Genomic DNA, 72,089 nt, shown 5'->3' with positions numbered 1-72,089 from the left:
ACTATTTAGATTGATTGATTTGATTAAAAACCTTAAGTTCTACTCTGATGGCCTTTTTCTGGAAGTTTTTGAAACTTGGGTTCACATTTTAAGCTAAGAGATTAGTTGATAATTATTGACTGTAATTACAGATAGTTTGTTGAAAATTTACCAGTTTTCAGGCTTTACCATATTTGTTTCTGCCAACAATCTTCAAGCTGTTTACTGTACATCTTGAGATGCCTCCCCTCAGGAGAAGAGGATATGAGACTATACTTTACACATCTAGGGATTTTATCAGAACTAAAGAAATATATTCAAGGGTCCTAATTCATTGATCAGGTGGCCATCTTCACGAATAAACTATTACATTTTTCTGTACTTACAGATTACTGGATAGCCCATACTCTCATTTTATTTGATTCCCAAGAAATAATCTTGGAAAAGTTTGACATTCTGGTATCCTACAGATGGTCTGCAGAAGTGCCTTCTTAAGTGAAATAGTAAGAGAATCATGGATATCATCTTGGATGCAGTGAGAGAGGTAAGTGTGCAGATTAATAATAATAGTACATTTTATAAAGAATCAATTATTTACATAATTTTCATTTACAACCCACCAGAAAGGAACAAATTTTGGGGGTGAGATTGCCCTCACATTTTAAGTAGGAATTTGGGTCCCCTGTATTCCAGTGCCCTGTAAATATAGAAAATATGCCCAATCATTAACAAAGGTAGATAAATGGTCAATAAATCAGATTGTTCTCATATATTTATTTTAACATCGATAAGTCGACTAGATGAATAACCCTTCCTATTGAATCATAGAGTTTAAGTAGCTTGCCACAAGCAACAAAATAAAAAGCAGAATCTGAATTCAAATTTATATCTGGTCAGTGTCAAAGGTCACGTTTTTTTCATTATGCCATACATTACACATCAAGAGCTGTATAACATGCTTCAGACCCTCCTTAGGCCCAGAAGTTAAATACCATAGATTATATTGGAGTACATAGTGAACTCTCAGTAATAATAATAATAAACAATCATATTGCATGTTATCAAAATTATCTTGTTGAGGGATGATTCTCCATTCCCCACAATATAAAAGCGTGTTAATAACCTGTACACTTTCTCCTGAAATAAGAGCTTTGGAATCAGGAAAACCTGAATTCTCTCACTTATCAACTATAGGACTTTGGATGGATCACTTCACTATTTTTTTTGTTTTTTTCCTTAAGATGTTAAGTTCTACTCTGTAACATAGTTTATTTATTTATTTTTTTGTTTGTTTGTTTGTTTAAGTTCTACTCTGTACATATTTATTTGAGAGAGAGAAAGAGAGCACTAACAGGAGGAGGAGCAGAGGGAGAGGGAGAGAGATAATTTCAAGCAGACTCTCCCCTGAGCATGGAGCCTGAGGCAGGGCTGGATCTCACAACCCTGATAGCCGGACCTGAGCTGAAACCATGAGTTGGCCGCTCAACCAATTGAGCCACCCAGGTACCCCAGGTCACTTCTTAAATCCTTAATTTCCTCATTTGAAATATTGAGATAATAATAACATCACTAGGATCTATGATTATATACTGTATTCCCTATTATTATACAGCAATTTGAAATGACCCACTACAAGTGATTTTAATTCCTGACACACCCTGTTGGATCTGATTGGACTCTTTGTCTCTCAATCTGCTCTTTGTTTTAGGAAAGGACCTTATTTGACAGTAACACAGTTAAATGTGGATGCCATTGAAAAGATGGCTCTGAAACTAACAGTTACTTTCCACGCAAATAAATACCGCTCATTCTTTCATGCCTATGGCTGCCCCTTTTATATTATTCCCAAGTTCAAGACTTGGTTCAAGAAGGTTTTCATTGTTGCCTGCCAGACAGGGCTAATTAGGATTGTATTCCTGCACCCCACAGCCATGCCAGGCAGAGAAGTCAAGCAGCTATGTAAAGAACATTTAGTATCATGGCATTAAGCCATGTGGCATAATGAGTGTTGTGAAGGACCAGACGTAAGTCCTAATTGCAGCTCTACTGAATCAGAATTAAATACAAACCTGAACTCTCTTGGTCCCAGTTTACTTACCTATAAAATCACGGAATCACAGAATTTTGTTACACACAGTCATTGGGTTCCCCAAATTCTAATTTACTAGGAATGACTTTCCAGAAATAAAATATTCAGAAGACTTCAATCACTTATTTGCACCTTCATTTATTCACTAATTTAAGCTCGTTTAGTGCCAGGCACTGTTTCATCTAAACATTGGAGATCCCACAGCTGGGGGGACAGGGTGAAAACAGAGTCTTTGTTTTCAAGAATTTTAAATTCCTTGAAGACAACAAATTATAAACTAAAAAAGTAAATATAGAACACGATGGCAAATTCTAGAAAACTTGAGGAAATATTGTTATCAACAAGGTGATATATAAAAAAATTTCAATTTAATCTATTAAATGAGTGCTGTTATTCAGTCATTCTAACACAAAAAGGAGAGATAAATATTTCTTTCTTGAGCAAATCAACTAGAATGGGCTATAGTCCAGAGGCATAGTTAAAGTCAGTAGCACAGGGACACCTCGATTAAGTGTCTACCTTCAGCTCAGGTCACAATCCCAGGGTCCTGGGATCAAGTCCTACATGGGAGGTTCCTTGCTCAATGGGAAACCTGCTGCTTTGCCTACTGCTCCCGCTGCTTGTGCTCTCTAACAAATAAATAAATTAAATCTTAAAAAAAAAAAAAAGAGAGAAAGTCAGTAGTACAAAAAGGTGGAAAATTTGATGATAGCAAGATTAAAAAAAAAAATTACAGAAAAGAATACAGACATAAACAAATGAGAAAGCTTACCAGGAGAGAAAAAAGGAAAAAATGAGGAATGCCAGGCAGTGAATTTTAAGTCTATGTTAGGAGCTTTTTATCTGGTCATTTCTAACTCATTGCAACAATTGAACAATTTATTTCTCTCAGTTTAAAATGAAACTAAGGCTCAAAGAGGATGTGTCACCTGCTAGGATCTGCACAGGCCCTCAACTTAAAAACCGATGCTCTTTCCCTGGCACTGAGACTCCTATGAAACTTAGGAGAGTGGAAGGGTGAGAACTTATTGTATAAGAGCCTTGACATTCTTGGTGTGACACGGATACTTGACCAACCATACACAGATCACGGGGTATCCTAGCAAACAATACAATTCTTTTTATTGTGAAAGTGTAGAATATCTTGTTGAATATCTTGTATTTCTCTGAAATATCAAGACAAATCCTTGTTTTACATGAAGAGAAAATCCCTCCTCCAGGCTCTATTAGATAAAACAGGTTGCACTGAGAAGTGAAAAGAGAGAAGGGGGGAGGAGCTGAAATAAGGCAAGCATACCCTGTAGGGCTGAATTCATTTTAATTATAAAATAGATGGTTGACTAGAAGATAGGGCAAATATGACGAGCAATTCCTTCATGCTTTTGATTTGCACTGGAAGCCGCTGATTCTGCCTGGTTGCAATTGCAAACATTTCTATTATCTTGACAATTACTTCTATTTAAAGATAATGAGTGGGTTTGACTCTTCTGTCATAATTCCAATTCTGAGCCTGCTTCTCATTTTTCTTTTTAATATTAAAATCTTCATGACTAAAGCTTCCAAGCAACATTTTCCTCCAGGACCCAGACCTTTGCCAATTATTGGAAATCTGCATATTCTCAATCTGAAGAGGCCGTATCAAACTATGCTGGAGGTAAAAAATGATTGTTCATTTCATACTTATTTATAATTTTCTACCCTCATTCTTACCCTCACGAGTGTATTAGCATGCGCACACACTTATGACTAGTTTGTATATGTATAATGAAGTAATTAAATAGGATTCAAAGTTAATTGAGCTGTTTTTTTAATGTTTAGTTTCTTTTAAATTTGGATATAAAATATATTAAATATATTTCTATTATTTAAAGCAGTATTGTACCCTGAAATATTTATGATCTGTATCCTTTATTTCAACCACTTTGATCTACATATTCCATATTCTATATCCATATTCTATGTCCTACATATTTCTCTATAAAGGAACTGATTATGATCATAGTCTTACTCTAGAAAATTTTAATTGTTATTAAAAAGAATGTCTGTGGAAGGCACAATCAATAGTTGGGTAAAAACTACAAACTCTGCAGATGACAAGGCTCCATGTGTATGCTTTTTGAGCATTGCTATTTACTATTTGACTTCTTGAAACCACTGTATCTTGCCTATATGACGCAAATGATGATAACATCTACTTTTTTGGTTATTATGTGCATTAAAAGAGATACTGGCAATATAAATAATACTCTTGTTATTTTTAATTATCAAAGAAAATTGAATGTTTTCTTTATAGTAGGAAATGTTGCATAGTAGCACAGAACTAACTTGGACCTACTATGGTTACAGCATCCCACAAAGAATAGGGCGTGAATATGGTGGTCAGGTAGACAGTGTGTTGGATAGGAAGAGCTTTGTCTTCCTAGAGCCTGGGGTGGGCATTTTCTGAGACCAGACAAAGATATAATAGAGAGAAACTAGGAGTCAATTTCATGATGTTAGAGCCCTGCTACTGGAAATCTCATTTTTAGTATATGTGCTGCCGAAGCGAGCACTGCTACTGGAAATCTCAAACAAAATGGAGTATAAGGACAATCAGTGGATCATAATAATCATGGCTAAAATAGGTATAGCAACCAAGGAGTATCTTTAGTGAACTAATCAAATATTGTCATTTCACAAGAATATAAAACTGAATAATTGGTCAGAATTAAATTTTCAAAGATCAAGATCTAGTTCATTTTTAATTCAGTACCATGTTTTACTGGTTTCTTTTTTTTTTTTTTTTTTAATACACCCAAGCTCTCCCAGAAATATGGCTCCATTTACAGCATCCAAATGGGTCCAAAGAAGGTGGTGGTACTCTCTGGATATGAGACAGTGAAAGATGCCCTGGTCAGTTATGGTGATCAGTTTGGAGAACGATCTCAAGTGCCTATATTTGAAAGACTTTTTAAAGGAAAAGGTAATAAGCTCTAAGCTTAAGATATATCCTTATAGTTAAAATTATTAAATCATTTGCACCATATTATCTTTAATAATTCCTTTCATGATTTAATTTTCCCTTCATCAATATATATCACACAAATAGAATTTACTGAGGAAAAATTTTATGTTTATGGTTTTATTCTCATTGTACATGATAATTCTATTAAACAAATAATTATTAGCCAGAAACTATGTGGAAAGTATAGTCAGCACTACGGAAATACAAAGAGAACAGAGGCCATCAGCTTAAGAGGTCACAGTCTAATGATTGCCACTGATCCATCAAAAAATACAATAGCAGTAGTGTTATAAATAATACCAAACCATATTTTCAGCTGGATAAAGTTGTTGTATCTTGCTTTTGTGTGTCTTTGATGAATGCCTTGAGGAAATCTGGATGTTATACTGTTCTGTCAGTCCACTAATATAATAACTCTTTAAGTTATTACAACAACCCTTTAATGCTCATTTAATAACTCTAAAAATGGGAATGGTTTCATCTTGACATTATTTTTAGTAAACTTATATTGCTATCTAGTAAAGACTACTAAGCCATTTTAATGCCTCAGCAACTTTCTGAAAAAGCATTTCTCACACTATCCTTCTCCAACATCTTGTTCTTTGAGATACTAGTAGATGTTCTATGCAAAAACCAGTGTCAGTGAAGTGAATTTGAGAAACTACACAATAAAGGCCTCTCTCTGGGTCACCTAGGTGTCTCAGTGGGTTAAGCATCTGACTTTGGCTCAGGTCCTAATCCCAGGGTCCAGGGATTGATTCCTTTATCAGGCTCCCTGTTCAGTGAGGAGCCTGCTTCTCCCTCTGCTGCTCCCCCTGTTTCTGCTCTCTCATCTCTGTCAAATAAATAAATAAAATCTTTTAAAAAAATACCAAATAAAATAAGTAAGTAAGTAAGTAAATAAATAAATAAATAAATGAACTTCCATTCCTTATAATGCTAAATTGATGTCCTCCACAATGACATGGCTGGGCTATCACTATGCCCTGAAATATACAGGGACATCTGCAGGCCTTTCATGTTCTACTACTGTTTTTCAAATGTAAATCTTTAAATATTAACATTAGATAGTTTGAAGATTCACATATTTGTTATAAAAGAGTTTTATGCACTACAGGATCCACAGACAGAATGACATTCTTTTAATTTAAGAACTGAACATGAGCAGAATCTAACCTTTGCCAGGGTCCTTTCGAAGGAAGGCTTAACCTCCCATGAAGTGTCAACAGCTGCACAGCAGAGAACTCTCTAGGTGTTTTGGACTTCATGCTGACACTGGCAGGGATGGCGCTGTCCCATTTCCAACACCTAGGTTGCCTTAGTTTATTCTGATTTCTTATTTCAGGAAACTGTTCCTATTTCCAACTCAGAAAGACTTCCCTTGTCTCTGGAACCTCCACAGAAAAATGAGAAAAATGCCAGTGGAGGAAGGGCCAGGGTTAGGGACTGAAACACAAGGAGTAATGCCACCGTCACCACAAACTGACCTTGGAAAAATATGGGCCACTTTGGCAATCCTCTCTCTATTTTTGTGTAAGCTAGCGTATATCCCAACTCTTCTAAGAATTTTTTTATTATTTCCTTTAGTCATGCACAAATTCACATAGCTGTTGTAGTTAATAAATATTTATTATAAACCTATTCTGTGCTATAGCAACACGTGAGCCTAGAAATTAGTATGTAGAGCACCGGTGTGGAAGCTTCGCTACACCTCTTGGTAATAATTTACTCCTAACTTTTTTCTCGGGTGAGTCTTGTGTCTGTAGTCCAAATCTTTCTCTAGCAAAAAAGACTTTGTTTTCTAATGTTCATCAGTCCCTCAACCACACCTAGCATGATGTAAGCTTATAGTAGAGACTCAGAATTTGTCTAACAAATTTGTCAGAGAAATAGAACTAAAACCGAAATCTTCTCCCAACCCAGAAATCCTCCTCTCCACAAACGTAATAGAAAAAGAAGACAATTTTATTGTTGAATAAGCATCAAACCAAGATGGGATGTGTATCACAGACAATCCACTACGAAATAACAAATACAGAAACAAATCTCACTCTGTTATACAATCAAGCAGACTCAACCCATTACAAAAATGTTCTCAGGGAAAACAATAACTAGTCCTCAATAACAAGAGGGCTTGGCAGCACCATTTGTCACCCATAGTTCATCCTAGATACACCCAGTAATCGGGGTGACCATCTGTGTTAATTGTCTGTATACAAAAGAATAATAAAGTCTTCATATCTTTATGATAGGAGGCAGTTTTAAAATTTGGGGTAAGGCACCCACCAAAGTGAGGCTCTACCCTCCCACAGAAACTGGGAGAAAGGGACACTTTCTTCCTCGATGTTTATATACTGAACAGATGGCCCCCAGGCCGCCAAGAAAGCCATTGCTAGGTCACAAAGTTGACAAAAGACCTCTTCATACTTTCAGAAGGACTTATATGTGATATACATCATATGTGTATGTTATGATTATCTATTTATGATTTTAAAAAAGGGAAAAATACAAGTCTTCTAAAGTAAATGCTCTGAGTGAAAGAGAAGCCTCTTATTTCCAACAGGGAGAATAAAGCCTCTCTTAAATTTTTACTTGTCCTTGAAAATTAAATATTAAAAACCTTGCAGACATAATTTTCAAACACTTTACTCGTTATAAGGAATTGTCTTCTCTCATGGTGAAACTTGGAAAACTATGAGAAGGTTCAGCCTGACCACCTTACGGAACTTTGGAATGGGCAAGCGGCTCATAGAAGACAGGATCTTAGAGGAATGCCAGCATCTCATACGCAGCTTCGAGTCTCACAGAGGTGCGTAGAATGAACTAAACCACATCTTATTTTTCATGAAGAAGAAACCAAATGCTATATTTTATTATGTAGAAATAATTTCAGTCTTGTAGTAAAATTCTTAGAATTTACAAATAATTCCCCAAATTGTGCTCTTCTGTAAGATTCCCAAAATATCAGCATTTTATGTTAGCCTTCTCTCTTGCTGTCTTTTTCTAAGCTGTTTGAAAGTGCTTTGGAGACATGCTCTCTCTTTATTCCTAAACAGTTCAATGCATTCCCTTGAAATAAACACATTCTCTCACATTCCCAAAGTATGATTTTCAAAACTCAGGAAATTAGTATTGACTCAGTAATCCCCTAAACTTATTTGTCCAGATTTTGCCATTGCCCCATTAATGTCCTGAGTAGCAAAAGAAAATCCTGACCCATGCATCATGTCCACTTGTCATGTCTCATTTACTTCCTTCCATCTGGAACTGTTCTTCAGTAACAGGTGTATTTCTGATCTCTTTAAATGATATACAGTTAATTCCATATTATTTAAATATTTTATCTATTTAATATTTTAATTTATCTTTTCCTAAATAAATTGAGCTCATTCCTTACTTATCTTCACGGATGCAGGTAGCAACATGAAGAGAAATGGTCAAAGGCAGGCAAACCTGAGATGAATATAGACAAGAAACAGAAAGCTCGGGGACTCATGTGCTAAGTTAGCAGTCTCTGTACACAGAGAGCCCATCAGCAGTTTGGAGAAAGTAATTACAGAAAAATATATTTTCCCTCTGCAGTGTAAAGTCCTAACAAACATTAATTTCTCAAGTCTTTGTGTACACAGTATCTGAAACACCCTTAAAGTTATATACTAAAAAGGAAACATATTCCCTACAGAAATTCCCCCAAGCATTCAGCCTCCACATTAGGGTAGGTGCTGATGTTAAAAATAAATCTTAGCATTCTGGTTGCCAAAAATAAACGTACATCCACTAATGTATGTTTAATGATCTAAATAGTTTTTAATGATGCTGAGGAAAACAGGACCCAGTAACAGAAGAGCCTAAAACAAGAGGCTCTAGGTAAGGTTCTTTCAAGTAGAATCATTTTAATCATCTAGATATCCTATTTTAAATTTATGAACTTGATGGTAACCTTCTAGGTTGATATTTTCTCAGATGTAATGCATTAACACTTGCTACACACACTGAAATGATCCCTCACCTGGAACATTTTAATTTCTTTAACTGAGCCAAATGTAGATTTTCCTCGACATCAATACTTTTAGTTTGCCTTCTGGCAAACTTTTAACCAAATTCTGGATAGTTTTCAAGGTTCATCTAGTCTCACCTTTCCTTAAAAGGCATGGTCACTAATAGTCTTGCTCCTCTATGAAATCTTTAGTGGACAGTCTTGTCCCCATTATTCCAGAACTGGTTGAATACTGTTCATGTGAGTATTCCTAATCTGATTAATGAATTCTCTTGTAGGAAAGCCCTTTGAGGTCAATACAGTAATGAATGCTTCTGTTGCTAATGTTATTGTGTCAGTGCTGTTTGGAAAGCGGTTTGATTACCAAGACCCCCAATTCCTGAGACTCTTAACCTTGATTGGTGAAAATGTGAAGCTCGTTGGAGGTCCTAGGATTGCGGTAACTATATCTTCCAATTCAATCACCTTACTTCTTCTAACGCACACTAGGTTGTTCAAGAGACCATGAAAAAGTGTTTGTCAGAGACTTACCATTTCAAAAATGTACACTTTCTGGAACATTCTGAGTACAGAGAAGTGACAAGTCTGTTTGATTAACACATCTGATAATTCTCCCATCACAAATTATTGCATCAGGGTGCCTGGGGGGCTCAGTCAATTATGCATCTGTCTTTGGCTCAGGTCATGATCCCAAAGTCCTGGGATGGAGTCCTTGCCCAGCGGGGAGACTGCTTCTCTCTCTACCTTTGCCCCCACTCATGATCTTTCTCTCTCTCTCTCAAGTAAATAAACAAACATCTTTAAAAAAAAATACTGCATCAAATATCTTATGATGTATGAGTTGTGAATCATACCAATAAATAGTTCAGTTTGTAACTTCAGTAAATTTTCACAATTTTGGCCATTCATCTTTTACTCATACCACTGGTTATGCATCAACTGTGGGATAAGTCATGAATGAATAAGGAGCACTCAGTAGAATTCACGTAGAAGAGGGAATTTAAACAAAGGAAAACTATCAAGTACTAAAAACAGTACTAAAGAAATTGTTAATATTTATTCTGCATCATATAAGTTCAAAATACTGCTACAATCCAATTTTTTATATTTGTGAGCAGTAAAGTGGCTGTCTTCTAGAATGTAGGGACTAAGTGCCTTGTCAAATAGTTCCCATTTTCTTTCTTTCTTCCTTTCTTACTTTTTTTTTTCCTTTCTTACTTTTTTAAAGATTTTATTTATTTATTTGACAGAGAAAGTGAGAGAGCACAAGCAGGGGGAGTAGCAGAGGGAGAGGGAGAAACAGGCTCCCTGCCCAGTGCTGGGCTCAATCCCAGGATCCTGGGATTATGACCTGAGCTGAAGGCAAATGTTTAATGAACTGAGCCACTCAGGGGCCCCAGTTCCCATTTTCAATAGCACAACCAACAACAGACAATGCTATTTCACTTTGGAATAATTTAGGTTCTGTTACTACAAGTACAGGTGTACTCTAAATATAGGTGTGGGGGAACCCTGGCACAGGGAACTATGTCTATTTTTTTAAGTTAATTAGAGAAAGATAATTATCATATGATTTCACTCATGTGGAATTTAAGAAACAAAACAGAGGAGCATAGGTGAAGGGAGCGAAAAATAAGACGAAACCAGAGAGAGAAACATATCATAATAGATTCTTAATCTTAGGAAAGAGAGGGTTGCTAGAGGAGACAGGGGTTGGGGGTTGGGGTAATGGGGTGATGGGCATTAAGGAGGGTATGTGATGTAATGAGCACTGGGTGTTATGTAAGACTGATGATGGATCACTGACCTCTACCTTTAAGACTTCTAATACATTATATGTTAATTAATTGAATTTAAATAAATTAAAAATAAGTACATAAAAAGCTCAATCCTTAAACAGAATTTTTAAAACAATTTTATTTATTTACTCATTTGAAATGTAGAGAGTGTGAGCAAGTATGCAAGTGGGGGCCATGGGGGGAAGGGGAGAGAATCTCAAGCTGACTCCTTGCTGAGCAGGGAGCCTGACACAGGGCTTGAACCCGTGATCCAGAGATCATAACCTGAGCTAAAACCAAGAGTCTGACGCTTAAATGACTGAGCCACCCAGACACCCAAGTATGTCTAACTTTAGGTGTGGACTTTTATCTTCAGTATTTATTAGGTAACTTGGGTGGTTAGGAACCCCTTATAGAATCTGATTAAATATATAAAGAGCTTATCTCTCACATACATGAATATACCAAGAAACACACCAAATTTAGCCAACAGTGAAGTTCTTCCTGAACTTTCTAAGGGTTAGGGAATATTAGATTATATAGTGCTTCTCTAGGGACCCTAGACACAGTAAGCTAGATCTAAATAACAAAAATGATTATTCCGATCCTACAAAGAAACATCAGTGGTAAAGTGAGTGTGCTATATAGCACTAAAATGGTTTGATCTGGAATCACCTAAGAGTTTGCAGGAAAAACACAGATTTATAGCCTTAACCAAAAAGCCAATATTGTTTTCGTGGCTCGCCTAACCTCTGAGTAGATGTGTTACTACTGGCATAATATGCAAAATACTCTGGGTACATAGAACTTACTATAAACCATACCAATATCCATTGTAAGTTACCTAACTCCACTAAGTAAGGAAATCATGTTGTCCATTCCATGTCAGTTTGCCAGCTGGTTGAGATAAAATTGAAGTCTAAATGGGGTGCTATTCTATAATCCTTCCAGAAATAATGGTGTCATTCCCACTACTGCGTGCATAACATGTGTGTATTTAACTTACTTTGTTATTTTTTTATTCTTTCAGATTTTCAATATGTTTCCAGTTTTGGGGTTCCTCCTAAAAAGTCATAAGACAGTACTCAGGAATAGAGATGAATTATTCGCTTTTATAAGGATGACCTTCCTAGATCATCAGCATGACATTGACAAAAATGATCCAAGAAGTTTCATTGATGCCTTTTTGGTCAGACAGCAGGAGGTAATGGTGATACCATATCATATTGTTTATTATTTAATTTAATTAATAGCATCTGGAGGAAAAATATTTCTTGCAAAGAAGAAAAATCATTGGATTCAATTAAGTTAGTAATGGTAGACTTATACCCTATCAAGAATGCTATTTACTAAATTTTCCATTCTCGAATATTTTCCACTGCTTTTCACATCACTCTCAAAAAAAAAAAAATAAAAATCCAACACAAGATATATAGAAGACCTTGAATGTTAGCTTTTAGAATAAGTATAGCATTCCTTTTATTGCAATCTTGAAAATGTGTTTCAGTTGATGAACCCAAGAAAGATTATATAATGCCATTTTTTTTTAAAGAAACAATGTTGGGCACATTCTAATCACTCAGTCAAAAACTAATTTCCAAAATGGCAAACAGCTTTTCCCATTGTTAGAATTATTTATCATCATTAGCATCCAGGATGTGCTTTATTTGAAAATTCTGTACAACATCCTAATAATAATAAAAAAAAATTCCACTCTTTTAGGAAAGAATGCCAAGCATTTTGCTTTTTCAATTCATGTTAGGTTATTTGCTATGATTGTCAAGTATAAAATTTTTTCATCACTCATGATTCCTTTTCCCCTTTCAGGAGAAAGGTACATCTACTGCCTATTTCAGTGATGAAAATTTGGTGGCTCTCGTTAGTAACCTGTTTGCGGCTGGTACAGAGACCACAGCCTCCACGCTACGCTGGGCACTACTGCTCATGTTGCGATATCCTGAAGTCCAGAGTAAGTCTCTTAAGATTCAGGCCATTGCCTGAAGGAAAGACTCGAAAATCTCTTGGGATGGAAAAAGCAGAATTCTGCCAACCTGGATACCTTTAATTTATACCCTTAGGACAGTGTGCCTTTAGTTTCCTTTGGACATAAGAAAGTAGATTTTGCTCTCCAAGCTTCCTGAGACTGTCAACAGGTGTCAACTCTTTGCAGGTGTCACTCCATGCAGGTCCCCAACGGGGCCTCAGCAATAGAGATCTAGGAGTACAAACAGTGCAGAAAAAAAATGGGTCAGAACTCAGAAAGTATTAATTTTTGGTTTTCACATGGAAGGAAAACTGGGAAGATTGTTCCAATATCTCTCCCCCCACCTCTAATCAGTGCATTTTGTCCAGAAAAGGTCTGTGATGAGATCACCAAAGTTGTGGGGTCAGCCCAGCCTCGAATTGCACATCGAACTCAAATGCCATACACAGATGCTGTCATTCACGAAGTACAGAGATTTGCTAATATCCTGCCCACAGGCTTACCTCATGCAACAACCACAGATGTGATATTTAAAAATTACTATATTCCTAAGGTAAGGGTTTAAAAGGGGAAATGAGGGGAGAGGGAAAGGATGTCAGCTGCTCAAAATCACAGAAGCACTGAAATAAGCCGCTGCAGGCAATCTCAGCCTGCCTTGCTTCCTGTCCTCCCCTGCTTCTCTCTCCCCCCTTCCCTTTTTCCTCCTTTTCTCCCTCCCTACTGTGCAATAAAAGGTAACTGAGTGTGTCAGAGTGTATGTGCACAGAATAGGTGGTAATTACTCTGCACAAGGTATTATAAAAGATTATTATTTCCATGCTGTATCTGAGGAAACTGAGGTTCAGAGAGTTCAAGCGAGGTGGGTGGGTAAGGGGCCCAGATCGCGGGAAAGACTCGCTGCCTCTTCAAGCTGGTTTTCCCCACGCAGGGCCCCCGACAGCATCACCCCCAGCCCCGTGTCCTTCCTCACACAGAAATATGTTCAGGCCCTCTGCTTCTCAATCTTGAGACTTCTTGAGGCATTCTTGTGCTTCCCCCTGGCAAACTGAAGTATGGATAGATCTTTGCTAAAAGTACACCGAAGGCAGAAATTGGCCTAGGATCAGAGCATGCCCATAGCGCTGATTCTGTTCCTTAAAGCTTCGCTGGGTCACTGCTTCTGGGCCCATCTCTGCGTGAATCCACAGGGACCACTGGTTACATGGCCGCACTCCCCACAGCATCACTTGCTACCCTGAGCGTACCCTACAAACAGGGGGCAACATTCATCTTTGGAGATTTTCTTCCTAGCACGCATTAAACACGCTGTTGGATTGAATTAATCAGATAAGTAGCTGATGAAAACAAATATAACCAATATCAAAACGAAGAAAAGGAGACCTCCCCCCCCCCCCAAGGAATCTATAATAATGGCAGGATTTGGGTTCTTGTTCTCTATCTGGCTGCAAACTAGGGAGAGCACTGTTACCAGAGCTTTACAGGTACAGGGGGTCTCACATGCCCACCATGCTACTGGCAGCTAGCTCCCCTGCTTTCACTGAGCTCCAGTGGAAATAATCTAGCACAGTTGTTCTGAAGAGGAAAAATCCACAATGCCCAGGTAAATATAAATAAAAAAGAAAGAAACAGGGTGTCTGGGTCAGGGTGTCAGTCCTTAAGCGTCTGCCTTCCCCTCAGGTCATGATCCCAGGGTACTAGTATAGAGCCCTGAATTGGGCTCCCTGCTCAGCAGGAAGCCTGCTTCTCCTTCTCCCTCTCTCTCTCCCCCGGCTTGTGTTCTCTCTCTTGCTGTCTCTATCAAATAAATAAATAAAATCTTAAAAAAAAAAAAAAAAGAGAGAAAGAGAGAGAGAGGAACAAAGGAAGTTGTAGAAAAAAACACTTTAAAACCGTTGTTTGCTTTTGGTGACTCAACAGCTATAGAGATTCATGCACTGAAACAGCTAAACGCAATGACAGTACTGCAAAGCTTTCTAGAGGAAGTTGTGATTAACACGGTGAAGTAGTGAACACTGTCCTTAATGCAGGGGCAGGCTTTTCTTCCCACTATTCTAGTTTGAGTTTTCAGAGTGCTCTTTCCTGTATCACAGTTACAATTCCTTTCCTTGATCGTCTTGGTTGTCTCAGAGCACATGGTGAGCTGTGGAAGGGGGGTGGGGGAGCAACTGATATTTGAGAATTTGCTTTGACAGGCTTGTTCAGTCTAGTTTGTCCCCTGTCACAATCCCTGGAGGTATAAGAGCAAAACCTCACTGAGCCTGCACCAGGGTCTGTCCTACATACTGCTGCGTCTGAGGCTCACAAGTCACCCCATGAGGGTTATTTAATTCCCTTCATATAAATGTAGAAACTGGGATATATCAAGAGTTAAATCATGTGCCATTATCTCATAGCAAACACAGAACTAAGTAAAGAATGTTTCTGGTTCTGAGTCCATAGATTGTGTTTTTTAGGACGTATCGAATAAAAAAGTGGTTGAGTAAGTTCTACACCAATCCCAAACCCTTCCTCTTCCCTCTTCTTCCAGATTCTTCCAGAACACACCGCTTCTGAAAAATTACCAATGGGACCTTCACACATTTTTCAAGAGTCGCTTGTTAAAGAAGAAATATAATCTCTGTCATTAATAGCACTTCTGTTTCTAGGGCACCGAGGTCATCACTTTGCTGACCTCTGTACTTCGGGACCAAACACAGTGGGAAAAGCCAGACACATTTAATCCCGAGCATTTCCTGACTTCCACTGGAAAGTTTGTCAAGAAAGACGCTTTCATGCCTTTTTCAGCAGGTAAGGTCTCCGCCTTTGAGACAGGTGGCTTGAGAAATCTGGAGAGATTTGGCCTTGTCTGATGACTGTACTTAGGTTTTATATATTTTTTTTTTCATGTGGCACTAAATGTCAGAAATATGGGAGAGTAGAAAGGGCCTTTCCTCCCCAGGCTTTAAATTGGCTGTAAGACATTAGGCATTAGAATGGCATTTTCTTAGGGAGTCCCTGAAGATTCCTTGTAGCTGAGGCTAGGGTAGAGCTTTGAGAATTTGAGGAGAAAGTTAAGCATGGGGACAGTGGATAGCCCACTTCACTCCAACCAGAAAAGCTTTGCTTGCTTGATATATTTCTTGATTGATTGATTGATTTGACTCTATGCCCAGTGTGAAGCCCACTGCAGGGCTTGAACTCAGGACCCCGAGGACCAAGCATTGGTGGCCTGACTGAGCCAACCAGGCACCCCTGAAAAGCTTTGCTTTAATATGTATAAATGCCAGTGTTACTCTTAGAATTTCTTGGGTAGGGGAGAGAGGGAGGGGGTTTAGGATTAGGGAAGAGAGAAGAGCTTTCCACTAGAGTACATTTTGGAATCCAGGGAACTAAATGAATTTACTCTATAATTTTCTGGCTTCTTAAGAACCTGAAATGAATACTCCATTCCTAGAAAAGAATATTAGCAAAGCTACACCATGTGCCTTTCCACCTTGTGCCTTGTGCCTTTCCACTTACAAAAACAATAGGTTAGCATTCACTCCGTATACTTATTCAGGGATAGGTAAACAGCAGTCACCCAAAGGATAGACTTTTCTTACCAACCGATAACTAAGGGATACAGAGAGATACAAAGTACAATGCATTCTTCTAATTTTTACACACAAATACACGACTCAGCTTAACTGAATAAACCTAAATATAGGGTAGATAATTCACACCCTAAGTTGCATTATTTATCATCCATTAGATGACACCACTCAATCATACATGTTGTTCTGGACAGCTAGAAAGAACTGATCCCAAAAGCTAGATTAGGTACTCCTTCCATGGGCTTCCTCAACACCCTATCATAACTTGTGACACTGTATAATACTCACCTGGTTCCTTGTTGGGCTCACCTACTGGGCAGTGAACCCTCCCTGAGCAATAGTCTCAGAGCCAAGCTACATTAAATACCTGTATCTCCTTGACATTGCACATACATCGATGGACTGAATTGTTAGCTTTTATTTAATAAACATTTTCCAACAGAGAGATGTAGTATACATTGCCATTCACCCCTAAAAATCCTGCCTTGGTAGTAGACATTGTGAAAAACTACCCCACACTATCCTTTATGGTGTTCATCTATTTCCTGGAAGTCCCATTTAAACCAAAGTGCTACTTTCCTTGAGATGTAAAATATCTACATTCCAGTATTTTTAAGAATGTTGAATTCTTTTGTGACTCAGTACCCTTGAGAGTTATCTTCCAATATACATAAACCAAAAACAAAGGAAATCTAACTGGACCCTTTTGTTTCAATAAAAGCTTACCTAGAAGACTTTCTTCCTCAATTTTATTGACTCCACTTTTCAGATACCTTGATGTTTCAAAAGTAATATGAACTGGGGCACCTGGGTGTCTCAGTGGGTTAAAGCCTCTGCCTTAGGCTCAAGTCATGATCTCAGGGTCCTGGCATGGAGCCCCGCATCAGGCTCTCTGCTCAGCAGGGAGCCTGCTTCCCCCTCTCTCTGTGCCTACCTGTGATCTCTATCAGTCAAATAAATCAATAAGATCCTTAAAGAAAAAAGACTTAGGTCTATGTAGACTCTGGCCTCAGGTCTTAGGCTCCATAACTCATGTTCTAGGCTCATGTCAGAGACAAATAATTTTAGCCCTGATATACATCATGACCCTTCCACATCCCACCACATCTTTGCTGGCTGACTTCTTCTCACCCTGGGCACAAGAGCCGAGATATAAATCTCTCATACAAACAGGAGGCCTCCCTGACCCTTCAAATTACACTGGGTACCTTCACTATCTATTCTCATGACACACTAGGCTTTACCCTTACATTTTTCACACTGAAGTGTTAATGTTTGTTTAGCTGCTAGTTTCCCTCATGGGGGGCAGTTACGGGGGACATATGTACTTGGGTACATATGTACTTGATTTTGTTTTTCCAAGGCTTTGGCAGAGCCCATGAGGCCCAGAAGAGGCTACACAACTAATCCACACATCCTAAAGTAGAGAAATCACACGTGGACAGCTTTTGTCTCTATCCAGATTTGTTTCAGTTTTTGTGCTCCTATGTCTCATAACCCTCTACTGCGTATTTCTCCAGGACGCCGGATGTGTGCTGGTGAGTCACTGGCCAAGATGGAGCTTTTCCTGTTCTTCACCAGCCTCATGCAGAAGTTCACCTTCCAGCCACCCCCGGGGATCTCGCATCTGGACCTGGACCTAACCCCAGACATTGGCTTCACCACTCGACCAATGCCTCACAAGCTACGTGCCCTGCCCCGGGCCTAGGCTCTGCATTGCAAGCAGCAGCCCCTGGTCTTAATGGGGTCCTTCACACCAACTCCCCTTTCCTACATTTCGCCAGACGTGATATTCTGCCAAGTATTTCAGCTTTATTTAAACAGTCAGCCACATCATTGCCAAGCATTTTCATGTTAGGTCAGACTGGGTTCCTGAACTAATCAACGCAGTAGAGCCTCCTTGCAGTCATTCTCTAAGACAGAATGTGTGACAACTAGAACCTTCACTTCCTTCTCTAAGGTCTTTCTTTCCAACCAAAATTGTCCTTTTCCTCCAAGCCATATGAGACATCTAAGTATCACCAGTTGGTAGTTTTAGTTGGTTCAGGCAGGATGACTAGAGAATGTTTTGTCCCAATATGCCCATGAACATCTTCAAAACTGCAATGAAGAAAATTCAGCTTTTAAGTGAGGATCCCACTAAATATAAGATATAGAAGACATTGGTTTCATTCCATGACTCACCAAAAAAGGGTGGTTAACAACGGAGAATTGCTTATGAGTCCTGCCAGTTTGCTGAGGTCGGCAAATGAGTGCTCCCGTTCCTCACTTAACTGGGATTTGCAGACCCCACTTGCCAGCGCCCACTGCCCTGAAGTCCCAGCAAGGGCATATGCAAGACACATGGGCTGCAGAATAACAAAATCATTGTCAGTTCCCTGAGACGCAAAGCATCTTCAGCCTTTATGAAGTATCTCCCCATCATCAATATAAGTGTTTCTCTTCTGCTTTTATCTGATCCCTGTCAAAGCAAAACTGGCACTAGATAAAGTTAATCCACCAAGCAAGACTTTGAGGCTATTGTCATAGAGGAAAGACACCAGAACTTCGACTGAACTCAAATCCACTGGAACATGGGGCGAGGGGAAGAGTTTTTAAATGTTGTGGTGAGTTAGAAAACATGTTAGTGGGGAGGTTACTCAAAGGCCTGTGACCCCTACACTGAGTTACTCCTTAATTGGCACATTTTTTTCTCTAGGATTAGGCCACTGATGTTTGTTACTTAGCCTCCACCTAAGCTGGGCTCCTCCCCTTCCAAAAGAGACAAGGAGATAGGGTATCTGACTTCTTTGATGACCCCATTGCAAAGGGATGGGTCCAGGTGTCCTTAAGAAAGAACTTCTTGGGTTATAAAACTGCTCAGAGTTTGTTTTTTGTTTTTGTTTGTTTGTTTGTTTAAGATTTACAAGTCAGAGGGGCAGAAAAATAATTTACAAGTGAAGTTTTCTCAACTAAATGCCCTAAGAAAATGTAGTCAGGGCCTGGAGCCAGGAAAAAGCTCCCTAAAATTTAGTCAACCTGAGAGGAATGTAAAGTCCTTCCTGGTCATTCCCAAAGCAGCATTTTCCACAGAACCTTTTTACAATGCTTCAGATGGGAGATACTCAGCTTCCCTGACTTTGTTGATCTAATAGGCAAAACTGTCAGTGACAGAGAAATGGGACCTGCTAATTTTAATTTATTGTTTGATTACATTCAAATGTATGTAGCTGCACCTTCTGAGTTGCCCTCAGTACCTAACTGGTGTTCAGTAACATATCAGTGAATTCGCTATCCAAAGTCAACATGAATTGGTGGACTGCTTTCTCTCATGAGGGAAACAGAAACAGTTGTGATTAGAGAGACCGAAATCTTGAATTTTAATTCCAACCCATTTAGTCCCCCATTTTTGAGACTTCATGACCCCATGTCGGCAGTGGCAAACATGGTGAATCTGGCCCTAAAAGGAAGATAATCTTTAAACCAGTATGAGACAAGAATGTTCGGCAACAATCATAAAGTAAAACAATTAACTAATCCTTTGGTTAGTCTGATATAATAATCATTTATGTAAAAAACTGTCAAGTAACTAATAAGTAAATTTTAATGAAATTGAAGTGTCTGCAACAGAAACAACTACTAAATTATACCACCCAGGTAATGTTTTATTTTCTTGATTCACTCTTTAGTTTTAAAATAACAAATAAAAAGTGAATTTAATGTTAACTATGTTATCTGAATCCAGTTTATGTCTGAACTAAATCTGCACTTGTCCAACAGAAAAGAGTTTCCTTATTTTAAGTTTTTTTGAAAATTTAATTTACATTCAATTAACTTTCAATTTAATGTTTCCTTGTTTTAAATTTTATATATAATGTCACATACAATGTCAGAATTGAAGAAACTGAATGTCATTTTCCTAATCAATTGCTGTATATAATCCTATATAATGGCTGTAATAATGTTTATACTGAATCTTGAAATGCAAAAATATACACAGGTTGGAAACACAAAGTGCACTCTGAGTGAGTTCAGGAGATTCTGAACCCTTAGGAATTTACTCTCAGAATGAACAGATGTAGTTGATTCTGCATGTGAGAGAGATATTAGAGGGAAAACCTGGAAGACGTTTTTAAATTATCTTCCCCTTAGGGGCACCTGGGTGGCTCAGCTGGTTGTGCATCCAACGCTTCGTTCAGGCTCAGGTCATGATCTCAGTGTTGTGAGATCTATCAAGTCCCCTTTTGGACTCCACGCTGGGTTTGAAGCCTGCTTGGGTTTCTCTTTCTCACTGTCCCTCTGCCTCTACCACCCCCAAACCCAAAATTCAAAAAATAAAAATAAATTACGTTCCTCATTTAAGAAAAAAGGAAAAGAAAACTTTTAACGTGTTACTTTCAAGCTTACATCTCTATTATTAAAATTCAAACAGTAATCAGGAAGTTTTAAGACTTTAGATCAACCAAAAAAAAAATTTTGATCAACAAGAGATTTTTTTCAGAAAGGAGTACTGTATCACTAAGCACTTGGTATTGATAAAAGCAGACTTTTAGTCCAGCTTTATCACTGTTTTATGATCTCCAAAGATGACACATGGCTTATGTTTTGCTCCTGGGACAAAACCCTGACCGTTGCCTAGTCCTTGAAATGCCATTTAATACAGATCACAGAATCTCCTTTCTTCCACTCTAACATTTTGATCAAAGACTTATTTCACTAAACATTTGCATATTTTCCCACTGGGTTATATGGGGATAGAAATACTGTATAACCTGATGTCATATTATAAGCTAATTATACTTTAATTAAAATAAAAGAAAAAAGAAAGAAAGAAAAGAAAAGAAAAAAGGACTGAGTAGCCTGAATCATATAAACCCAGGAAACTGGATTAATATTGATGCTGGCTTGGGAAGTCCACAGGCATTGCTGAGGCTTTTCTCTGAGACATGGAGACCAGCTGTCTGAGATAATCAATCTTTACCAAAGTTGACTATGTAAAGGAGTCCTCCCTGAAAATTCTCTTGGTTTAGGAAAAATTATTTCGTGCCCACTGTACCCTCCAACCCTTCTCCCATGTAAGTTGAATTTGGAAATATAATTATTCCTATATATCCACTGACCTAGTCAGCTTTCAAAATTACCTCAAAGCTGGGGTTCCTGCGTGGCTCAGTTGGCTGAGCAAGTCTCTTGCTTTCAGCTCAGGTCATGATCTCAGTGTCTTGAGCTCTGCACTCTGCAGGGAATCTGCTGGAGATTCTCTCCCTCTGCCCCTCTCCCTGCTCATTTCTCCCTCTCTCTCTAAAATAATAAATAAAATAAAAATCTTTAAAAACAAAACCAAAAAAACCTCCCAAATAACCTCAAAGTCACAAGAATTTTTTTGGAAGATGGACATATGACTAAGGATAATCCAGTGGGTATAGAATCAGCTTTAACACTCAGAGTTTGGGGTCGGGGCACATTGTCCAACAAACCAGCCTTAAGGTTGGGCTTACGAACCCAACACCCTCAGTGACCACTGGGTAATACCCATGCCTAGGTAGATCACATAAAAAGCTTTTCTTGCTAGCCCACCACCAGCTTCTCCATGCTAACAGCTTGAGCTTCCCATCAGAGCAGATATGAACCCTTCCTTTTTTCACTACTGTAAAAGAAAAATTGTATCAGAATTGACAGGCAAGGAAGAATTTATTCAAGACTTTTTATAAATAAATTGAAGCAATTATTGCAATAGGAGACAGAGACTGAATTAATCCATCTTTTTGGTTAATTGATACTTATTGAGGTGGGCTCTTCCATCTCCCAGAGACTGGAAGTTAGGGACCCTGTCTTTCTTGATTACAATTCCAAGAGATGTCTCCCAGACCCTGGAGAAAGACATCATTATGATGAGGAACAGACAAGAATTTGAAAGATTTACATGCCAATAAGGCAAAGAATGAATTTGCAAATGCATGTTTCTAAACAAATCACTCTAAGAGAAGGGAGGGGGAGAAGCAGTCAGAAAGAGACTTGTCCAGTTTAGTCAAGCTGAGGATAGCCTTAAAGTCATCTTGGTCTCTTTCAAGCTTTCTCACCACCCTGCTTGCCTTGCTTCCCCACCAAGTGCCAAGTGATGTTGCCTAACTCCCTTCCAATACCAAACCAGAACCTCTGTCTGTCCAAGTTTGTGAAGGTTGCAGTTCCCCCAAAAAGTATTCATCCTATCTTACACTTAGAATCTGAATTTGAATTTGAAGTTAATTCCATGCCTTGAAGGTGACCAAGTCTACCATTTTGTGGCTAATATTGGCAGCACAGTGAATAAGAACTGATTGTGATTTCTTCCTCTTTGCAAAGTAAACTGCAGTGTTGTCTTCCCTTATCTTCATCTATCAAGTTTATAAAGATTTACCCTCCCTAATTAAAGAGCAAAGTACTATTTGGAGCGAGCTGTAAGCCTGTCAGGGTGTCCAAGAGTCACAGCCTTTGTTTTCTCCCCTGAAGCAGTTTATTCACATTCAAGCTCCGCCTTTCTCCCCACCCCCTCCCCACACATTAGCAGAGAGTGCACACAGCTGGCTGTCCTGACTCAGCCTGCAGAAGTGTGGCAACTGTGCTTTCTTTCCTGACTTCCTGCCCTTCTTCCCTCAAGGCGTTTTTAAACAAGTATTGTCTCCCATTCTGAGACAGTAAAAGAACCACATTTCAGAAACAATTTGAATTCCAATGATCAGTGTTTCATTAGGAAACTTTAGAATAGTAAGACTCTCTCAAAAAAATTATAGTTTTAGAGATCTCCTTGCCAATTCACAAATCAGTATCGATTTCACTCTTCTGTAATCTCTAAATGCTTTCCGAATTCTACAAAGTATAATTTCCATGGCCTTGTTAAAGATTGTTAATGAATGGGGAACAGGGAGGAAATGAAAACTTTCTAGTTTTTGTAAGTGACAAAGCAGGACTAAATACAGCAGGTATGCATCAATGTTTCTCAAACTTTAATGAGAACACCCAGAGTTCTTGTCAGAATGCAAATTCTGATTCAGTAGATCTGGTCTGAGATTAAAAAACATTCTTAGAGATGTTCATGCTCCTGGTTCCCCCTGAATAGTATCCGTATACCTTAGTTTGTGATACTCAGATTTTATATATAGCTTATGGCAAGAAAATGTATATATATATATAATATTATTATATATATTATATATATTATTATATAATATTATATATTTTATATTTTATATATTATATATATATAAATATAGAATAAAATACACATTAAAATAGAGTAAAATACGTAAAACAAGACTGAAAACATACCGAATATTAAGAGATTTGGGGGAAGGGTGAATTTTCTTTTACTCCCAATTGTCTTTCTTTCTAGCAAAATATTTCCTCAAATTTTTCTGCAGTGAATACAACTTTTTCTTTAAACAGGAAGATTAGTCCTTCTCCTTTTTCACAGGCAAAATAGCACATTAGGTATTAACAAGAATAAGAACAGCAAATCAAATGTATGAATCTCAAAGGCCTTGGAGGTTGTGGGCAAAGGTCTTCAGAGAGGTCAACACTTGCCTAATGGCAGTTGTGTGATATTTACCTTATGGTCCCTTGAGTGGCCACATGGCTTCTGGAAGTCCTTGCTATGATTCGTCCACCTAAGGCAGTTTTAGATGGTCACATTTTTCCACAAAGCGGAGGTGAGACCAAAGAGCAAAGACCCAGACATTCTCAGAGGTTTATTCATATTTAGAACACTCATATATCACTTTGGATTCACTCTCAGGACACTATGAAGGGGAAAGAATCCTCAGTTCCTTTCACAACCAGGTTCTCCTTGGATCAGGAAAACTTGTGAAGCAAATTCAACAGGGCTTCAACTTATTACTTCCTACCAGGGAGACATCAGTTTGAAGGAAATCTGTTATGTGCATTACAGGAGGTTGGGGAGTGTTTTAAAAATAACTTTCAGGGACACCTGGTTGGCCTAGTCTTTTAAGCGTCTGCCTCCAGCTCAGGCCATGATCCCAAGGTCCAGAGTCTGAGTCCCACATCCCCACATCCTGCTCCTTGCTCAGTGGGGAAGCTGCTTCTCCCTCTGCCTGCTGCTCCCCCAGCTTGTGTATGCTCTCTCTGACAAATAAATAAGTAAAACCTTTAATAAATAATAATAATAAAAATGATTTTTACTTGAGATAAAATTAACCTAAATATATTTGGACTAAAAGAGTTAAGATGGAAAAAAAAAAAAAAAGAGTTAAGCTGACCTGACAAATACACTTTTGGCAGAAAGGAGATAAAATGAAAACTCTGTGTATTCTGTTTTTCTGAGACAACAGGGCATCAGATTTAAAATCCCAGAAGGAGAACAAACCTGACACCTAAGGGAAGTATTTAAAACTCCTACTGCCCACAGGGAGCTAAGCAGACTTGAAACCTCCTCAAAGACAATGTCAAGCAATGTATACCTTAGGCCTTTGAATCACAGGATAAATATCACAAGACATGGAAGTCATTGCTAAAAGATTTAAGGATGTATTTACTGATCCATTAAATGTTGGGAAAAGCTAGAGAGAAGTTTCTTCTTTTAGGAATCCAGAAAAGAGTCCATAAAAATCACCAGTTTGGGTTGTACAGAATTTCTTGTGTTGTATGCCTTTGGCTATTTTTTTTTTTTTTAATTAAATAAAAGACTAAAGCCTACTTGGAATGAAAGTGAATAAACAATTACAACACAGAACTAGTAACAGCTAACTTTGAGCATTCACTATATGCAAAGTATTATTTTAAGTATTTTTCATTTACCATAATCATAGGGAAAAAAACCTTATGAGGTTAATACTATATATTACCCCTACTTAATGAATAAGGACTCAGAGGAACACAGAGATTAAGCACTTGCCCAAAGTCACAGTAAGAAGTGGGACAGTTTTGAACCCAAGAAGCAGAACTTCAGGGTTGGCTTCCCAATGATGTTTGGGTCCCTGTTAAGGATGTTTTTCTTACTGACTGCATATTCAATGCTCAGTCACCTCGGGGCATATAATGACTCACAACCAAATTTATCAAGTCAGGCCTGAAAACTGTCTGCCAAGAAGTTTAACCTCACACAAGGGCCAGGCAAAAGTTGTTGGAGGAAAAGATAATTTACTTTATGGGGCCTATATTACCTTTTCTACAACCAAGTAGCTTTGAATACAAATGAAGTCAGGTGCTGCATTCCTCCCTCAAGTGTGGGTCTCATAGTCCTAAGAACTGCTGTGGTGATCCTCTAGTCAAAAGTTTTGGTGGGACTCATGAGCATTAAGGCATTTCTAGCACTTCCCATCAACATGAGTCAGAAAACCCAGGATGCCCTGTCTTCTTTTGACTCCTTACAGGTAAGTTCCCCTGAAGGCCATTCTCAAACCTTTAGAAGGGAGAAGATCATATTCTTACCTACTTAGTAAGCCTATGCAATTACTACCTTGTGACTTAACTAAGCCACATGACCTTGACACCTAGGTTGGCTCACTGTAAAACAGGGATATATATTTGAGGGCATTTCAAAACTGAAAGTAAAGAGCACAGAGTGAGGAGTGAGGTAGGGGGTACAGTTCAACAGTTGACTCTTCAAAGGCCAGCGTCCCACTTATTTTGTTAGTTCTTGCAGTAACCAAATACTCCTTCAGCCTGCTCAAGTCAGGAGTTCATCTCTAGAGGGAATGCTTGCTCCTCACAAACGTCCAAACCAGACCACAGTACTACAGAGGTAATAAAAATGGTGTTTAATAAAAAAGAGGAACAAATTAAAAGACATTTCAGTAGCACCAGAAGAGACTTTTTTCCCCAACAGCATCAAGAAGGATGTATTTTCAATCCAGTTTTAAATACAAATGTTATTAATAAGAACCAATGGACAGGAATAAGATATACAATTATTTTAGGGCAAACTATACATCATCTACCTTTAGATAAGACTTTTCTGCCAAATTTAAAATAGTAAAAATAAATAAAAACCAGATAAAAATCATTTTTACTCGACTGGATACTTTGGGGGTAGTAAAGCCCCTTTAAATGGCACTTAACGTTCAAAGTTGGGTCTTCTGTTCTCTTCCTCTTCTCTTCCTAGTTTTCTTTCCCCTAACATTTAATGAAAAAAAGAAAAAAATGTGCACATGAGAAAAAAGTTTAAAAAAGGAAAGATTTTGTTTATATGCTGCTTTATTTTGATTTTCCCATTCCGTTTTACTTTCTTTCTCAGCTTTAAAACAAGCCTCTCTCCCCATCTCCTCCCACTCTCTGACCTCAACCCTCACTTCTAATTTAGGTCCGAAAGAGCGGGGAGGCAGGGAAAGAGATCAATGAATCTGTATTGCAAAGTGAGAATTAACCATAAATAGATTTTCGTATTTCAACAGGCCCACATTTTACCAATTCGAAAATACCTTTCCTTCCCCTCTTCCAATGACTTAGGTCCCCAGACCGTCACAGTATTTAAGACACAAAGGAGGTACTATGTTGCTCACAGTTCTTCATTCCATCTGGGGTGTCCCCTGCCTCCCAGCGGCGCTGACCAGCCTCTTAAAACGTCCTCGCTGTTGGCTAATTACAGGCTGGCGCTCCCGGAAGAGCATCTGCTTAGGGATTCGCGCTCATCCACCATCCTGCAGCATTCCTCAGGCTCCTCTTTCCTGTTTTATATCCTCTGGCAATCCAGTCCCTGGGGACCGCGAGGTGATCTCCCCGCAGGTGGACTCGGGGCGTCTCTCCCCATGCGGGAAAACCCGGGGTTCTCCGCAGTCCTGGCGCCCACAGCCGGGCGCTTCACTCCCTGTTGGTGCGAAAAGTGATCGCGCTCATGGAGTGCTGCTCGGTCCGTGCGGTCATCTGCCCCTTCCTCCATGCGGTCCACAGGACTTCTTCTGTCGCCTGATAGTCCACAATCCGCACGAGCACCGACCTGGGTGGGGCTGCAGGGCCCCGCGGCAGAGCTCTGAAGGGAGCGTCTACACGGCTGCCCAAAGCTCGCTTTTCTCGCGGAAAGAGAGACGGGCAGTCGGGTTCCCAGTCGTCTCCGGCCGCCGGGAAAAGATCGTCCCCACCGGCCACTTCTTCCCGCGCAGGGTCCCGTTGAGTCCCCAGCCACCTCTCTGGGTGCAGAAGGAAGAGCACTTTCTCTCTGACCCAGGGCTCACAGTCCAGGTTCTCAGCCGCCGGGCGGTTCTCCAGAGCCCCGCCCGGGCTTCCACTCGCCCTGGCCTCCGCTGCCGTCCCCGACACCGCGGGATTCCGGCCACCGGGAGCCAGGGCCGCCCCGCGCCCCAGCTTGCGCGAACAGGACCCGGCACGCCCCAGGATGTCCGGAGCGTCCGCGAGATTCGCAGCCCCGCGGGGCCCCGAGGTCCCCAGCGGGACAGGAGGCTCATTCATTCGTAGATCCTTTAGGCGGATCACGCAGCAAACTCCCTCAGACCTCCTCACGCCCGGGACAGGTAGGGCTTTTTTTTTTTTTTTTTTTTTTTTTAAGGCCCGCCCCGCCCCGCCGGCGCCGTGCAGACCCCGCCTCCTGCACCGCCCAGTACAGTCCGCCCAGGCCTTGCTCGCCTTTTAAAGACAAAGGAGCCTGACCTCCCCTCAGTCGCTCCTCCTTTTCCTTCCCACCCTCGCCCGCAGCTCTGCTGCAGTGGTATGGCTCTTCTGTGCCCTCTTGCGCCTTCGCTCTGGTTTCGTTTCCACCGTCTGTTCTTGGGTCAGAGGCGCAGAAGACACCCTCGCACAGCGCCCCCTGAAAAGCCCGGGACTCGGTGCGCTCTTCCTTTCCCAGGACGCGCCTCCCAGGTGGAGGAACAAGGAAGTGTTCTGGTTTTGTTTTATTATCTGGTTTAATCAAATTCTTGTAAAAAAGATTTCATGTCCGGTCCAAAGCCATCCCCACCATGCAGCCAAGATTAGCGAGTGTAGATCTAGGGAGCTGACTTTGAGAAAATGGCTTTTGGTTGGTTTGTTCTTTCTTCGGGATCCAGGGTCTGTAGGACAGTGGTCGCTCCTGTCTTCATATGGGTTATAATCAATGTTTACTGCAGGAAGGGATTTAGTGCTTTGGATCAAACGGAAACAAAAAAACAAATCGCTAAATGAACTTCTCCAGGATTTAAAATTCTGACGTTATTTATTTATTTTTTAAGACTTTATTTGACAGAGAGATCACAAGTAGGCAGAGCAGCAGACCAGGAATGGGGGAGCAGGGAGCAGGCTTCCTGCTGAGCAGAGAGTCTGATGAGGGGCTGGATCCCAGGACCCTGAGATCATGACCTGAACCAGAAGCAGATGCTTAACCCACTGAGCCACCCAGGGGCCTCTACATCATTTTTTTTTTTTTTTTCTTTAAAGTACCCCTTCACTCCTCATCTCCCTTTCTCTTTAACCCTAGCGGTTAAAAAAGTATGTCTCTCAAATTCTGGAAAAAAATAAAAAGTGTACATCTCTGGGCAGACTTTTGGAATCTGTCATTGGCGTGCACACTAACACACTGACACTTTGGCTAGGGTTGATAGGGATAACAAGCTAATGGAAAAAAAGGGAGCTTCGTTTGGGATTGCGGGTTCCATCCTTAGTAACAGGTGTTTGTTTTATTAGAAAACGCTCACTATTTTCATATCTACTTTAGAAAAATGACTGCTATGGTGGATATTTCTACCCCTATATGAAAGATCAAGGAGTATGGGGAGATATTTGGGTAAGAGAGGACCTTCTGATGTTTGCCAAGTCATATGTATGTAGATACATACATACATACAAAAGTGTTGAAGGAGTGAGAAAATCTAGGTCAGATCTGGCTGACCTTGGGCTGCTTATTGCCAAGTGACAAAATTTTTAAGTGTTTTAGATCCGAATTGTTCTAAGCACTCTATATATTTAAATTCATTTATTCTTCACAACAAACTAAGCAAGTAGTACTAGCACTATAATCTCCTTGAGATTTTGAGGAACAGGGAGGCTAAGTATTTGTCCAAGGTCAAGCACCAATAAACAATGGAGTCAGGATTCTAGCATGCTTAAATGCTTCCTCCTGTTTCCAGTCGGTCCCACTTTAACCCTATGACTTCATGTTTTTTTCTGTTCCTTTACTCAACCAGTAATTACTGAATGTGTGATAAATGTCAACAAATATTCTAGATGTTGGAGACTTCTGGGATTATGGGACAAATACGGGACAAAGACTCTTGAAGTTTTCATTCTTCAAACTCTTGTCCAAAAGTAGGATATAATACCTTAACTTTAGTGTACACAAATATCCACTGAGGATGAATGCCTTACTCTGCTCTGAAAGAGCCTGTTCTTGTAGAGCGGGGGTAGCAGTCAGTATGGATTTTGAGCAAGCCTCCCAGTTATTCTGAGGCTAGTTCTCCATGAACAGCATTTGGAGAAACATCACCAAAAATCTACATAGATAAACTCTAAGCATTTTTTTTTCTGCTTTCAAGTGACAATAACACTGCATTTTCCTTCCTTGCAGAAATTTTGATAGAATTTCAATGGAGGTATATTTATTTTGAGAGAAATGTAATGTAAACCACAAAATTTATTATTATTTATTTTTTTTTTTGGCCTTTGGAGATTGGTTGAGGGATTCGAGTAGGGATGTGGAATGGGAAATATCTATTTGCTGAGAAATGAAACACCTATCATGTGGCACCTGAATTTCTAGCTGTCGAGAATTTTTTAATGATGCATAAAAGAATTTTCACAGGAAATGCAGAATAACTTAATCTTCAAAGAGATAGAGTTTAAAAAGAATATACAACAGAAAAACAGGCAGTGTGCCTCTAGGATAGCGGTGTCTGCTAAGCTTTGTTATCTTAAAGTGCCTAAAAGGCTAAAGTGAACCTTTTCACCCTGTTTACTTTCTAAATTGCCTCCAACACTCGCAAATTCTAGCCACTGGCAGGTAGTAAAACAATTTCTATACCTGGGATCTAAAAAGTGATGAATGACTCTATACCCTAGTAAGATCAAAAGAAGCTTGTTGTTAATAGCCCAGTCTCCCAGGGACCAGCCCCACTCATGTTGCTTATTAGATTCATAAGTAATTTTTAATCCTAATAATATAGTATAACTCTTCATTATTCTAGTATCTTGGCCTTTAGAAGGTATACCCTCCACTGGCAGGCCTAACCCCTAATGAGTCTGTGTCATAGGGTCTTTTGGAAGTAATGAGGGTTAAATGAAGTTATAAGGGTGCGGTCTGATAGGAATCCAGCCTCCTAAGAAGGGAGATCTGCCCCTGCTACCCACATCCCTTGTGAGGACACAGCAAGACAGTGGCTATCTGAAAGTCACGAAGAGCGCTCTGGCCAGAACCTGACCATGCTGGCACCCTAATCTTGGATTTTGGGCCCCCAGAACTATGGGAAAATAAATTTCTGTCATTGAGACACTCAGTCCATGGCATTTGGTTATAAGACCTGAACTGACTAGTATACCAACTTGAAAAGATTTAAGGAAAATGGGTTTTATCATAAGGATATCTTATGAACTCACAGATGTGCTGGAAAAGTAGAAGGATTGACTTTAAAATGAGTAGCGATGTAAGCTATTACAGAAGGGTAGAAAGTTGGCACTATAAGAATGTAGGCATTGCTGGATTGAATGAACACCTCTCTCACTTGTGCTTGGGGCATTTACTCAAGAGACAAATTCTCATTCAGAAGACCCAACTGGCTGAGTTTGTGCAACTTACTTACCCCTTGAAAATATAGGACAGTAAAAGGAAAGATAGAGTCAAAGGAGTCTTGGAGGGGTGGGGCGTCTGGGTGGCTCAGTGGGTTAAAGCCTCTGCCTTCAGCTCAGGTCATGATTCCAGGGTCCTGGGATTGAGCCCCACATCTGGCTCTCTGCTCAGCAGGGAGCCTACTTCCTCCTCTCTCTCTCTCTCTCTACCTGCCTACTTGTGATCTCTGTCTGTCAAATAAATAAATAAAATCTTTAAAAAAAAAAAAAAGGGAGTCTTTGGGGGCCCCCTCACCTTCTACAGTGGAAAAAGCAAACAGCTGGTCTGACCACCTGACAAAACTGTACAGTAGGTAGAGCTAACACTCCAATAAACAAGTCAGGGTATTGTTAAGAGGAGGTTAAAAAAATCATACAAATGTCTACCACACTATTATAGGCAGGATTGGATATGAGAGTGACAAATGGGGCATTCTGGATGAGGCAGCATTATGATCAATGGTGTAATGATATATATGGAGGTGTATGTAGATCATAGTTTTATTCTTGACATTTCTCTTCTCACAAATCTAAAACACTGATTTATTCCCATGGTGTCAACAGCAAACCTGTGCACTAATGATTCACAAATTTATCTCTTTTACAGACCATGACACTTCTGTACTTGTGGTATTATTTGTATTGTATTATTGTCTTAAATTATTTAATTCATTTTCCTGAAAGAGGACCATATTTCCTGGCTTGTTTTCTATAAGACTCACAATTCTCCCTCTATGGGAGTACACTTCTCTACCCCACTGATGCTGACTTTGTCCATGTGAATTGCTTCAGCTTATAGGATATAAACTGGTGTGTCATCAGATGCATCTGATAAAAACTTGAAGAGTCATTGCAAGGTTGGCTCTGGGTAATGCTGCTATCTCAGCTGTGATCAGAGAATGAAGATAAGAAATGGAAGAACTGCAGTTGATACATATTCTAAGGAGGAAACAGACTTTTGTTAATAAAAAAAGAACAAAGTTGGGGTTTGGTTCTTACCACAGTCAAACCTAGTGAAGTATGTTTCTCTTCAGTTTTCTATTCGACACAACTTCTGAATGTTCCATGGTTCCCAATGACCTAAAATTGAATTCCTCACTTAGTCTCTTAAATCTACCCTCTTGCTCTCTGTTCTTTATTTCATAGATGAGTAAGACTAGTGATTCTATTACCTACATTTTCCTTCAGAAGGTACCCCAACTCCGCATATATAATATTTAACCAAATGTTGCAGGTGCCACTTTTATTTTTCTTTCTGTCTCTTCCTCTCTAATCCCTACAAAAATAGACTCTTAGGAATGGCATAAATGATCGTCATCATCTTACCTAGCCTATCACTGTATATATTTGAGTGAAAAAATAAAAAAGGAACAATTATACTGCTCAAATGAACACAAAGCCTAGGCTTGAGAATAATGTGAGGTCATTCTATATAAATAAATTCCAGCTTGGATTATGAAAACTGTCAGCCTTTTCAAAGAGACTTCAATCATATGAAGCTAGAGTTTTCATGATCTGGAGAACTTAGACTGTATAAAGACCATACTGGACTGGGTCAGCAGACTTTGGCAGGTCATGTCCATTTAGGTGAGTGTCCCAATGTCTCCAATCCTATATTCTCATCTGAAGGAATAAGTAATGTCTGTCCCACTTGCTTCCCAAGGCTGCTATGGAGATCAAATGAAAGGATTCTTCTGGTAACATTTGGAAAGCTATGAAGCCTGAAAAATACATTTAAAAAATTTTAATTCCAGTCTAGTTAACATATAGTGTATTACTTCCCAGTATACAATATAGTGACTCAACAATTCTATACATTAATTGTGTCCATCAAGATAAATATATTCTTTGGGTGCCTGGGTGGCTCAGTGGGTTAAGCCCCTGCCTTCGGCTCAGGTCATGGTCTCAGGGTCCTGGGATCCAGTCCCGCATTGGGCTCTCTGCTCAGCAGGGGGCCTGCTTCCCTCTCTCTCTCTGCCTGCCTCTCTGCCTACTTGTGATCTCTGTCAAATAAATAAATAAATAAAATCTTTAAAAAAAAAAGATAAATATACTCTTTAATCCCCCTCACCTATTTCACCCATCCCAGACCCATCTTCTTTCTGGTAACCATCAGTTTGTTCTCTACAATTAAGAATCTGTTTCTTGGTTTAGCTCTTTTTTCTTTGTTCTTTTGTTTTGTTTCTTAAATTCTACATATGAGTGAAACCATGCAGTATTTGTTTTTCTCTGATTTATTTCACTTAGCATTATACTCTCTAGCTCCATCCATGTTCTTGCAAATGGCAAGATCTCATTCTTTTTTGTGGCTCAGTAGTATTCCATCATCTATACATACCACATCTTCATCCTCTCATCTATGCATGGACACTTGGGCTGCTTCCATCATTTGGCTATTGTAAATAATGCTGTGATAGACATAGGGGATGCATATATCTTTTCTAATTAGTGTTTTTATATTCTCTGCATAAATACCCAATAACGGAATTACTGATCCACATAGTATTTTTATTTTTCATTTTTTGAGGAACCTCCAAACTATCTTTCACTGTGGCTGGACCAATTTGCATTCCTACCAGTGGTGCATGACCATGTGTTCCTTTTTCAACATTGTTTCTTGTGTTGATTTTAGCTATTCTGATAGGCGTGAGGTGGTATATCATTGTGGCTTTGAGTTGAATTTCCCTGATGATGAGTGATCTTGAACATCTTTTCCTGTGTCTGTTGGCCATCTGAATGTCTTCTTTGGAGAAATGGCTGCTCATGTCTTCTGCCCACTTTTAATTATATATATATTTTTGACATTGAGTTGTATAATTTCTTTATATATTTTGGATACTAACTCTTTTATCAATTAAGTCATTTGCAAATATCTTCAACCACTCAATACGTTGTCTTGAGTTTTGTTGATTGTTGCCTTCACTGTGCAAAAGCTTTTTATTTTGATGTGATCCCAATAGTTTATTTTTGCTTTTGTCTCCCTTGTCTTGGGATACATATCTAGAGAAAAGTTACTATGGTCAGTGTCCGAAAAATTACTGCCTGTGCTTTCTTCTAGGATTTGTATGGATTCAGATATCAATTTAAGTCTGGAAAGTATTTTTAACTTAATATTTTTAAAGTTCATTTTTGTTTTTTAGAACTGGAAATCTAAAGCAAAGTTTTTAATGAAGTCCTCAGAAAAAGATGGAAAAGTCAAAGGCTAGAGGTAGAAAATGAGAACCAGACTCATCATCCTGGACTAGAGGAACAAATGTTGGTAGTTATGAATGAGAGGTGGGCAGAGTGGGGAAGAGGAAGAGTGAGAGTGTGGCAATTCTGTGAGTATCAGGCAGCTTAGTCCAGAGGTCTGAGATAAAATGTAAACTGAGGCAAATGTTTAAAAATGAGATCTTTACATTTTGAGTGATCAATATTTGGTTTCCTGGAAGAAGAAAAAGAGCCTTATGTTTACTTAATATGGAGCCCAGAGACTAACTTTTAAATATATATGTATATATATTTAATATATATGCATATTTAATATATTCTTTTTACTCCAGAGAGTGGTGGTGACCCCTAAATGATGTTGGCCAGGAACTTTGAAATTTGGAGTTAAAAGATGAAGCATACCAGGCTTGTCAGTTAACTGCAAGGGCTGATTCATGTAGCTCTGAGCTCTGGCTGCTTACAAGAGATTTTGAAATTTCAATTCCATGTCAGCTGCCTGCATCACCCACAGTTTTCAAGTATATTCATCATCATTCTCTCCTGTCAAAGATCAAGATAGAACACTGAGCCCTCTCATTGAGTATGACTAAGTAACTTATTAAACAGGAAATTGAATCATTTGTGATTGAGTCAGCATTTAATGATGATAATGAAGAACCCATGTTCTTTGCTGTATAACCATCTTGCACATAAACAAAAGTTGACCTGTTCAACAGCAACCTGTAGTGTTTTCCAGAGATAATTTAATCTTGGACTCAATGTGGGTGATTTAATATTTATGAATTATTTCAAATAAAATAATCACTTGGGTTAGTAAATTAAAGGTCATGATCTTAACACCCAATCTTGATTAGGTTTTAATAAAAACTTTTCAGGGGGGCAAGGCAATTTTTCCTCTCATTATATTATATTAATTAATGTACATGTGATCTTGTACATGTGATCTTGTCATACCCTTGGTAAGGGTATGACAGCTATGGTGAAATCCTCAATATTTTGCATCCAGAAAGAATTCATTTCCCAAATATCTAGCTGTTATAATGTGCTACATTATATCAACAAAGCAATGAGTGGGTAGAAAATACCAGATCTTGCTTAGCAAGTCTGCAAACAAGTTGATCTGGAATGTTCAACGAACTCAAAGTAACTGTTAGTAATAATCTCTCTTTTTCTGTTACACATACTTCATAATTCACTTCTCAAGGGCAAGGCTTGGGTAAAGTGGTAAAGTAGGTTGAGTTGGTCATTAATACACCCACCACCTAGTTCTACTCTGCCCTTTTCCTCAGCTCTTATATTAAGGACAATCTTACATTCTTAGTTTCAATACTGAATATTCATTAAGGACATGGAATTTAGCCCTCCTTCAGTTCTTTAAATTTAAGTTTACTTATTTGTTTATTTTTAAGGGTTTGTTTATTTTAGTGAGTGTGCAGGATGGGAGGACACAGCAGGAGAGGGAGAGAGAGCTGCAAGCAGATTCCACAATGAGCATGGAGTCTGATGCATGCTTGGATCTCAGGACCCTATTATCATGACCTGAGCTGAAACCAGCCTCAACTGACTGTACAACCCAGGGCCCAGGTCTCTTTCAGTTTAATACTCCTGATAGCTATCCTTTCCTCTGACCATGCTTTGTGTCTGTTCTACCTGTTCTCTGCACTTTCTCCCCCTTTTTGGTTTTTGTTTTTTGTTTGTTTTTCTTTTTATGCAGCTCCTTCCTTACTTTCGAATGTGTTGCAGAGGAGTGTGAGTGGTGGAGTTACCTCCTTGGACCCTGCCATGTATTAGTTGTGGGACTTCGGCAACATATCCTTCCTTTGCTTTCCTTTACTTCCCTGAAAAGTGGGGTAAGAATAGCACCAAGCCCCTGGGATTGTTGTTGGGATTGAATTAACATATGTAAAGTCCCTGGAACAGTGCCTACCACATAGTAAATTCCATTTCCCGTAAAATTAATGTCAGTAGGGATTTTCCTTTATTTTATTCATTGCAATGTAACTATTACTGCTCTATCCCCAATACCAGGATGGTGCCTGACATCACTGTTGAATTAACTAGTTTTCTATTTCTATCATATTTATCTATTTATTTTTGCCTTTGAAGCCTTTGAAGCCCTGCTTCCTCTTTCCTTCCTCCTTGAGGACTCCTTGTTTCTACTTCCACGTTCTTTGCTTTTCAGAGTCCCGTCATAGACTGCTGACCTAAATCATCACCTAAGTCTTGGTTTGATGCTTTTGAGTAGAGTAAAACATTGAAAATTCAATATTTCTTAATAATTACTTGTCATGGATTTACCAATGAGAAGGTAAAGAAGAAGCCCTTAGTCAAGTAAAAATGAGGCTAACATAATATCTTCATTGTAGTATTTTACATTAAAATATTATATATAATCAATAAAATCTTTTAAAAAGATAAAATATTGTATTTAAATTTGTGGTGACTTTTGCTTGTCACTTGTACAGTTTGAGCAGCCAGCAAATCTTCCACTTCTTACCAGTAGTTTTGATTCTACCACAATAAGTTGAAAGAATATAATAAACAGCCGCTGTACCCTCATCTTGATTTGTTGGGTCCATAATCAAAGGAGCAAGACTGATACAAAGCGAAGGTCAAGTAAAGCTTTATTTTGCGCCAAGCATCGGGAATCAAACTGACCAGCCAGGGCCATTTCTTCCAAAGAGGCAACTCCTCCCTGACTTACAGACTAACTTTTATAGAGCAAAGGCCATGTAGTTGGGCCTGGCCACACACAGGTGGCCAATGAGATTGTAACACACAGAGAAAGCTGCACAGTCATGCTAGGTCTCACACTGGTGGCCAATTGAATTACAATTCACCCCATAGTAGCTATTTGAACTAGCCTATCACCTTGGTCAGAACTGGCGCCCAAAAGGTGCCCAAAAGGCAGGGCCCACACCCCTTGGTAGCTGGGGAGACAGTATGCGCACTCTACTGATTGGATGTCTCCACCTGACCCGACTCATCCCTGCATTCAGACTGTTATCTCCACCTGACCTGACCTGCCCTTGTACTTGGGCTTTGTTACCTGGGACTGGTTTCTTGGACTTGCTTTTAAGTAAGTTCCTCTGGGGGATGGGGCAGGGTCAATTTAGGTTTTACTGAATAAACAAAAAAATTGCTATTTAACCATGGTGGAGCCAGTCTGGCTAAATAGGCCCTTACATTCCCCCCTTTTCTTTGGAGATTAGTCAGATCCTTGACTCTTCTAGTCTCTTTTCATGGCTGCCATCCTGTTTTTAATGACTCCAGTGTGATTTACCCAGAAACAGCATTCTTCTCCTAGGGCAATGTAGAGCCCCCCTTTTTCTAGAAATAGTATGTCAAACCCTCCTTTCTTTTGCAATTGTATATATTTCCCACCTATACTTTAACAATAGGAGCAACAATGAACTCAAGGAACTCATTGTTTTGAGTGTTAGCTTTAGTCCATGATCGGCAGGGTCCACCAGCAGTGGCATCCATCTCGGGGGCATCCTCATCCTTGCCTCATTTGACATAGCCTGTGCAAATCCAGGCCCCAACACCCTTAACTTCCACCACATGGGGGTGGTCGGGATGACAACAAACGGTCCCTTCCAGCAAGGCTCCAAACCTCCCACTTGGCGGCAGCATATCCAGACCAAGTCCCTCGGTTAGTAAGGATGTGTCTCCACCTTTGTCTCCATCTCAGTATGGGCAATTCAGATCCCTGCATGGGTTCTTTGTAAGACAGACTGTAATGCCTGCAGTGACTGGAGTACAGACTGATTCAGTCATTTCTGCTAGGTCAACCCCTTGTAGCCAAGGGCAGAGTGTGTGTGTGGGGGGTGTCTCCCGAACATTATTAAGCAGGGTGTACACTGTGTCCCAAGGAGGGTGACAGGAAGGAGATCAACCTATCCACCACCAGAATTAGCTCTGCCAAGGTCTCTTTGAGAGTGCGGTTCATTCTCTCTACTTGCCCAGAACTCTGGGGCCAGTAGGCACAATGTAGCCTCCAACTAGTGTCCACGGCTTTGGCCAATGCCTGAGAGACTGAACTCACAAAGGCAGGGCCATTGTCTGACCCGATTTCAAGAGGTAACCCAAACCTCTAGAAGCGTTTTGGCCTCTAGAAGCTCCTGCCATCTCATGTTTGGCAGAAAAAGCCTCTACCCAGCCTGAAAAGGTCTGCACTAAAACTAACATAACTTTGAGGAAGAATTAACTTTCCTGTTCTAGTCTTAACCCAATCCCCTTCATAGTCTAGTTTAACCCATTTTTGTAAATATTTTAAATCTTCCTCTAACATTTTCCTCAAGTTGTCTAGCTTAGGTAAAAAAAAAAATAAAGAAAGAAAGAAAGAAAGAAAGAAAGAAAGAAAGAAAGAAAGAAAACCAAATCTAGAACTTAACATCCATAAAGGTGTGTTATTAAAACTAATTTTTCTCTCTAAAATAACCTTCATTTCCAGAGATAGCCAAATCAGGACTAATTTACTTGAAAAACAAATCCAGTTTTAACAAACTTGACCTAATTATTTACATAAGCTCAGCAAGAATATTAAGTGCTCATATAGATCTTTTAGAATCTGCTTTGCTGGAACTTCTTATAAGGAATCTCTAAGTTGAACATTGTAGCCTCTCTGGGCCAGAAGCCAAGTCACGTAGTTGCCATCAGACTTGTCTGTAATACCTGTCGATTTGAGCAAATTCCTCTTCCTGTGGTACCCAACGTTTTCTGAGCCCCCTGTGCCTACCAGGAAGTGACATCCTTTACTCACCTGGTGAGGCTGCTGGGAACTCTGTAAGCAAGGTATCAGGCCAACAGTTCCAAAGGGCTTTATGGTTCTAGGTTTTATAGTCAATCTTAGCTCCTTTAAGCTGTCTGGTTATATCTGAGTCTTTTTCAAATATGACATTCTAGTCAAAGCCTTGGTAAGATAACCAGTGTTCCCAATGGTGTCCTGTTACAAGAAGAACAGATTCAATAAGAATCTGCATAAGTTCAATAAGACTTATGCAAATGACTTATTGCCAAGGAAGAAAGAATACTTACTGAGATCTTTGGTTTCAGAAGGTTCAGATAGAGAGAAAAGTTGAATGCCTTGATTTGTTTACAAATGAATACTTTTACATCTCTGTAAGTTACAGATAACTTATGAAAAATTTTCCCTAGTCTAGAGGAGCAAACATTACAGAATCAGTAATTGTTTAAAATAAAGCAAAACATTAAGAGACACAACATTACAATATTTCAGTTCATCTTGTCCCATGTCACTAATTCTTGTTTAGTCCAAATGCAGCTTTTCCTTTTGTAAATTCTTACCCATTTCAGTTCCAGGATTTTAACATATTAAAGACCTGTATTTGTCCTGAAAGTCTCCCATATGAATTTCCTTTAAGGCGGAATTCATCTTACAAAAGGATTAAAACAATTACAAATGACAAAAACTCAGAATAGATATGGTTAAATATCAAGTGGTGACCCTATCAAAACATTAAACTTTAGGAAATGTATAGAACCTCTAGAGTAGTTACAGCATTTACCCAAATGTAACTCAAGGTTTATCATTGGTTTAGCAGTACTCCCTGAGTAACTTAGCATATCAAGAAAAAGCCTTATGAGTCAAACAGATCTCATTTACAATTCTGGGTGGGTAAAGAGAAAACCACTTACATTTTCTTAGAAACATCTCAATCTCTAGTGCAGACTAAGTGTTAACCAATTGTGAACTGTTGCAACAGAATTCTTAGAAGGCAAATTTATGAATCAGTTAAGCACAAAACATGTTTACCAACAGGTTTCAAAAGCACAAATCTAGTTCCAGCAACCAGCGCTCTAGCATTTTATCCCATTTGATTTAAAGTTTCAGGTTACCAAAGATTTGAAAGCTACTTTAACAATTACCCATTAAAACTTTGAGACATATGGGCGCCTGGGTGGCTCAGTGGGTTGGGCCACTGCCTTCGGCTCAGGTCATGATCTCAGGGTCCTGGGATCGAGTCCCGCATAGGGCTCTCGGCTCAGCGGGGAGCCTGCTTCCCTCTCTCTCTCTGCCTGCCTCTCTGTCTACTGTGATCTCTCTCTGTCAAATAAATAAATAAAATCTTAATAAAAAAAAACTTTGAGACATACAATTAATCATCAGTTTTAGTCATCTTTTTTGCTAACAGACTTCAACAGATTTTAACATAAATAACACAAACTTATTTGATCTTAAGTAAACTTTGAAGTTTCACATTTACTGCTGTTAACTCAAAAAAACATGTTCATCCTAATTAACCCAACAAACTTAACTTAGTTCAAATACTGATTTATGTTCCACTGGGCCCACTCCACTTCAAATGTTTATCTGAGATCTGGGTGGGAAGATCTGGAGTGGGGGGTGTTAGGTCCCGGGATGGCTCTTCTTGTTTCCCAACAGTGAAGAACAGAACAAAGTGCCACCAGAAGGCAGAGAAAGGGTTCCCAGTTCTAGAGCTCATCAGCTCCAAGAGAGGAGGAGACGCCATGCTTTCCTGCCAGCAAGGGGAAGGGGCTAGGCAGTCCATGTCAGGCCAAAGAGGGCAAGGAACGTCCCCCAAACAAAGGGAGTTTCAGCAGCTTCTTGGGAATATTCCTTAAAGTCTCTGTCTCGAGTTAGACTAACCACAGTTGGCTCCAGTTATAGCCAGCCATTAACACAAGAAATGAGTAAGGGAGAAGCCCTACATCTATTAGGAGGAATAGAGAGATGAAAGTCAGAGTCCCCTTACTCTCTGCTTGCCTCATTTCTTCAAACACAACAAACAGCAAAACAGACAACAAAAAGACGAGACAAAAACAACCGCAGATCCAGCAGCCCTCACCCAGAGCCTGCCACTGGTGGGGGTTTTCTTGGTCTCCTAGAGACATGCACCAGTGGGGATTTTCTTGGTCCACTAGGGACGAGCCACACAACAGACAACAAAAAGACAAGACAAAAACAACCACAGACCCAGTGGCCCTCACCCAGAGCCTGACCCTTGTGGGGGATTTCTCAGCCCCCTAGAGACAAGCAACACAACAGGCAACAAAAAGACAAAACAAAGACAACCAGACCCAGCGGCCAGTGGACATTTACTCGGTCTCCTGCAACCACCTGCTGGTGGGGATTTTCTCGGTCCCCTGACCACCTCGAGGGACTCAAAACCCTAGACGATCCACCAGAAGAGGGATGAGGCAACCCCGCATCCACTTCAGCCCTGGGGAGCATGGCTGCCTCCAGCTTCTCCCTTGTGCACCATACCCTGGAGCTCCGCAACCAGAGAGAAAGATTGGATCTCACAGAATAAAATCTGGAGCTCTTACCTCTGGAGGCTTTTCCCAGAAATTATGATGCCCGCTCAGCTCTCATCGTTTGATCCCAGACGAGCCGCCAGTGTTGGGTCCTTAATCAAAGGAGTGAAACTGATAAAAAGTGAATGTCAAGTGAAGCTTTATTTTGTGCCAAGCATCGGGAATCAAACTGACCAGCCAGGGCCATCTCTTCCAAAGAGGTGACTCCTCCATGCCTTACAGATAACTTTTATAGAGCAAAGGCCATGTAGTTGGGCCTGGCCACACACAGGTGGCCAATGAGATTGTAACACACAGAGAAAGCTGCACAGTCATGCTAGGTCTCACACTGGTGGCCAATTGAATTACAATTCACCCCATAGTAGCTATTTGAACTAGCCTATCACCTTGGTCAGAACTGGCGCCCAAAAGGTGCCCAAAAGGCAGGGCCCACACCCCTTGGTAGCTGGGGAGACAGTATGCGCACTCTACTGATTGGATGTCTCCACCTGACCCGACTCATCCCTGCATTCAGACTGTTATCTCCACCTGACCTGACCTGCCCTTGTACTTGTGATACAAATACTAGAAAACATGGTTTTTTGTTACCTGGGACTGGTTTCCTGGACTTGCTTTTAAGTAAGTTCCTGGTGGGGGGAGCGGGTCAATTTAAGTTTTACCGCATAAACAAAAAAATGGCTGTTCAACCCGGGTGGAGCCGCTCTGGCTAAATAGGCCCTTACAGATTCACTAATATTTTATCATATTTGATCTCTCTTTCTCTGAGCTAAATATTTTTTACATCCCAAATTCATACATTATTTAAAAAGCAAAAGTATATTCAGAGAAGTCTTTTCCTCACTTCTATCTCCATTACTTAGAGGTTACTTAAAAAAATTTAGTTGCTGATTTCATTTTCCTGTGTTTCTGTTTGCAAAATTAGCAGAGGTCTATGTTGATATATACTACTTTTCTCATTCTTTCCTCCTTGTGTGGTATAAATTGTGAATAGTTTCACCTCATTTTTGTTCGATAGCTTATCAAACTTACCAATTTTACTTGTATTACTTCTGAATCTGGAGTTTCTAAATTTCAGAAGATTTTTCTCATATCCAGGTTAAAAGGAAACTAAACCATGTTTTCTAGTATTTGTATCACTTTTCTTTTAAAAGTCTACTTATTTATTTATTGATTTCATATCAGTTGGAAATTTATTCTGGTCTAAGGTATGAAGTATGAATCCAGTTTTATTTTACTTCTTTTCAAATTCTTATCCAGTTGTCCCTTTAAACAAATTGCCATTTATTTAAAATTCTGTCTTTATCTCAGTGATTTGAAATGCCATTTTTGATCTAGTTTTAAACTTTCCTGGATACTTGTGGTTATTTCTGGACCTTAAATTTTTTTTCTGTCTCGTTGTCCTGCATAATTATGTGCTATTACTATAGTATAAATTACACAATCATTTTATATGTTTTAATATTGGTGGGGTTAATCTCCCCTTTTACTCTTTTTTTTTTTTTTTTCAGGATTTGTACTGCTATTTTTATATATTTATTTTCCATATAAGCCCAAGAATAAACTTGTCTCTCCCAGGGAACCTGGTGAGAGGACAGAGCAAAATGCAAAAAAAAAAAAAAAAAAAAAAAAAAAATTAAGATTATATTTATTTGACATAAAGAGAGCACAAGCAAGGGGAGTGGCAGGCAGAGGGAGAGGGATAAGCAGTCTCATCACTGAACAGGACCCAAAGTGGGGCTCAACTCCAGGACCCTGGGATCATGATCCCAGTATACTGGGGTCGTGACCTGAGTTGAAGGCAGACATTCAATCAACTGAGCCACCCAGGTGCCTCTGCAGCAAAAATTCCAATGAAACAACTGGAAAGCATTCAAGGGCTTGCTATTAGGAAATCATTGAGGACTAAACTCTGACATCTAGTGTTTGCTGAAATCACTGCATGGTGCTAACCCAACATTTAATATTCTTATTCTAGTACTAGCAAGGCTTCTTTTAAAACCTAGAGCATATTTGCCTTGGAAAAATATAAATCTGTTAGCAAAAGAGAAAGATGAACAAGAATCAGTAAAAGGAACACCCAGATGTTAGCTATTCTCTTCTTGTGATTTTTTTTTCCCCACACAAATAAATAAATAAAATAAAATAAAATAAAATAAAAAGTGGAGTTCTCGGTTCAAGGGAATATGCTTCCCCCTTTCATGCCCAGATTCCAGGATTGTATTCTGCTCATGGATATTTCATATTGCTGTGTAATATCCATACAGAAGAGTGCATAAATTATAATCCTGTAGCTTGCTGAGTTTTCCCAAAGTAAACATACTTATATAACCTACCCAGACCAAGAATCAGAATATTACCAGAAACTAGAAGCCACTTCCTTCCTTTTCTAATTACTATCCCAAAGTGTAAGTGCTTTGTGATTTCTAAGGCTATAGATGAGTTTTGCCTCATTTTGAACTTCATATAAACAGAACTGTACAGCATATATTCTTGTTTCTGGCTTCTTTTCAGTACATACATTTAAAATATTTGATAGTGCAATGTAAGGTTTTCATTCCTTACATATTCTTGGCCTCCCAGTGTAATTTGACAAGCTGACCATCCCTGTTTTGATATTTTTCTCCTTTCTGTTTCATGACATCATCTCCTGGCATTCCTCCTATCTCCTGTCTTCCTATAGTCCTTCCTATACTACTCCTTCCATTCCAGCGCCTTCCCCTTCACTCAACCTTAAATTGTTGATGTCCTCAAGGAAGTTCCAGCCAAATACATGGCTTCTGTTACTATTTATATCGCCATGACTTCTGAATGTAAACCTCTCTCACAGTTTCTCTGAGACTCAGAAATTTGACTTGAGCCTATCACTTAATAGGTCTCAAAACTCAACATTCCCAAACTGAACAAACAATTCCTTCTTCTCCCAATTGCTCCACACCTGGTGCTGTTTTAGTATCTCTTATCTCAGTGGAAAAATACCACCAGCCACAGGTTTCACAATATAGTTATTGTCGACATCTCTCTTTCAGTATCCTTGACAGGCATGAAATCCTTTTCCTCCTTATTACCTCTGGTCATGCTTACTTCATTACCTGCATTAAAATCCAGGCTAAACTTGGATCATCTCTTGCATGGAATATTGCAATTGCCTCTTGACTAATTTCCAAGCAAATGAATACTCTGCTTCCAATTCCTCAATGGTTTGTATTTTATACCGAAGTTCCTTAAATCAGCATAAGGACCCAGTCCCTTGCTAGTTCTTGAGTCGCTCTTTTCTCCTTGCCTTTCTCTCCTTTCTCCAGAAATTGCTCCATGTCGTCCTTAAAAGGGTCAGAAAGAAGTTTGAAAGTTGAACAATTATATCCAACATGGTTATCTGGAAGAAAAGGTAAAAAATAGATAAATAAAGTTCTAGTGAAATTTGATAGGGAAAAAATTGCTTTAAAAATATGCAGCCCACTGTGGAGTGGGGGTGGAGGTGGTGAAAATCCAGAAAGCAATGAGATAAAGAGATAATCAGCCCCAAAGAGTTTCCAGGTGCTTCAGAGGCCAGTTAGCATAATGAGTAACACTACTGGCTTCAGAATATGACAAAACCTGGTTCTGACCGCCACGTGGCCACTTGGAGACTGCATGAGTTTTGATGAGTCATACATCTCCCAGCCAGAATTCCCATGATAAGATAATTCCTATTTTTCACAAGGATTAAGTTATACATATCTACTCTTCAGCACAATGATCAGCACATAGTTGAACGTTAGATAAATTAGAGGCATGTTATTATTAAGAATAAAGTAAGGCTGGGGCGCCTGGGTGGCTCAGTGGGTTAAAGCCTCTGCCTTCGGCTCAGGTCATGATCCCTGGGTCCTGGGATCAAGCCCCACATCGGGCTCTCTGCTCTGTAGGGAGCCTGCTTCCTCCTCCCTCTCTCTGCCTGCCTCTCTGCCTACTTGTGATCTGTCAAATAGATAAATAAAATCTTTAAAAAAAAAAAAAAAAGAATAAAGTAAGGCTATAATACTATTGCCATATAGCAGGCAGCAATAATCATGTTGAATCAACACTAAAGATAATGAGCATCCCTGGGGCAGAACGTAGACCATATTTTCCCAAGAGCTTTATGGACTCCAATTACTTGGTGTTCTTCCCTCTGAAACCAAGCATAAGTTTCCAGGTAATCAGTAGTCAGGATGACCTAAGCATATACTCACTCCCAAGGAGTCTTGTATTTCATTAAAATGATTCTCTCGGTCAGTGTGTTTACTTCTCTCAGAATAAATACCTAAAATTGGATCTTCCTTTATCGTCATAGTTGGGATTTTATGGCCTCTGTTGGGATAAGAAAACAATATTTTCTCTATGTCTGAGCCCACTTTATACAAATTAGACCAATCTGACCATTCAGTCTGTGCCTGCTTTTATTGTAAATGCAAGGACAGTTAGTTGGTGATGCATATTTCTTCCTCTGCAATCCTTGAAAGATATATATACACAAAAGAAATTGAAACCCAAATTAAAAAAAAAAATACTCAGGCTAAAATGCTGATGAAAAGGTTTATTTAATTATTTAGGCATTTAATTTCCTTTACAGAAAAGATACATGATATAGTAACCAAAAAAAAAAAAAAAATTGAAATCAAAATGTCAGCATATTGGCTGGATGTCTAACACTGATTGTATTATCTTAAAAAAGTCATTTATTTTCCCTGAGCCTTCAAGTTTTCATATGCAATGAATTAAAGATTATTATCTTAGCAGAATTTTGAGTTTATACATACACATATATAAAATATGAAACAAATGTATATATGTATTAATGCATCTATGATAGTACGCTTATGTGTGCATCTGCATACCCACATTCACACCTAAAGCTGTGCATGAGAAAATGTGAATGAGAAAGCAGATTATAAACAAGGAAGCTGGAATAGGTGATAGCTAAGGTCCAGTCCTATGCTGACACCATCTGTTCCTAGCATTTAAAATGCCTGTATCTTCTTTCTTCCATCCATGACCACTGAGCAGTAGGTACATTTTAGAAATGCCAATTCTCAGGCCCTACCGCAGACTTACTGAATCAGGGGCTGTGGGGAAAGAGGCTCCACAGTCTGTGTTGATTCAGAAGTGAACGAAAATGTGAGAAACACTTCACTGGAACATTCTCCAGGAAAGGCGATAGGCTTGAGTTGTAAGCAGAGGTGGGAACCAGTCATTAAAGGGGAAAAAGCAGGGTATTCTATAGAAAAGCTGGATCAGAAGTGGTAGGAAGAGTTTAGAGAGACATCGCAGCAGGCTGGGGGTGTGTTATTTACGGTAGTGGGGAGCTGGTGTGGCTGTGACCACCCAGAGCAGAAAACTAGGCAGCAATAAGGAAGCCGTAGGCACATGCTCCTGTGTTAAGTCACTGTTCTCATGCAGTCATTTCTATAACTGGGCTGAGAACTGCTGGCTTTAGAACCTTTTTCCTGTGGTGTATCCCAAAGGAAGATAATCATCCTCCTCTCAGCCGTTGCTGTCTCTGACCCCCGGTTATTTCCTGTAGAACCCTGACGCAGGGAGAAGGCAGGCTTCTCAGGCTGATGCTGCGTGTCTTCTCCGGGCCCTTTTCAATTCTTCTGATTCCAGTTGGAACATTCCCTTCGTTGCCAGGTAAGAAGTGTATATATGTTCAGGGAAAAGAAGAAAATTCCTGGCGTTCCAATGGGCTAGAGGTAAACTTAGCCAGAGAAAGCTGCAGGGGTGAGAATAAGCCTATGAAAGCGACAGGGCAAGAATTCAGCCCGGATATTCTTCAGGAGGCTTATGGATGCTGTGTTGTCATCTAGGACGTTGCCCTGACAGGGGAATCCCCGGCTTTGCAACTTCCTGGCCAGTGTGAGGGCCACCAGCTTGCTGTAACCTTTCCTGCGATGCTCTGGCAGGGTATAGCCATGGCACATGGTGGCAAACTGGTCTGTAAGAGACCAAGAGATCGGGTTTCCCTTATCATCCCGGACACATACACTGGGGAAGCAAGAGATGAGTTTCGTGATATACCGGAGACACTGTTCATTGCCGCCCCTAGACCAAGTCCGGTTGAGCAGATCAGCATCAGCAACACTCAGGTAAGTTAGTTGTGGGACAGAGCCCTTTCTAGAAGGAAACAAGACGAGAAGAAATGTGAATGCAGGGTCCTAGGACTACAACCAGCTACTTTTCTTCTTGCACTGATTCAAACTAAGAAACAATTCCAGAGTTGTATTTAGCCAATACCAAAATATTTTCAATAAATTGGAATCTATCACTTCCCACTTATGAACATCTTTCAGGGTTTCATTTCTGGTAGGAGAAGATCCTCATTATATGAAACTGAAGTCTTTCCACCTCATTTTATGCACATATCTTTTTGCCTTCATATAGATTAGGGCAAGTATTTCATTTTTCTGTAAAATAGTTCTCAGACTTGTTCTTCTTAAGGCCTGAGTTTGTTGACACCTTCCCTGAAGCCTAAACAAGTCTACATTCTTGGGCCCCTAATATTTGCCTTGGTTTAAAAAAAAAAAAAATGTATTAGGGTAGAACTGATTAGGGTAGAACTGTATCTTTATGCATCCATGGCCAGGAACAAAGTATACATTGCTTATAGTTCTAGGCATGTATAGATGCTCAAAAAAATGCCAGTCTTTCTAGACCTACCCCTAAAAGGTCTGGAAAAAGGTCTAAAAGCTCATGGTATTGAGATAAAGGCAAGGATAGGAATTGTTGCAATTTCTAAGAACTTAGATAGTTTACTTAGTTGCAAGCCTCCGGTGCTGGTTTTGCTTCTGAATTTGCTTTCATTCTTGAAATTGTCAGTATCATAAGACCATCCCCCATAACAGTTAATGTCATTCTCGCTAAGATGTTTATAAAGTAAAATTTGTGATTTCTTTTTATTAGTGGTTCCACAATTACCTGTCATTCTACACATACTGTGGGCTCTGGCACTGCAACAATAATCTAACCACTAAGGAGGGTAAAAAAAGGAAAAAATAAACACCAGCAATCATGGTTTTGATAGAATTTCTTATTTTTGAAAAGAACAAAGGCTGAAAACCCTGAGGCAACAAAGCCTCAGGCAGAAATGTCACTGTAGGGGCATCTAGGTGGCTGAGTGGGTTAAGCCTCTGCCTTCAGCTCAGGTCATGATCTCAAGGTCCTGGGATCAAGCCTGGGATCAGGCTCTCTGCTCAGCAGGGAGCATGCTTTCCCCTCTCTTCCTGCCTCTCTGCCTACTTGTGATCTCTCTCTCTGTCAAATAATAATTAAAATCTTCAAAAAAAAAAAAAAGAAAGAAAGAAATAAAAGAAATGTCACTACAAATAAAAACATTGTTAAGGCAAATGTTTCAGGAGTAGTTAGTGACTATGACCTTATAACTGAAGGGTAGGGTATCCAATATAACGGGTATACAAATTTGGGTACAGAGTTAGGTGTAAAAGACAGTTTCTTCCTATGCAGAAGGGAGCAATTTAAAGCAAGATCTGATTTTATAAGACCTGACGGGGGATAGAGAAGAAATTTAAATAGCATCTCAGGGATGGGACAGTAAAAGATGGGGAAACACATAGCCTGGTTTCTTCAACAAAAAGTAATGGAAGAAATAAAAAATATGAAAGGGGAACCTGTATGTAAGAGATATATTAACCAATTGCAATGTATGAACTTTATTTAGGTGCTTATTCAAAATAAACTGCTAAAATATTATATTAATTTGGGAAATGTAATTACTAACTCGTTTAAGGAAATACTATTAACCAATTTTAAAACAGCACAGAGTTGATGCAGCAAGCTTGAGGCCTCTACCTTTAGGAAAGCCTGCTTGCCAGCTTGGCCCTTGGATGGCAGCTGGCAGTTTGGATTTCTGCAGGGGTCCTGCTGTTCCCAGAACTGACAGGAGTTGGCACTTACCGTGCCTACCTGTTTGTGCAATCAGTGTGGTTTATGCGGAACACCTGCTCTCCCTCTGGGAGTCTAGAAAATTGTTATGTGCTAGGCAAAGTATGCCTCCAATAAAAAAATCCTATATGTGTTGTCACAAGTTATTGCTAGGGAAATTAAGCGTGTCCTGTATGACTCCACTGGGGAGTGTTCTGGAAAGCTTTTGCCTGGTTTTCACTGGATTTTGCCAATGCACCTTTTTCCTCTGCTGATTTTGCTTTGTAGCCTGTCTCTGCTGAGTTCTGTGGGATCTTCTAGCCAATCAATGAGCTTGTGGGTGGTCCTGGAAACCTCTGTACAGGAGTGATATTAGTATAGTGTTTTTTGTTTTTTGTTTTTTTTTAAGAATCTTTATCTTTTAGAAATATACGTTAAGATATTTAAGAATAATAGCATAATGTCTGGGATATTTCCTTCAAAGTAGTTTGTAGATGGGCTATGGATGAAACAAGATTAGCCATAAATTGATGAGATTTTCCTTATTATAATCTCTCACTCAGCCTTTGTATGTCCTTGAAAATTTTAATTACTGAAAAAAATAAAATAAAATAAAAATAAAGTCCAATTGCTTTATGTGACTTATAGTGCCCATTCTTCTTTAGCTTTAGTCTTGTTTTGCTCAAAAATTCCTTCAACATATTCCCTAGAATAAAATTAACATTCATTGAGGTAGGTACTTTTCAAATATCATGTTTCATTTGTTTACAAAATATGTGTAAGGAAGATATTATAGGTTAATTTCCCCCAAAAAGAAATTGATCAAAAGACAACTGACAGAATGGGAGAAGATATTTGCAAATGACATATCAGATAAAGGACTAGTGTCCATAATCTATAAAGAACTTAGCAAACTCAACACCCAAAGAACAAATAATTCAATCAAGAAATGGGCAGAGGACATGAACAGACATTTCTGCAAAGAAGACATCCAGATGGCCAACAGACACATGAAAAAGTGCTCCATATCACTCGGCATCAGGGAAATACAAATCAAAACCACAATAAGATATCACCTCACACCAGTCAGAATGGCTAAAATCAACAAGTCAGGAAATGACAGATGCTGGCGAGGATGCGGAGAAAGGGGAACCCTCCTCCACTATTGGTGGGAATGCAAGCTGGTGCAGCCACTCTGGAAAACAACATGGAGGTTCCTCAAAATGTTGAAAATAGAACTGCCCTATGAACCAGCAATTGCACTATTGGGTATTTACCCTAAAGATACAAACGTAGTGATCCAAAGGGGCACGTGCACCCGAATGTTTATAGCAGAAATGTCGACAATAGCCAAACTATGGAAAGAACCTAGATGTCCATCAACAGATGAATGGATCAAGAAGATGTGGTATATATACACAATGGAATACTATGCAGCCATCAAAAGAAATGAAATCTTGCCATTTGCGACAACATGGATGGAACTAGAGCGTATCATGCTTAGCGAAATAAGTCAAGCGGAGAAAGACAACTATCATATGATCTCCCTGATATGAGGAAGTGGTGATGCAACATGGGGGCTTAAGTGGGTATGAGAAGAATAAATGAAAAAAGATGGGATTGGGAGGGAGACAAACCATAAGTGACTCTTAATCTCACCAAACAAACTGAGGGTTGCTGGGGGGAGGGGGGTTGGGAGAAGGGGATAGGATTATGGACATTGGGGAGGGTATGTGTTTTGGTGAGTGCTGTGAAGTGTGTAAACCTGGTGATTCACAGACCTGTACCCCTGGGGATAAAAATATATGTTTATAAAAAATAAAAAATTATACTTAAAAAAAAAAGAAAGAAATTGATCAAGGCTCAGAAAGATTAAGCAGAAAGGGAGGTAACCAGCAAATGTCAGAGCAGGGGCTCTCCTGTTAAGAAGAATGCAGGATACACTAGCAAGTCTTCTGAAGATTGTATTCTTGAGTCAGAATTAGGAATTATTTCTTAGCTCTACAATTTACTCCTATGTGTTACTTCAACTCTGTTCAGTACAGTACTTTGTGGGGTTGTGGAAAGGGTTCAAGAGGTAATGTATTTAAAACATTCAGTGCCCCACAAATAAGAGCTCTCTATAAAATCAGTCATTTACCCACTTCCCTGAAACATGCAAAAAACACTTTTTGGCTCAAAGAGAGGTTATTTTGAATTATTTGGAGAAGGAGCATACCAAGGAATGATTTTCCTGTGAAAATATAGGATTTTCGAGTTCATTTATCACTATGCACAAAGACACAGATTTTGATTTTGCAAGAAATTAGGAGCAGTCAAGCACAGCAGAAAAATAAATATACACACACAGACCCATGGACTCATGACACACAGACATATCTAGATTCTGTGGCCTTACTCCAAGGTACCCAAATATCCCTTAATAACAGTCAGTGTTTCAGGTACTCCTCTTTGTACTTCTGTGCAGGAAGTCCCGCCCCACATGCAGAAACTTGGTCTACGTACAGAGAACTGGTGTCCGGCAGAAGTGGATGAGGGAAAAATTGAACAGCCTTGAAGGAAGTGAACTTTACACCTAACTGCTTTGAGTTGGCAACAGCTTTGGAAACATCATGTAACTCACTCTGCAGCCCTGTATATGGAGAGACATAATGAAAAACGGTATTTTATCTGAAAACACAGGAAGGAAATTTGTCACAGTATTTTGTACTACGCCGCCAGTTAGCCACCTCGTATCATCCTAACGCCTGTAGAGCTATAGATGAATTATTGCAGCGACTCCTGGCCAGATTCTCAAACATTGTATGGGATTTCCAGATCCCCATCGTGTTGTTTCTCACAATCATGATCTTCCATGAACACTTCTGATGGGAATATCCCTTAGGAATGTGGAATTGCTTGCGGGACTTTCCTGACTTCTGACTTCTCAGACTAATCCTAAGCTCCTAAGGTAAGAGAAATTGTATAGCTCTCAAAGTCTACAATCTACCATTCAGCTGGAAGCATAAGAGAACTCACATTTAGTTGGCATGGCATTCTGACTTAAAGAGTCTTCTAGCCTCTTGCCTAGATGCCCATTGCAGAAATATCAAGGTATAAATTTAGCGTTGGTGAGATTTATCCTAACCTTGACTCACTTGGATCCTACTCATTTATCACAGGTATACGATGTTATCTATAAATCTTCATTCAGTACTCATATGTAAAACACTGTGCGGGGCACTGCACCAGCATGAGACCCAAGAATGGTACAGTCTCTGATAGAGCTCATCACATGGCATGTGAGCTTCTGTTTACTTAGAACTGACTTGCTCTATTTCTCCAAAATCCTATCAGATCTATCCTTTCTAGGGGTCCTGATTAATTGAATCCTCTGGAAATTGACTTTCCCACTTCCATCCTTATCTAAAATCTTGTTTCCTCCTTCCAGTAAGTCATTTCCTGTGGAAGAATACATGAATACACGAATAGGAGATCATGTTGAATAGAGTCTGAAATCCGAGCATTGGCTACTTTCTCAGGGACTTAAGTCTAGAAAAACCAAGTAGTTTCTTCAAGTTAACACTATTAGAAATTACAGAAGTTGTGGCTAGAATCCCACATTATAAACCTGAATTACATCGAAGTAATTGAAGAGACTCTGAGAAAAAAAAACCGTTCAAGCTAATGAAGGGTATGATTGGAAGTTCAAACAAAATTTATTTTTCTTAGATTGAAGTACTTCTTTCTAAAAGTCAGACTAATATTTCTTTTAAAAAACTTTTTAAAAAAGATTTCGTTTATTTGAGAGAGAGAGAGAAAGAGACAGAAAGGGAGAGCACAAGCATGCAGAGGACCAGATGGAGAGGGGGAAGCAGACTCCCTGCTGATCAGGGAGCCTGATGTGGGGCTTGATCCCAGGACTTAGAGATCATGACCTGAGCTGAAGGCAAACGCTTAACCAACTAAGCCACCCAGGTGCCCCTTGAAAAACTTTTAAAATCATAAGATGTAATAGAAAAACTGCATAAAACAAATGTATAACTGAGGCAACTGGGTGGCTCAGCCAGTTAAGCGTCCACCTTCAGCTCAAGTCATGATGTCAGGGTCCTGGGATCAAGCCCTGCATCAGGCTTTCTGCCTAGTGGGGAGCCTGCTTCTCCCTCTCCCTCTGTCTGCTGCTCTGCCTACTTGTGCGCTCTCTCTCTGTGTCAAATAAAGAAATAAAATCTTAAAAAAAAAAAACAAATGTGTAACTTCATTATTATATATTTTATCTACTACTAAAGCCATAAAAATAGAAATTCACTAACCATCTTCTATTTACCATTCTCCTAAGCACAATTCTCTCACTCTCCACTAAAAATAGCCACTATTATCATCTTTAATGACAGTCACATCCTTGTTTTAAGTTTTATTATGCAAGGGTGAGCCTTAAACACTATAGTTAGATTTTGTTCACTTTTTGTCTGGTGGATCTTTTAATCTGAAGCTTTTCTTTACATGCCTATCCCTCCTTCATATCCTTTAAATATTCTTTCTATTTATTTGTTAAAGAATCCAGTCTGCTGGGTAGAATCTCTATAGTTTGGGTTTTGTGGATGATCTCTCCATGGTTTGTAAACCATGTCCTTCTGTCCCTGACACCAATTACCATTTTAACAAGTGATTTTCTCCTTGCTCACATCAGGAATCTTCACTAAAATTGTCCTACCTTTGTTCACCTCACCTCCTTAGAAAGGGAGGCATTGCTAATTGGATAAGACAGAACTCAGACAATTTATTAGACCACAGATAATGGGAGCACAGTACCAGCAAGCCAGATTCTGAAACTTTTAGGTTAGTTTTCACATCAACAAGCTTTCTCACATCCATGCAACCAATAGTGAGCAAAAGAGCTTGGCCCATCTGGATGGCTGTATACTTTTTCATACCCTGTCCTCTCATGGCCAACACAAAGAGTTTGGCTCTTCCTGTGGGTGAACCCCGATTTAACCTTGTTTATGGACAGCTCTTAGATTAAAAATGACAAAGGCATCCCCGTGTAGAGTGCACCATTGCTCTGAACACCTGGCATTGAAGTAGCTCTGTTGCCTAATATTTTTAAAATATTTTATTTATTATTTGAGAGAGAGAGAGCATAAGCAGGGGGAGTAACAGAGGGAGAGGGAGAAGCAGACTTCCTGCTAGCAGGAAACCTGATGTGGGGCTTGATCCCAGGACCCCGGGATATTGACCTGAGCTGAAGGCAGCGGCTTAGCTGACTGAGCCACCCAGGCATCCCTCCATTGCCTAATTTTTGTAGGCTTTCCAGGCAGCCCCACCAGTAACTCTGGGGTGCAAGATGAAAGACCGGCCTTTTCTGTGGTAGTAGTTGGCTTTTGGAGTCATTCATGATTTGGGGATGTTATGGGAATAGCCCTTAGGTGCTTTGGTTAAAATGAATAAAGATACTGATGACTTCTTAGAGCTATTCTGTATTCCAAGGAAATTATAGTTCCTTTATATAGCAAAGCCTATAGGTGAGAGGCCACATCAGGAGCCAAAGACAATGCCTACACTGGTTACATGCTAAATGAGGGGGCTTTACCACTATTTTAGGTGCTATTAACTCTCATCTATCCCCACCTAACTTCAGGGTGGATGATGTGTCAATGTAAATGATTAAGACTGACTCATGACTAACAGCTCCACCTGCTAGGGAAAAAAAAAAAAAATTACTGGCAATTACAAGGATGTTCTCATCCTAATGGTGGCTTTAGGTGCTTTGAGGTGAGTGGGTCCGCCAGCACCACAGACGGTCCAATCATTGCCATGATTTTTCATACCAAGTAAGAGATCTACTTATTTCCACACTCGAGTAATAATGGCATGAAAATTTTGTTAGTTTGGTTAAGTGAGTGGTAGAACCCTGTCTCACATCTCACGTCTCACTAGTGTAACTGGGATAAATTTGTAAAAGTCAGAGACCATTCAGAACTTCCACTATAACACTTTTGTGAGCATTTCCAAAGGGATGTTATAAAACACCCCAAGACTTTAGGAAATGATATGCCTTGGTCATTCTTTGCAAGCAGACAAGAGCTTCTTCCTTGTGAGAGGGCTTCAGCTGTTTGCTGCTGAAAAATATTACCAGACGGGGACCCTGCCTTCCTGTCCAATGATGAAGGAACTCACTTTCAATGCAACAGTTAAAAACAAGAACTTTATTGACTGTATCATCTCCCCAGTCATCACGAGAAGTTGGAAAAGTAAGCCACTGAAGCTGAAATTGTCCATGCACAGTATTAGAAACTCTTAATGTAGGTCAGTCTTGGCCAAAAGTTCTTCCATTAGCATTGATAACCATGCAATTATCTCCTTGAATCTCAGATATACTCTTATCTTACTAAATCATGTCAGGATATCTGATGCAAATCAGTTAATAATCTCTTTCCAATCAGCTGCTTCAGAAAGAAGGGAAGACTTACCTATTGGCTTATATTGAAGTTAGAGTCACTTTAAAAGACTGGAACAGGAAATGATTATGAGGAATATAATCATATTATATGGTTATGGGGGGAAAATGTCATTTGATAGCAGCCGAATTTAAACGGTGCCTACTTACCCCAATGGCCAAGCCTCTTTAGGAGTAAAACAAGTGTTCTTACAAAACTGTAGTATAAAAATTGTAACTATATAAAATGTATATTTATGAATTTCTGCACTTAAGTATATATATTATCATATATGTGAAAGAGATATCATATCTATCTGATGTATATGACAAAAATGAGAAAAAGAAGACTGCCTAGTGTCTGTGCTTGATCTCACCTTGTATTTGAAGAACTTGATCCCAGTTGATAACATCGTGTTCTTCCAACAGGCGTTGGTAAGCCTTGACATCCTTGTAGAATACAGCATAGGCATTAGAATAATGGTCCAGGTTATCTGTCTCAGCCTGGGACAGAAGACATAATTGTAAAAACATAAATATGTCCTCTAGGTATCTCAAATACTAGATAAATTAGGCACATTGGCAGCATATACTTAGATCATTACCACTGCCAAAATCAGCCACCTGAAAACCACAGCTAGATAGGAATGTGGCTAATACAGTCTGGTGAGGGAAGCAACAGATATTTTGCTTAGTATACTTTTGCTTGATTATTCATCTGGTATTTGGAAAGTTTTAAGATGTTTATTCCATCTCTTTCTAGGATTTTATTTATTTATAAAAATGGAAAGGGGGTGCCTACATGGCTCAGCCATGAAGCGTCTGCCTTTGGTTCAGGTCATGATCCCAGAGTCCTGTGATTGAGCCCCACATTGGGCTCCCTGGTCAATAGGAAGCCTGCTTCTCCCTCTCCCACACCCCGCCCGCGGCCCACTTGTTTCCCTCTCTTGCTGTGTCTCTCTCTGTCAAATAAGTAAATAAAATCTTTAAAGATTTTATTTATTTATTTATTTATTTATTTATTTGTCAGAGAGAGAGAGAGAGGGCACGTGCGCACAGGCAGGCAGAGTAGTAGCAGAGGCAGAGGGAGAAGAGGGCTCCCTGCTGAGCAAGGAGCCCAGTGGGGGACTGGATTCCAGGATGCTGGGATCATGACCTGAGTCAAAGGCAGCCGCTTAACCAACTGAGCCACCCAGGTATCCCAGTAAATAAAATCTTAAAAAAAAAATGGAAAGGGTATAATTTAATGGAGCCGCCTACAAGATTTAAACAGAACTCTCAGAACTTTCCTAATGTGGTCAGGGCAACACATTTGATGACGTGAGCTCTTTGTCCTTGCAAAATGGGGCAGATGTCATCTTTTTCAGTCTCCCTATGTATTTACCCACATTACCGAAGTTGTTGGTCACAGGAAAACATCAAACCAGAGGAAAAACAAGTATGCATGAGTACGTATGCTTCATGGTTCTAGAGATTGTGAAACACTAAAGAAACACTTTATTAAACACATTTAAGCTAGCAGTTTTCCATGTCTGCAACTCCAAAGCCAGTCAAATTAGAAGCTAATAGTGAGGGGCACCTGGGTGGCTCAGCAGTTAAACCTCTGCCTTAAGCTCAGGTCAAGATATCAGGGTCCTGGGATCCTGATCTATGTTGGGCTCCCTGCTCAGCACGGAGTCTGCTTCTCCCTCTGCCCCTCCCTCCTTGTGCTCTCGCTCCTGCAAATAAATAAAATCTTTTAAAAAAAACTAATGGTGAAATATGTACCTTTTAAGCTAATATATATGACTGTAATGGTTATAATATCCCCTTTACCCAATCTTTCCTTTCCAGTTGATGCCAACTCTTGGGTTTTCAGGGGGTGTTTTGTTTGGTTTTGTTTTGTTTCTCTGTCCTTTCCAATCTGTACCTCTTTCTGTCGCCGGGTGATAACAGCTTTGAAGTCTGGCCACGAATCCACCACCACCTCCTTCTGAAAGGGATTCCCACGATTCATGTTCATCACTGCTCCATAAACCTGAGCCAGAGAACCCAGAAAGACAAGCCAGTCACATTACTAACTCTTTCAGTTGCATATTACTGTTTTCTCTTCATCTTGTACTATATAATTATGGCCATGAGAAGGGAAATTTTTTTTATATGCACATATATACAACATGCACATGTACAAACTTTTCTCTTGTTATTTCATTATTGTACATGAAAACTGGTAAAAAAACAAAACAAAACAAAACAACAACAACAAAAAAACTAGGAAAATCTATGAAAACTCTCCCCAAACTTAGGTTTTTACTATAGAGCAATGAGAGATACAACAGGCTGACTAGATGGCACATGGGTCAATAATAAATACTTACAGAAGGAATCAGAATCTGATGTATGGATGTAGGGCTCATAATATCTTTTACAATTCCACAGATAATTTTGATGTTCAGCTTATTTTGAAGCTTATTATGCTCTCCAAAAATAACCTGCTTAATGTAACTACTCCTTAAATCCAGAGTTAAAATTAAACATCACTGAGGGTATTTCCCCTCCCCAAAAAAGCCCCCTGCCTTTCAGATTTGATGGAGGAAGGCTCTCTAAGCATTTCCTGACCTGAGGGTCATGACTATGTCTTATTCATTGCTGTATACATGGAGTCTGACATAGTGGATCAACAGGTTGTTGACTAAACAATACTGAGTATTAGAATTCTTACCTGTGCCCTTTCATATTTCTTTTCTCCACTTAGAATCAAAGATGCCTGCCCTATAAAGCAACCTCCATATGCCAGGGGTGCTTATAGAGAAGAAGTTGTGTTGGTAACAACAAGAGTGAGTTACAGGCTAGTGTTCTTAGCAGCACTTTCATCATAGATAGAAACTGAAAACAATCACAGTGTCCATCAGCAGTGGGAAAAAATGAATAAATTGTAGCATATTCATAGTATAAATTACAAAACAGAAACTTAATGGTGAAGGAAAGAAGGTAGATGCAAAAAGATATACTATGTGATTCGATTTACATTATATTCAGAAGTGACAAAACCACATTAAGGTTTTAGAAGTCAGGATGCTGGTTACTTATGGAGATCTGGGAAAGAGAATGTTTGGAAAAGAGCACTAGGGGGCTGGGGAGAAATTGTGTCTGAAGTAATGTTCTTTCTTGATTGGAGCATAAATTATATAAGTATTTGCTCTATGAAAATTCATTGATCCACATAATTATGTTATGTGCATCTTCTAGTATGTGTTATACTTCAGGGAAAACCAATTTAAATTATAGCGACATTAGAATCTACATTTTACTTCTTTTATCACATCATGATTCAAATCATGCTCCTCAATACCTAGAGCATTATTCAACTCTCTTTTCTCTTTCCCAATCTGGGACCTCACTCAAATCTTCTTATAGAATGTATCTTTCCTAATTTGGTCTGGCTAATACTAACATGTGACATGGATCACACTTAATGAAAATCCAAGAACTAAATTAACCTGGAAGGGTCATGTTTGCTCTGTTTAATTATTAAATTTTGGGGATGCCGGTCTTATATATACATCGTCATAAATTTATTAGAGTGTTTTTTCCCATGAAGAAACCATACATCATTATTAAAAAATTGAGCTTAAATATGATTGCAATGTTGAGGTTAAAAGGAAAAAAAAAATTCTGATATTCAGATTGTGAAAGGAAAAGCAATGACTTGTTTGTAAGAGTTTTGCAACCGACTGAAAAAGTTGGCATTGGTTGAAGACAATGAAACAAATTCTTTAACACCTATTTATTCAAAGGGTGCATGTTGAGAGGAGAGGGGAAGTAGCTAGGGGAAGTAAGGATGCCGGGAGAATGAGCAGCTGGAATTTGTGAAGGAAATTTAGAGGGATATTTAATCACTGAAATACTAAGATGAGGTAGGAGGGGGGATGGGTGAAATAAGTGATGGGGGCTAAGAAGGAGTTCACTTGTTGTAATGAGCACTGGGTCACGTATGGAAGCATTGAATCACTAAATAGTACACCTGAAACTAATATTATACTATAATTAACTAACTGGAACTTAAATAAAAACTTTAAAAAAAACAGATTATAAAATATATAGCCATAGCCTCCAAAAAAATGGAGGAAGCATGGAACAACAAAACAATTGTTTCTTTATCATTTTGATTCTCAAAAGGGCATAGCGTAACTGAAGAGGTATTTTGAAATTATGGTCAGAGAACCCGAGACAAACGCTATATAACAATCCAATAACTGAAGAAAGATAAAAAGATTCAAAGGTAAAGAGACTGTGTACAGAAAATGAGAAATCGGGAGTGTCAAGCTAAGCAGCTATTAATGAGAAGATGATATGAGGAAGGCAATGATTTGTGCCTACGTGTTTCATTTCTTTAACTCTTAGTTCAAGTGGTGTTATGAGAAGCATTAAAAAAAAAAAAAAAAAACCAACAATGAAAAAAACCCAGAAAACCACAACTATGCAGTTTGGAATCTGAAAGCTTGGATTTAAATCTGAACTCTATCACTTAGATAAAGGGAAGGGATTTAGTAATATCATCTTTAAAAGTATAATGTAATTACCTGCTTATTCAGTTATTAATGTTACAGAGGAATTAATAGGTTTTATAAAGTTCAAAGGAGACAGCATAAAAGGTATGTTAAAAAAAATGATACCTACTATTCTGATCAACTCAACTAATCTGAATTCAGAGGTCCTTGAAAAATAGATTTGAACAGGCGAGGGTTAATGAGCAATTACTTCATAACACTGCTAGCGACCAACCAGCAACAGTTTATTGAGAATTATATGGGCAAAGCCCCATGCCAAGCAGTATGCAAGGAATCAAAAAAAAAAAAAAAAAACAGAAAAGGGAAAAATCAACATCCTCACCTGGGTATCTGGTAGTTAAGCTGCTAGAGGAGAAGCAATAGCTATGAAATCAAAAGAACCAGGATTCAACTGATTTTTTACTTTCTTCAGCCTTTTTTAGATTCTTATTCATTTCTAAAATGGGTTAATAAACATCTTACAAAGTTGTTGGAAGGATAAAATAAATTGAAATCATTTGTATGTCAAAGTACTACCCACATACTATTTATAAGGTAAGAGCCCATCATTTGTCTTGAAGATTGTTTCATCTTAGATGACCCTATGAAGATCACCAAAGCCTTTGTATTTCTCTTTAGCAAGAGTAGGTCAAACATTCAATATGGGACATTTTGAGTCGGACTGTCCATTTGGTACTCTTTTAGCCATATGCTCCCAAATCACTTAGATTTTCCCTACCACACATAGTTTAAGCATGACCCATAAGGCAAGATGACTGCATTTAATCACCCAAGTACAGTGCTCTAGATAACTTTTGTTAAAGTTTAGTGTAAAAAAGGATTATCGAGGGTGTGTGCGCAATACACAGGACTCTGGTTTCTGTCTTTAGAAATTATGATTCATTATATCTCTTCTGGGTTATTAGCAGCCATCACATTTGCAGTCAAATGTTCTTACCACTGAGGTATACCCCTTGCCACTTACATTTGAAAATCCATATTGTAGGGCTATCTCCTTGGTCAAGAATTGCAGCCCTCAAAGACAATGTTTTTGCACTTTGAATTTTTTTTCTTCAAATGCTTAAAATATTTTAAATCTCATATTTATTTGTAATCTGTGATTAATGTCTTCTTCCACAGTAGCTCTGAGTTATCAGCAGGCCCCCCCGGACTTTGGGAAGACTTCAACAGAGGCTTTAAGACCAAAAAAGCCATTAAAAAATAAATAAATAAAAATGTTGAAATAGTCATAAAAACTTTATGACTCCTGGACCTAGCTCCATCGTGAACCTAGGTTATGTTCTTATGAACAGTGCTACTTAATCCATATTCTTCTGCCATTAAGAAAAGTTTGAAACTTGAGTTTACCTAGAAATAGTCTAGTGCAGCACCACCTAAATTTTCCTAGAGGTCATCTAGAGTGACTGTCAAAAAAATAATGATCACAGCCATATCTATGCTGCATGGAATCAGTCTCTAGCAGGAGACAATTGGGAAACCATCTGTTCAATAGGTTTAAAAGGAAAGTCCTGACATCAGAAAAACTGGGGAAACAGTCACAAGTCAGACCTTATTTCACAATAAATAAAATAAAGAAATAAAAAGAGGGCTCTTAAGTGTAGAATACCTTGAGTGATTCAGGGAAGTAACTCTTCAACATTTTTTCCAGGATCAGCAATTTGGTAGAACAGCTGAGCACCAGCATCTTCTCCAGAACTCTAGCAATTCCACACCTAATGAGAACGCAGAAGGGATGTGTTTAGTTTTTGCTTGTTAACATTTGAATCTCCCTAGAAATATCCTTGAAGTCCTGTTCTCACTGGGTGGAATTCCGAATGCCATTGCTCCCTCTGATGAGGGAAAATGAGAGGCACCGGGGTGGGAAAAGCAGAGAGCACATAGAAGTAGAGAATGTTAATGACCTAATCTGGGAAAGAGGTGAGTATCCATGCTGGGTTAAGTCTTCCTATGATACACACTCACTGTACTCTCAACTCTTCCTGTGAGACACAGAAACAGTTGTAATTTCATATCTGTTCATGTGTTCCTTGAGTCTGTCTCAAGTTGACTGGGAGGTATAAGAAGGAAAGGCCCCATGTCTGCTTTGTGCTCTATTGTAGTCCATCACCTACAGGACTGGCACAGAGGAAAAGGGCATTCTATATGCTTGCTGAATGGTTAAGAGGAAGCTCAGAGTAAGAGTCTTAGGGTAAGCAGGGAAACTTCTTTTTACAATGTGGGGTAAAGATGGAAGATGTGAGTGGATCAGGCATCAGGTGCTTACGGGGAACAACTTGCAGAGAAACACCTGGGTTGAAGATAAAGAACCAGATGGGAACAAAAGCTGAGACTCAGTTTAGTTAGACAAAATTAAGGAACAAAAAAGAACTTAATATAATGCATGATATTCAGCCATTCAGAGGCAGTTATTTTTTTCTAGATTTGGGGACTTCCTATTCCCTGCTTTTTGTTCCTAAGAAACTTTTCCTCCCCCAACATTCCAATCAGGTCTTGACTGAATTAAACAAACTTTTTTTCTCTATATTCGAGGCACTAGAGTTTATCCACTTACTCTCAACAAACAGACACTAGGATAGCAAAAATTTCTCAGCTAGACATGAGAACCTGGTGTTTCTGAGACTGCAGTGAATTCTTTCCTGTTCAGCACATTCCCCAGATAGAGGACGTTACTACTTGATTTCAATATGTGGCAGCTCTTTGTGACTATAAGATACTCAAGTGTTTGATTATGATTTAAAATCCACCATACAACTCCATCATATGGTTTATGTGAGTCTGAACTTCGACGAAGCATATCTCCTGTGATCCAGTCCTATGGCTGCAGTCTGCTGAGTGGGACACCTGAGGTGTTTGTAATTCTCTCCGGGACTCTGAAAAGATACTAGGGGCAGCACCAGAAAATCAGCTTCCTGGACCCTAGTACTCACAGTCTGGGCTGATAGGAGAAGCTTTGCAAAGATCGAGTTTCCAGGGTTCAGGTTGAGCAAAGGAAGGAGAGTTGTAGGCATCATCTTTTCACACTTGTATCTGCTTGGCATTTCACTCCCTCATGCTATCTCTAAATAAAATATTAATGTCTTAGCAGATCCTCATGTTAAGTACATTCATTTATTCTAATTCAGTATTTGAGAAAATAAGATAAAATTATTTCATCGAGAAACTGGTTATGTATCTCTTATTACATTTGATGCCTAGAGATGTTTTTATGTCTTGATACATAGCAAAGTAGCTAGCACAAATGGTAGGAATTCTAAGAACTTGTTGGCGATTTGCTTTATTGCCTGATTTGTTCCTGAAACCACTTATAAGTATAGGTAAAATATATGATGAAAAATTAAGTTTAAATTAAAATTCAGGCAAAGGGAAAACAGAGGTGTAAACATAATATGGGGTCAATAGTGAGGCCAGCAGCCAAAGCATATGGACTATAGTTCTACATACAGAGTTGATCCTTTTTATTTGCGGATTCCATATTTGTGAATTCACCTACTTGCTAAGATTCACCTGGAACCCTTCAAATCCATAGTGATGGTGTTTTTGCAGTCATTTGTGGACATATTTGAGTCTCCAAAGCCAATATTCTCAGCGGATGCTGCAGAATCTGACCTCTCTTTCCACCTTTTATATTCTAAACAAACCCTTTATACGATGTATTTGTGCCACATTCTATTGTGATGTTCACTTTCTGCTGGCAATTTCACTGTTTAAAATGGGCCCGAGGGGCACCTGGGTGTCTCAGTCATTAACCATATGCCTTCAGCTCGGGTCATGATCCCAGAATCCTGAGATGGAGCCCTGCATCAGGCTCCCTGTTCTGTGGGAAGCCTGCTTTTCCCTCTCCCGCTCCCCCTGCTTGTGTTCACATTTCTCATTCTCTCTCTCTCTCTCTCTGTCAAACAAGTAAAGAAAATCTTAAAAAAAAAAAAAAAAAAGTTGTCCCGGGCTACCTGGGTGGCTCAGTGGGTTAGGCCTCTGCCTTCAGCTCAGGTCATGATCTCAGGGTCCTGGGATCGAGTCCCACATCCGGCTCTCTGCTAGGGAGGGATCCTGCTTTCTCCTCCCTCCCTCTCTCTCTCTCTCTGCTTGGCTCTCTGCCTACTTGTGATCTCTGTCAAATAAATAAAATCTTAAAAAATAAATAAATAAAAATTTGTCCCAAGCATAGTACTTAAGTGCTGTCTAGTGTTCCTATGGTAAAAAGACTGTGATGGGTCTTTTTTTTTTTTTTTTTAAAGATTTTATTTATTTATTTGACAGAGAGAGATCACAAGTAGGCAGAGAGGCAGGCAGAGAGAGAGAGAGAGAGAGGAGGATGCAGGCTCCCCGCTGAGCAGAGAGCCCGATGCGGGACTCGATCCCAGGACCCTGAGATCATGACCTGAGCCGAAGGCAGCGGCTTAACCCACTGAGCCACCCAGGTGCCCGACTGTGATGGGTCTTACCGAGAAGATACATACATGGGTTACACAAACTTCCTTCAATTATGGGTTATAATGCTCTTGACTGGGAGTTCAATGATAATAAAAAAATCAACAATTGGTAAATAATATGTCTTTAAACAGAAATACACATAAAAAAGGTTTATGTGCTGGGATGCATGGGTGGCTCTGCAGATTAAGTAGCTGCCTTTGGCTCAGCTCATGATCTCAGAAACTGGGATCAAGACCCACATCGAGTTCCCTGCTCAGCGGGGAATCTGCTTCTCCCTCTGCATCCATCCTTCCCCTGAGTCTGTGTGTGCTCTCTCTCTCAACAAAATTAATAAAATCTTTAAAAGTAAATTAAAAAAAAAAAAAGGTATTGTGTTGGTCTTCTGATAAAAACATTGTGACCAGAGGCTTGCAGGAACCTAATCTTACGTTTTCCCTACAGATGGTGATCCCTGTGACCTCGCTGAACACAACCACCACCAACAATGAGAAGCAGGGGATTTGCAGCAGGTGAGAGCACATTTTGTACTGTAAGCTTCCTGGCAGCCAACGTAAGAGAAACAAACATGATTAGTTACGCGATTCAGTTTGTCTATAAAATTATTCTCACACTCTTGGGGCACCCAGGTGGCTCTGAGGGTTGGGCGTCAGCTCTTGATTTTGGCTCAGGTCATGATCTCAGGGTCCTGGGATCCAGCCCCACGTCAAGCTCTGTGCTCCGTGGGGAATCTGTTTGAGGTCTTCTCTCCCTCTCTCTCTGCCTCTGCCCCTGTTCATACTCTCTCGCTCACTCTCATTCTCTCTCTCTAAAATAAATAAATCTTTAAAAACATTATTCTTATGCTCTTTATCATAGCATTTGCTTGACTTTTCACTTGTATTATCTCTAAATGAAATTCTCTAACCTCTAAGCAACCAAAACCCTCCTTGATCTGGCTTCAATATACCTTTCTATTCACCAATTGTGCTGGGTGACAAATATTGGTGACATTAAAATCAGAGAGACATTTCTCCCATGGGTTCACAGAGGGAAGACACTATAATTAATGAACACCAGTGGACAATGTTCTTTCAGTAAACAGTGATGAATTTCCTGAGGACCTTTCTCTTTTGAAATACAAAGATAGCTTTAGGGCACAGAGCAGAATGAAGAAATTCTCATGGATGCAGAAAATATATTTTACAGATTTTTGACTTATATGAGAAAATCATAATGACAACCATTAATTCTGAGACCTACAAGATTAGAGAACCATAATCTCACCAATAAATTATAAATGCCCCATAATTCACTTGTGTTCTAGAATTAGAAGGTAAAGCTTTATAATTCCTCTGGCTGAACTGTTAGCAAAAACAGACCCACTAACTGCAATTTTTGTCAAGGAATGTAATTAATTATAGTCATTCAAGATTTTTGTTTTTGTTTTTGTTTTTTAAAGATTTTATTTATTTATTTGACAGAGATCAGAAGTAGGCAGAGAAGCAGGCAGAGAGAGAGGAGGAAGCAGGCTCCCTGCTGAGCAGAGAGCCCCATGTGGGGCTCCATCCCAGAACCCTAGGATCATGACCTGAGCCTAAGGCAGAGGTTTTAACCCACTGAGCCACCCAGGCGCCCCAGTCATTCAAGTTTTAAGAGCCCAAGATTCACTGGGGCACTGAAGTGTTCATCATCAAACAATAAGCACTTAAAATATGTTATGAACATTAGTCAATGAAAGCGTTAACACTGGCCTGAAAGACCTTTCTTATAAATAAATAAAATATAAGGTCTTGCTTTTTAAGGTAACATAGCACTTACAGTACAATGGGGGACTTCTGTAAATGAGACAGAGAATTTTTTTTAAAGCTCTTGTGATCTGATGGTTGTAATTGTTTTTCAGATGATGGGCTTTCCATTCAGAGATGCCTCTCTTATCTGTTTCCCTAGTTGTGCCCCATCAGTGCAAATGATTTTATATTTTGTAATGCTTATTTTCCCCAAATCATAATTTGAAATAGAAAAACAAAAACAAAAAGCAAACATATTTCCCCATAAACCTAATTATGATTTATCCTTCCTGTTTAATGCTGAAATTCATCTCTCCTCCCTACTTCTCCCATTTCTTCTTGCAATTTTAATTAATGATTTGAAATTTATTATTTTAAGGAAGGAATGTTTACCTGCTATTGAGAGTTCAGTTTCTATCAGGTCAGTGGTTCCTTCTTCATAAATGGTGAGTTTATTCGTCAAGCCTACTTCCCTAATTAGTCCTTAGTGGAAAGAGAAGGGAGAGAACAACAAAAAAGTGTGCACACCTGTTAATAGGGAGGAGTTTATGGTGTCAGGTGAAAAGGCCTCATGCATACAGCATGAGTATTTTCACCCCACCCCTTCCTTTCTCTCAGATTTAGCTTACGGTGTAAAAAACAGTGAAAACTAATCTTGATTTAAAGATGGACATTTTCTAGATCCCAAACCCACCATCTGCTAAGATCTCATGAAAAAATAAAAAGTGAAGAGACCCAGATGAATGGGATACCACAGAAAATGACAAAGAGGTATTGCCCTCTTATATATTTTCACCTATATTTTAAAGATTTTATTTATTTACTTGAAAGAGAGGGCAAGACACAGGGAAAGTGCATGAGGATAGGGCAGAGGCAGAGGCAAAGGGAGAAGCAGACTTCCCACTGAACAGGGAGCTGGACCTGGGACTTGATCCCAGGACCCTGAGATCATCACCTGAGCCAAAGGCAGACGCTTAACAGACTGAGTCACCTAGGTGCCCCTATATTTTCGTCTATTTTGAAGAAATGATTTTTCTACCCTAAGGGATAATCTCTAAAGCATATACTTGTGGAATTGACAGCATTTCTGATAATTTTAATTCTCTTTCCCTAATCTTTTAAATGAAAAGAGTTTACTTGTTTCCTCAGATGGTTGCAATTTCAAGTGACATGTAAATATTTGCATGGGCATCTTGGCCCACAATGCAATACCTGAGCTTTGGGAAAATAACAGAATGAATATTTCAGTGGCATGTGTAGAGTGCTTCAATTTGAATGTGGTTGTATGGGAGGATACTTCTGTTTATCATCTTTATGTCTCGTAAAGTGAATATCCAATAAGCGGGAAAGTCAGGGCATACTTTTTTTCTTTAATATTTATTGTATTTATTTGTCAGACAGAGAGAGAGAGAGAACAAGCAGGGGGAGTAGCAGGCAGAGGGAGAAACATGTTTCTCACTGAGCAGAGAGCCTGAGAAGGGATCCCACGTCCCTGGGATCGTGACCTGAGCCAAAAGCAGGCACTTAACCAACAGAGACACCCAGGTGTCTTTTTCCTTTTTCTTTTACTTTTTTCTTTTTTTTTTAAGATTTTTTCATTTCTTTTGAGAGAGAGAGAGAATGGGGGGGAAGGGCAGAGGGAGAGGGAGTGGGAGAGAATCTCAAGCAGAGACCCTGCTGAATGGGGAGCCCCAAGCTGGGATTGAACTCATGACCCTGAAATTGTGACCTGAGTTGAAATCAACAGTTGGATGCTTCATCATGTGAGTCACCCAAGTGTCCCTGGGAAATTCTGTACTTGAAGATGCTTATAAAGTAACACAATGGATAGATAGCTGGTAGCTTAATATGGCTAGAGAAATTGTATTAGATTACAATTACTGGATGGGAAAGGCAGACTGCCTTTTTTGATCTGGGTATATTGATTACTTTTTAAAAAAATATTTATTTATTTGGGGGGGGTGAGGGGAGGGGTAGTAGAAAGAGAGAATCTTGAAGCAAACTCTCTGCTGGGCACCGAGCCCTAGGTGAGGTTTAGTAGCAAAGAAATATAGTTAGTGCCAGCAACTCTTAAGAAATGCTAGTTGGAATACAAAAAAAAAAAAAAAAAAGAAAAAAGAAAAAAAGAAATGGCTTACTTACTTTTTACATGACAAAAATACAAATGGAAAATCTGAATTTTTCTATGCTCTTGCTTTCCTTCTTTCCTCTCCCCTCCTCAAAGCTGAGTGTTTGTTGACAATGAATGAAACATGAGAGGATTTAGAAGACTTGTGTTTGGAAACGAAGCCAACCTGAATGACCTACATACTAAGTTTGACAGGCGCACCTGCATTTACTTTGGGTTGAGAATGTCAGGAAATTCTATCCAACCAAATAAAGGAAGTTATATCCCTTAATTTTAGGTTCCAGTTCAGGTGTCTAATATTTCAGCAAAACCTGTTTTTTAAACATAACAGTTGTTTGTTAAACAACTTAAAGTTGGGGAAACTGGAAGGGTTCCTAAAAAATGAGAATTTTGAACAACTGACAGTGTATGAAGCTCTGCTACATATCTGTACACGATACCCATTTGTCTCCCAAATCACAATTTACCTTCCTTCTCTGACACTGTGTATTTATATTGTATGTCTTCCATCCCAAAATATGTGTGTTTTACACATGAAAGCCTGTGACAAGTGTTGTGGAGAGGAGATGTACTGTTGTCATGACTTGTGCGTGTGAGAGCTTAGGTAAGTGAAGATGCTACAAAGGAGGACCGCCATCTGAATGACTGGGATCGCGTGCAGTTGAATTTTAGTTGTATCTGGGTCTGTAGTTAACTCTTAAATTCTTCACAAAGGGCACACCCAAATACAGCCTTTAAATAGAATATCATGTACGTTTTGGATTGCACTGTTTTGTCTTAGCTGCCCTGATTTCATGTTTTGTACGGTACCAGAAGATACCGTAGATCCATCAAAATCATATCACATACCTTTAAAAGCTGTAAGAGGGTTATTTGACCAGTCTGTGCATGGTGAAAAATATCATTCAGCAAAAGTGGTGAGTTAGAATCCCAGCTGAACAGTCACTGTTGAGTAGATGTTCTGAGAGAAACAACAGACTTTAATCTAACTTCTCCCTCCCCAATGAAAGCCATAATAAACATCATGATTAATGATAAAAAAATCAGTGAGTTGGGGCTCTATTCATCACTCTAAAAACAAGAAGTTCTAAATTTCCAAGTGAGGGGTTTTATGGAGATTTTGTATTCTCTTTTAGTGGCTATGCCTGGCATATAGCAGGTCCAAAGGACACAAACATATTTTCTTCAAATGCTGCGCTACAGGTTTCCTTTCTTGAAGATTTTTCTTCTAAAACCCACTAATTTCTCCTCAACTATTATTTCCTAAGAGGATATTGTTTTTGACTCTTTTACTAAGCTCCCCAGGGTTCCACATGAAAATGTGGTCTCCCTCACTGTGATTCAGTGCAAATTCATTGCACTGAATTTGTTTAGCTAAAGCTGAGGTGTTGGCCATTTCTGCCTGGAGGGTATCAACAGAATTGTGGTATCTTCTACCCTAACTGACAAGATACTCTAGGCTAGAAAGAAAATAATTAGAAATTGCAGATATTTTATTTTACAAGTAAATAAAAGCAAATCAGACAAAATACTATAGTGACTAGAAAAGTTTTTTAATATACTTAAGTTGTAATTTATTCACATGTATATACTTACTATCGTTTCAGAATTTCTTCTCCTTTAATGCCCATGGTTCTTGGGCATGCCGCTTCAAAGAAAGAAGAGGCAGGCCAGACGAGGAATGGTGGGCAGCAAAGCAGAGTTTATTGAGTGATAGTACAAAACTCCCAGAGAGGGAGGGGACCTTCAAGGGGACTCACCTTGGAGTTTCTAAACCCAGGGGGTTTTAAGAGCTCTTTCCCAGAAATATCTTAAGCAACCAGAATGTCCTCAGGTGTACTACATCAGGGCTTTGGTCATTATGTGCTGATGATATTTTGGGGCTGATGTCGGGATTTATGCCTTAAGTGCCCCAGCTTGTGATAGTGACAAATGCTTTGTGGTTAAATGTTTCATTTTAAGATGTTTTACAGAAGTTATTTCTGAAAAGGCTGCAAAATAAAATGCTAGTGTAGTCTTGTCTAAGGTGCAAAACAGGATATTAGCACTGTTTTGTCTTAGCTGCCCTGATTCCATGTTTTGTTGCTGGGGACCCTGGCCCAGACTACTTAACTGTCCAACTAGCTCCTAACATGCTCCCATCTGAAGAAGTGACACTAACTGCCATCAGGGAAAGGGAGCACTGACCCATACAACTGTTTTGTGATGGTCCAGGGTGCTGTTTAAAAACAGCAGTCAGGGTTCCATCCCCAGAGATCTGTCTAAGGCTTCCCGGTAGAAATTGGTTGGTTTTTATTTGCATGACTGGACCCTCCAGTAGTGGCTGGTACCATAGGAGGCAGCTGTCTGAGCCATTGGTTGACAGGAGACCTTGAATATTATGGGGGTTGTGTATGGGGGATCCTGTTCCAAAGTCAGTTTGGTAGCCTCTGGTGTCTGCCACTATTGCCTGGATTAGGACACCCAATGCCATTCCTTTTCTTTTTGTCACATATGTGTTTTTAGCCCTCTCAGAAAGAAGACTTAAAGCTGTGGCACTGAGCAAGGCCCCTCTGAGGCTTTTAAAAGCTTTTTCTGACTTGAGTTCACATTAATAGGAGGGAAATGGTGGGTTTTCAGCAACTGATAAAGAGGGTGTGTTATTTCTCCATACCCTGGTATCCACAAGTGACAGCGCCCAGTTATGCCCCCAAACCCTTTTACTTGTTTTAATATTAGGGGGATGATAGGAGGTAATAAGACAAACCCTATCTTCTACCAGTCTCCTTGTCTCCTCTGTGAGGGCCATGCCCACATACTTGACAAATGTCTTACATAATTATACCTTGCTCTGAGAAACCTTATATCCTTTTCTATCCAGGAAGTGAGAAGTTTTTGGGTGCCAGTTTGAATGCTTTGCTCAAAGGAGACACATAAGGGGAGATTGCCTACATACTAAGAGTAGGATGCAGATTTCAGCTGAAAAATCTGGGAGATCTTGGGACAGGCTTGTCCAAATAAATGGGGACTATCTTGGAACCCCTGGGGTAAAATTGTCTATATTAGTTGGGTGGTTGGATTAGTGGGGTCCTTGAATGCAAACAGGAAATGAGAATTTGAATCAAGAGGAATGCAATAGAAGGCATCTTTTAAGTCTACTGCTGTTTAAGGGGATTTGAGCCAGTAGGACATGAAGGTTTATAAACACAGTATGAACTGTGTCCACAGCCTCAATGATAATGCCGAGGTCTTATACTATGCCCATTCCCCACTAGGTTTCTCTCTCACTCTTCCTTTCTA

The 72,089-nt window shown here is 39.4% G+C and overlaps 2 protein-coding genes across 4 annotated transcripts; one reads left to right on the top strand and one right to left on the bottom strand.

Annotated features, from left to right (window-relative positions):
* Window positions 1-3,327: 3,327 nt before the first annotated feature.
* LOC309864337 (cytochrome P450 2K1-like) lies at window positions 3,328-20,398 on the top strand. Its single transcript, XM_082729736.1, has 9 exons — window positions 3,328-3,722; window positions 4,868-5,030; window positions 7,732-7,881; window positions 9,348-9,508; window positions 11,878-12,051; window positions 12,675-12,816; window positions 13,200-13,384; window positions 15,477-15,618; window positions 17,924-20,398. Exons 1-9 carry the CDS (start codon window positions 3,537-3,539, stop codon window positions 18,109-18,111), a joined length of 1,491 nt encoding a protein of 496 aa, XP_082585862.1. The 5' UTR covers window positions 3,328-3,536; the 3' UTR covers window positions 18,112-20,398.
* A 24,418-nt stretch (window positions 20,399-44,816) lies between these two features.
* Window positions 44,817-69,789, bottom strand: LOC309864338 (glycine N-acyltransferase-like protein 3). Of its 3 annotated transcripts, none has more exons than XM_082729739.1 (7): window positions 67,076-67,235; window positions 62,092-62,197; window positions 57,845-57,952; window positions 56,313-56,439; window positions 52,026-52,152; window positions 47,627-47,756; window positions 44,817-45,000 (listed from the first exon to the last, which is right to left on the bottom strand). In XM_082729739.1, exons 2-7 carry the CDS (start codon window positions 62,167-62,169, stop codon window positions 44,878-44,880), a joined length of 693 nt encoding a protein of 230 aa, XP_082585865.1. In that variant the 5' UTR covers window positions 62,170-62,197; window positions 67,076-67,235; the 3' UTR covers window positions 44,817-44,877. The 3 variants fall into 3 exon arrangements, with proteins under 3 accessions (XP_082585865.1, XP_082585863.1, XP_082585864.1); XM_082729737.1 differs by lacking the exon at window positions 44,817-45,000 and adding an exon at window positions 69,660-69,789 and having other exon boundaries at window positions 46,165-47,756; window positions 67,076-67,165; XM_082729738.1 differs by lacking the exons at window positions 44,817-45,000; window positions 67,076-67,235 and having other exon boundaries at window positions 46,165-47,756; window positions 57,845-58,800; window positions 62,092-62,122.
* Window positions 69,790-72,089: the final 2,300 nt, after the last annotated feature.

This window comes from Mustela nivalis (assembly GCF_964662115.1).
Source record: "Mustela nivalis genome assembly, chromosome: 5".
NCBI classification, from domain to species: domain Eukaryota; kingdom Metazoa; phylum Chordata; class Mammalia; order Carnivora; family Mustelidae; genus Mustela; species Mustela nivalis.
The sequence above is the reverse complement of the archived record's forward strand: the minus strand, read 5'-3'. Positions and strand labels throughout refer to the sequence as shown.

What these genes read in the sequence shown, in the direction of transcription:
- LOC309864337 (XM_082729736.1), top strand. Translation starts at nt 3,537, where the DNA reads ATGAGTGGGTTTGACTCTTCTGTCATAATTCCAATTCTGAGCCTGCTT. An exon ending in AAGACTTTTTAAAGGAAAAG is followed by an intron (nt 5,031 to 7,731) that starts GTAATAAGCTCT and finishes ACTCGTTATAAG; the next exon opens with GAATTGTCTTCTCTCATGGT. An exon ending in CAGCTTCGAGTCTCACAGAG is followed by an intron (nt 7,882 to 9,347) that starts GTGCGTAGAATG and finishes ATTCTCTTGTAG; the next exon opens with GAAAGCCCTTTGAGGTCAAT.
- LOC309864338 (XM_082729737.1), bottom strand. Translation starts at nt 62,169, where the DNA reads ATGCTGGTGCTCAGCTGTTCTACCAAATTGCTGATCCTGGAAAAAATG. An exon ending in TCACCCGGCGACAGAAAGAG is followed by an intron (nt 56,440 to 57,844) that starts GTACAGATTGGA and finishes CTTCTGTCCCAG; the next exon opens with GCTGAGACAGATAACCTGGA. An exon ending in TCAAGTTCTTCAAATACAAG is followed by an intron (nt 52,153 to 56,312) that starts GTGAGATCAAGC and finishes CTCCATATACAG; the next exon opens with GGCTGCAGAGTGAGTTACAT.